This window comes from Numida meleagris, chromosome 6, assembly GCF_002078875.1.
Source record: "Numida meleagris isolate 19003 breed g44 Domestic line chromosome 6, NumMel1.0, whole genome shotgun sequence".
Classification (NCBI taxonomy): Eukaryota; Metazoa; Chordata; class Aves; order Galliformes; family Numididae; genus Numida; species Numida meleagris.
Genome location: NC_034414.1, coordinates 38,744,584 through 38,814,017, shown reverse-complemented (window position 1 = coordinate 38,814,017; position 69,434 = coordinate 38,744,584). Strand labels below are relative to the sequence as shown.

General features: G+C 41.9%; 5 protein-coding genes and 1 long non-coding RNA gene across 13 annotated transcripts in view; 4 read left to right on the top strand and 2 right to left on the bottom strand.

Moving 5' to 3' along the window:
- ENTPD5 (ectonucleoside triphosphate diphosphohydrolase 5) overlaps window positions 1-17,828 on the top strand; it is a 25,394-nt gene extending 7,566 nt beyond the window's left edge. The window contains exons 5-15 of one of the 4 annotated variants that reach the window (XR_002440155.1): window positions 140-215; window positions 1,439-1,474; window positions 2,354-2,442; window positions 5,080-5,159; window positions 6,591-6,652; window positions 7,116-7,217; window positions 8,070-8,213; window positions 8,549-8,605; window positions 9,405-9,520; window positions 9,707-9,857; window positions 17,412-17,828. Coding sequence is in view for 2 of the 4 variants with exons in the window: in XM_021401296.1 (XP_021256971.1) it covers window positions 140-215; window positions 1,439-1,474; window positions 2,354-2,442; window positions 5,080-5,159; window positions 6,591-6,652; window positions 7,116-7,217; window positions 8,070-8,213; window positions 8,549-8,605; window positions 9,405-9,520; window positions 9,707-9,793 (849 nt within the window). In the remaining 2 variants the exon portion in view is untranslated. Of the gene's footprint in view, window positions 1-139; window positions 216-1,438; window positions 1,475-2,353; window positions 2,443-5,079; window positions 5,160-6,590; window positions 6,653-7,115; window positions 7,218-8,069; window positions 8,214-8,548; window positions 8,606-9,404; window positions 9,521-9,706; window positions 12,543-17,411 lie in introns of those variants that run through there. The other 3 variants (XR_002440154.1, XM_021401297.1, XM_021401296.1) reach the window with 3 other exon arrangements.
- LOC110400930 lies at window positions 2,626-3,805 on the top strand. The gene is made up of 2 exons (XR_002440159.1): window positions 2,626-3,055; window positions 3,097-3,805. It is a non-coding gene; the product is annotated as an uncharacterized LOC110400930 (long non-coding RNA).
- COQ6 (coenzyme Q6, monooxygenase) lies at window positions 12,695-20,874 on the bottom strand. Of its 4 annotated transcripts, XM_021401286.1 has the most exons (13): window positions 20,329-20,874; window positions 19,853-19,984; window positions 19,044-19,102; window positions 18,408-18,531; window positions 17,824-17,954; window positions 17,344-17,451; window positions 17,192-17,254; window positions 16,798-16,905; window positions 16,038-16,240; window positions 14,840-14,955; window positions 14,244-14,410; window positions 13,133-13,193; window positions 12,695-12,834 (listed from the first exon to the last, which is right to left on the bottom strand). In XM_021401286.1, the coding sequence occupies exons 1-12, from the start codon at window positions 20,831-20,833 to the stop codon at window positions 13,164-13,166; spliced, it is 1,746 nt and encodes a 581-aa protein (XP_021256961.1). In that variant the 5' UTR covers window positions 20,834-20,874; the 3' UTR covers window positions 12,695-12,834; window positions 13,133-13,163. The 4 variants fall into 4 exon arrangements, with proteins under 4 accessions (XP_021256961.1, XP_021256959.1, XP_021256958.1 ...); XM_021401284.1 differs by lacking the exon at window positions 12,695-12,834 and having other exon boundaries at window positions 13,035-13,193; XM_021401283.1 differs by lacking the exons at window positions 12,695-12,834; window positions 13,133-13,193 and having other exon boundaries at window positions 13,200-14,410.
- Window positions 20,911-28,476, top strand: FAM161B (family with sequence similarity 161 member B). The gene is made up of 8 exons (XM_021401288.1): window positions 20,911-21,093; window positions 22,319-22,881; window positions 24,620-24,957; window positions 25,347-25,474; window positions 25,756-25,923; window positions 26,400-26,499; window positions 27,860-27,990; window positions 28,239-28,476. The coding sequence occupies exons 1-8, from the start codon at window positions 20,945-20,947 to the stop codon at window positions 28,327-28,329; spliced, it is 1,668 nt and encodes a 555-aa protein (XP_021256963.1). The 5' UTR covers window positions 20,911-20,944; the 3' UTR covers window positions 28,330-28,476.
- Window positions 30,032-48,995, bottom strand: ZNF410 (zinc finger protein 410). Of its 2 annotated transcripts, none has more exons than XM_021401295.1 (10): window positions 48,848-48,995; window positions 45,829-46,023; window positions 37,532-37,667; window positions 37,003-37,236; window positions 36,508-36,699; window positions 35,503-35,662; window positions 34,975-35,156; window positions 32,401-32,490; window positions 31,194-31,319; window positions 30,032-30,672 (listed from the first exon to the last, which is right to left on the bottom strand). In XM_021401295.1, the coding sequence occupies exons 2-10, from the start codon at window positions 45,859-45,861 to the stop codon at window positions 30,488-30,490; spliced, it is 1,338 nt and encodes a 445-aa protein (XP_021256970.1). In that variant the 5' UTR covers window positions 45,862-46,023; window positions 48,848-48,995; the 3' UTR covers window positions 30,032-30,487. The 2 variants fall into 2 exon arrangements, with proteins under 2 accessions (XP_021256970.1, XP_021256968.1); XM_021401293.1 differs by lacking the exon at window positions 48,848-48,995 and adding an exon at window positions 47,040-47,697.
- FBXO33 (F-box protein 33) lies at window positions 48,328-67,464 on the top strand. The gene is made up of 4 exons (XM_021401291.1): window positions 48,328-48,891; window positions 55,319-55,429; window positions 60,224-60,909; window positions 65,064-67,464. The coding sequence occupies exons 1-4, from the start codon at window positions 48,380-48,382 to the stop codon at window positions 65,333-65,335; spliced, it is 1,581 nt and encodes a 526-aa protein (XP_021256966.1). The 5' UTR covers window positions 48,328-48,379; the 3' UTR covers window positions 65,336-67,464.

The following is a 69,434-nucleotide window of genomic DNA, read 5'->3' as shown; positions in this document are numbered from 1 at the left end:
TAAAAGAGGAAGAATTTTGTCCGTCACGCGCTCTTGACTTTTTTTCTGCTGTGGTGAAAAGGAAAGCTTTTCTCTGTCATTGTCAGAGCAGAGCAAGACTGTTCAGACCAAGGAACTGAATCATTTTCTTTTTCTTCAGGTGAAAGAAGTCTTTGAGGAGTCACCATTTCTTGTTCCAGAGGATAGTGTTAGCATCATGGATGGGTCTTATGAAGGTGTGTTTTAGAAGGAAAAAAAACTGAAAGCAAAGAGGAATGGGAGGGAAAACAGGAATGAATGAACTTGAAGGGGGAATGGTCACCTAAACTGAGGAAAGGAAGAAAAAGATTTCTAGCCTTGTTTGTAACCTAAATAAGTAATGTAAAAATAATTTTAAAAAATCAGATTGGAAAAGCACAGCTAATTAAGTAACAAAGGAAGTAACCTAAAGTACAAGAAAATATGTGGGCTTGGAGTTAGTGACTATTTATAAATGATTTTGCAGTGCAGAGCAAACCAGTGATGCGCTTTGGCTACATATCCTTGGAGATCAGGCAGGTAATAATCCTGTATGGATGTCTGATAAAAGGCATCCACGATGTTACGTTCAATTCTGAACACTTCATTATGGCAGATGTTGTTCAGGAAAAGCAGGAAGTTGTTGAGGAAAAGCAGTAAGAATTATCATGAAGCTTAAGCAACCAGTATATGGGGAAAGATTAAAGAGCAAAATCTGTCCATATGGGCCAAGAGAAAAAAAGAAAGAACATAAAGAAAGAACATAAAGTCTACAAGTGTTCGGTGAAGCACGGTGCAACAGACAATGTGTCACTAGGATTAACGGATGAAGTGTATATCAAGGAGAAGTGTGGTATTAACAGGGAGCAGTACCAGTGAGGCATAACAGAGCACGGTGTAGTCTGTCGTGTTCTATTTTAAAACCCACCACTTCTACTGTCACATTTGCCTGTGTTTGGGTGACAGTCATGCTATCATCAAGCCAGCTGCTGGAGCCCAAGAGGAGTTGTTTGCATTTTAGTGGTTGCTACTGTTTTTTTGAGTGGTCACACAAACCACAATGTTAAAACACAGAGCAGTGTACATGCAAATTTCAGATCAGGAATTAAAAGGCTGAGAAGAAAAGTGCAGAAGAAAACTTGTGCATTGTGTCAGCTCATTGCTTCTTTGTGTATCCTTTGGGAATTAGAAATGACTTGTGCATGCTGGGGTTGCAAGGCTGCTACAAATGTTCTACCTGTCTTACCTTATGAGCTTTTAATACATCAATAATGCATGATATTAACTAAAGTTTGAATGAATGTCTGCAATACTGGAGAGGTTATATTACATTACCTGGAAATCATTACTAAATAAATAATGTGGAGTGGTGGTAAGAGTGGGCAGGAGGTCAAGAGAGTATTCAGTGGTGACCTTTTTTTTTTCCTTTTTCACTCTGCAGGAATTTTAGCCTGGATCACTGTGAACTTTTTGACAGGTAGCTCATTCTGTATAACTTCACTTTAAATTTGAACTTGAGTTTCTTCTGCAGAGATGATCACTGTGTGTTCCTCTGCCTTGGTTGCTGTACCTTCCTTTCTCCCCACTGTGGCAACAACGCTAAAGCAGTGGATTGACTTGGGCAGACTCTGTCCTAGAGGCTGAGTCCCACCTGTAGCAAGAAGGCGGCATCTTGATCAAGAAGGTGCCAGGATTTACTCAGGACTGGGAGGCACTGGCAAGCTGGTTTCTGTAATGTATGTAGGGGCATGGTACCACTCAACTGTTAGAAGGTGGGAAACAGGGTTTTATGGTATTCTTCATCCCGTTGTGAACTGTGCAATGAACATCATGCAACAGCATGCATTAGCACTACTGGCTCTAATAAGTTGTGAGAGTACAATCTAGCAAAGAGAAAAGAAAATCAGTATTCTAGTAGAAATGAGTAAAAAAGCAAAAAAAAAAAAAGCTGTTCTGGGTGAAGAGAAATGATAATAGTTGGTTCTGCTCTTGCTATGTATCCTTGTTCTCCTACTGCTCTTGACCAGCTCTATGGTAGCTACAGAATTAATGTACTCTCCCTGACAGTCTTCTACAGGAGATACTATGTCTCCTGCTTTCAGCTTTTGATGCATACCCAAACATTTATCTGCTTTTGTCTCTTTGGATGTGAAATTTGAGTCTGAAAAGAAATTTTCTTAATACCTTCTTTACGACAACATTTTCTCTGTGATGGTGTTTGTCTTTGAAGGCCCACTCAGCCTTCCTGTACTGCTGTGATAATGTGGAAACTCGTTGGTTGCCTGAGCATACATGCAGTATCCACATTATAGCATTTTGCCACTTCAGCCTGTTCTGAACACGATGTGGTTTGCAGGGCAGCTGTCTGGCCAGAACCAGCACACTGTTGGGACCCTGGACTTGGGAGGAGCCTCAACCCAGATCACGTTTCTGCCACGGTTTGAGGTGAGGAGTGGCTGCAAGCATAAGAGTAAAGACTACAAGGCCAGTGGGAAGACCTGGGCATAACTGGGCTCTGTGCTCTCATTTTGTCAGCTCTGGCACAAGCAGAACATCTCTGATGTACTGAACATCTGCATGGCCTTTCCCTTTGACATCAGCAGTTGGCTGATAGGCGCTTGCAAACAAAGGAGCCTGGATAAGTAGGAAGGAAAAAGAAAGAAAGCAAATGCGTAAAACCAAAGACAGTTAGCCTTTGTTTTCTAGACTCAGGCTGGAAAATCCCCACGAATGCAGACAATTACTTTGCATTCAATAAATGTAGCATATTTCCAGGGAGTATTCTTACATATTACGGCAAAGTAGGGTCTCTTCTGAGTTATCATTTTTTTCCATTCCAGTCCGATAGCAGATCCTCAGTAAATAGCGGCAGGGTGGAGTTGCTGTCTAATGGAGCAAATGTTTTTATTTCTAATAGCACAGCTACTCCCTCTTTGTTTACTTATCTATTCCTTCTCGTTTCCTGGGAGAATTCTTGTCTTTGAGGGAATCTCACCATCTCTGCTGGATTTTTCAGAAATTCTGTGTATCTTTAGAAACAGTCTGAATTGGGACCCAAGTACGAAGATTGCATGGGAAAATTGCATGGATGTTAAACAGTGGAAGGACACTACAGCATTCTGTGCCTCCATATTGTCAAGTTGTTTTTGTCCCTCTTGCTATTTCTGAAGTAGTTTAACATATTTTGTTGACAAGGATGGAAATTCTCAAACAGGTGTTTGGGGACCACTAAACACATGGTTTTTCTATCAGAATATTTTAGTTCTGCCATGGTGGGTTATGTTGAAACCTGATGTGCAACCTTATCGTGTTCTGCAGAGCCTCAAGTACTCTGGGCTTGCCCTCTGTTTTGTGCTGATAACACCTGCTGAACCGGGCACTGGACCAACAGGAAAGGGTGTTATGTGTCAGGGTTTTAGAGACTAAATAGAGCTGTACAGGAGACTGGACTGCAGCTCAGGATTCAAACTTCTCCTTATGGCTTTGCAGGGAAAGGCCTTGAAGGTTTGCTACTGACAGGGACCAACGGTATGAATAGTAGAGCAGTGTGGAGTAAGGGTTCATGTATCCTGCTTGTATGCTATGCCTGCTTCAAGCCTGTGTTATCAATTTCACACCAAAAAGCAAGTACACAGCTTAGGATGCTTCTGAAGAATTCTTCCCATCTGACAGAATTTTGTCCCTTGATTTGCAGTTTGCTTTTTTCCTCCTATAACCTGAGTAGGTTGCATATTTGCTTTTGTATTATTTAAAAAAAAAACCAACACTGTAATAGTAGGAGATTCATTAATGAAATACAGGTTTGCAAGCAGATAGAAGAGATAGAATGATACTAAGCTGTTTTAAGATTGTGTTATGCTTTTCATGATTTGGCTGTTGCCAAAGCTACAAACAACTAAATTCAACCGTAATAAATATGAAATTGTCTGTCTAGTGCCTGCCTCACCTGGGGAACGTGTGAAGACTTCTACATTTTTGTGAAAGCAGGGGACAGAAAAACAGTTGTTTTCTCCAATTAAATTGTTTTCAATACTCTTCTTTTTGTGATGTAAGGTTTAGGAACAGAATTCAAAATATGGCAGAGTCAAGGGTCACTGCCACTCCTACACAAATCTACCCAATGCCCAAAACAAGCTAGTCTGTATTTGTTCAGGAGAGACTTAAGCTAAATACTGCCAAACCTCTTTCAGCTTCAGGCAGGCTGCTGACCAGGACTCTGTAATTGCAGATCTGTCTTTTGCTCTGTCCGGTTACTGGAATGGCAGCAGCAGCGACTCTGGAAATTCAGTCCTCTAAGAGTCTGCTATTTGGCCCAGGGTAGCAGTGACTGATATGAAGGCATGGAGCCAAGAAGGGATGGGAGGATGAGGTCAGAGGAAGCAGAAGAAAGATTAAGGGATTAAGGCCTCAGGGACTGGAAACAGAAAGGAACGATGAGTTAGTCCAAAATGGGTTCAGATTTACAAGAATATGAGAGTCAGTTTGGCAAGGAAATAGGCACCGAGTACCGGTGGGGCAAAGGTGCACACAGAGGGAACACCCTGAACAGAAGAAGACTGGAAGTGGCGAGGTGAGAGCTGAGGGTAGATGGAAGCACAGGAGATAAAGAAGCCCAAAGACTGAGAGTGAATGGTCACAGTGTTTCTTTGAATATCAGGAAGTAATTTAACTTGGGAAAAATCTGGCTTATACTTTAATCTGCATTTTTAGATTCTTCTCTGTGCCTGAACTAAGATCTCTAGTCTGGCTTGGAAAAGTTCATAGTGCTACTACTGCAGCTGATTTTAGTGGGGATTCTGTGCATATATAGGCAAGCACACAAGTACTCTGAAAACAAAATTAAGGTATAATGAATTAAAAAGTATTTTCATCTTGATCTGTTTCGCTTCCCTATTATACATTGCATTACACAAAGATGCAATTAAATAAACTCAGTGTTAAATACTGCACGTATTACAGCAACGGGCACCACTGGAAAACTGTTTTGTTTTCAAAGGGTATATCTGTAATATTACATCAGTTTTTTGTTGTTGTTGTTGCATAATTACAACTAAAAGATTTATTCTTTTACTTAATTTTTAGGAAACCTTGAAGGAAAGCCCTAGGGATTTTCTTACCTCATTTGAAATGTTTAACAGCACCTACAAGCTCTATACGCACAGGTGAGGATCAAAAAGGCTGCTGGCTCTAGTGGGAGAATCAATCTCTCCGCAGCCTCTGAGACCAGAAGTGTTTGTGTTATCATATTGCCAGCTGTTGGGACCATGATTATTTACTAGATTTTTTGCCTGCTTGAAACATTAGTTGAACTGAAAGACGACATTTTGGAAATACTCCAGGTTAGTATCACTGCAAAGGAATAATAGTCCATCAAATGAAGAGGAGGCACTGTGAGTTCTGTGTTTAAGGTGAAGAATTTTTACTACTCAGTTTAAGCCAAATATTCTGGAATGAGCAGAATGGCAGATGTTGTGCCAGCAGTCAGAATTTAATTAATTAATTTCCCAGTTCTCAATTCCAGATAGTCCATCTCTTCAGTAACTGGACAAAAAAGTAAAACTTAGACTGATGTAAACCAACTAGAAAGTGAGACAGCTAATGCATGACATGGAGCATAGATTCTCAAGCCAGCTAGGGGGATTCTTGGCCTGAAAAAATGTAATTGTGTTTACTGAATTAAGCAAACAGGTATCTGAGATGTCTGCAGTGATATCCAGAGTTTCCCTGCATGGTTTATATAGTCCAGTGAAGAACTCAACCATGTATGACAGAGTTTGTCTCAGCCCATAACTACTGGGGTGAAGAATATCAATATGTTTACTTGACAGCAAAACTGGTTTAATAGTCCTCTCACTACTTCAATTTATGAAAGTAACTGATTGCTATATTTACCAATAAAGCAAATTACGTCACTAGAAATAATTGGGATTTAAAATAATCTCATAAAAATGAGGAAGACAGAGATTAATTTAACCCTGATTATTATGTAAAGATTTGTATTGACATAACTAAAGGGATAGGTAGCCAAACACAAATGGAAATGAAAGGCCAGCAGGTTTTTAATCTAGCTGCATTGTTAAAGCCAGTAACACGTAATGATATTCTCATAAATGTTCACAATCCTAGCTTGTAGTATAGTGGCATTCTGCGAAGTCAGGGGGGAACTTCATAGGAAGGCACATCTTCATTTTAGTAGGACATTCTGCAGTTTTGTTAGTTCTGTGAAGAGCACAGTCTTATGTATATGATGTAGGAATGGCCATTATTCCCCTGCACTCCTCACATATCTTTATTCCTTGTTTTTAAGACTAACGCATTTTTACTTTTCCATTAATGTCTTATAGAAATGTCATACCAACTCTAACCACTTTCTGCAGTTTTAGATTTACCCATTTTGCAGTATAATGTGTCTTGGCATTTGTACTTTTGGGACTTGGGAGTTGTTCAGGCAAAGAGAACTCCCTATTCCTTGTGCACAGAATAGTGGGAAACAAAGGAAATTAGAGTGTTCAAGGATTTAGGAAGAGGCTATGGGTGAAGCATATAGAAATTGCAAGAATTAAAACTGTAATGTTTTCCTTTGTTGTTTGCAGCTATTTGGGTTTTGGATTAAAAGCTGCCAGACTAGCAACTCTTGGAGCTTTGAATACGGAAGGTATGTCCAGATAACAAAACACTGAAGATTTCTGAAGAGATGAGTAGGCTTAGTCTTGTGTCAGCAACCCATTTCCTGTGCCTTCACTGCTATATTTCATGCTTTTCTGTTTTCCTAGTATAGATCTGTCCAGAAACTGAGCTTACTGCTTTTTTTAGGAGTGTCTTGTGAGAAAGCTGCTTTTCCAGTTCCAACTAGCAGTGAGACTGAGGGTAAATTCCAGAAATGCACGTGGACAAACAAACACCCTAGAGCCACAGCCAGCCACCAATACACAGCTTTACCAGCATCCACATAAATGCAGGCAGCACAAAGCAGGTTCCCTGAGCAGGTTGCACAGTTCAGATTTCCTTACTTTTGCTTGAAGACCTTAATGAAGATCTTTCAGCCTTTTCTTTTCTGGCTTTGCACATTGATTGACAACTGCATCAAAATTTATCCTTCCTGACTCTCTTATTTCCAGCTGCAGATGGACAAATGTTTCGCAGTTCTTGTTTGCCAAAGCAGCTGGAAGCAGAGTGGCACTTTGGGGGAGTGAAGTACCGGTACGCTGGCAACAAAGAAGGTAAAATAAGGCAACTTTCTCCTTCTTGTAAGATAAGTCTTGCCTCCTGCATCTGAGTTTTTTTTCTTGACAAATACTCCATCAGTTATCTTGGATTATGAAGGATACCTCTCCAGTCATAGACATATGGAGTTTTGATAGAGCCAAAGAAAAATCTGAAGCTGTAAGAGTACGTGCCTGTACTTGCTGTAAGCTGCCTTCATAGGAAATGTTAGTTACTTGTGAAAACGGGAGAGTCCTTTCTGAGGTTTTGAGCTGAGTGCTCTGGCTATGTTAGGGTACAACAACTGGTAGACTGAAGAGTATCCACTTGTGGAACTCTTTCTTAAAGATACTGTCCCTAATACTGCAAGCAGAGCACGATGCTGCTACCAGCAGTGGCTAGAACAGCCCCCTTCGGTGACTGACATTGCTTTGCTTTATAGTAGGAAACATGATCGCTGAGCTTGATTTAGTGTGTGTGGACTGGACTGATAATTACAATGCAATGACGAGGGAAAGTAAAGTTCTACCTTGCAGGTGGTAGCAAATATAAATGAGATTCTGCTTACTACAGAACATAACAACGGGAGCTTTGCCTGATGAGGAAGCATTTCATGCACCTATCCTAGTATGCTCAGCTCATCTTTGAGATATTTCTGTGAACTGCTTCAGCCAGTTCCGCCTGATGATGGTGATCTAGAGTACTTGCTACATGCAGGTACCATGCTGGATTATGGAGAGGCTATCTAAGCTTTTCTCACCTCTTCTGATTCTTTAATCTCTGCTTCTTCCTGTTTTCATGCTGTTGCCACCAATTCCTCCATCTCCTGCACGTGCCTCTTTGGTTCACCCCAACTGTGTTTGTCCTAGCAGGAGAAACAGGATTCAAGCCCTGCTACCTGGAAGTACTGAAGGTTGTCAAAGGAAAACTGCACCAACCAGATGAGATTCGTGGAAGTTCCTTCTATGCTTTCTCCTATTACTATGATCGAGCAGCTGACACCAACCTAATTGGTAAATTGGTTTGGGGTAATCTACTATGTGTGAGCATGTCAACCAGAAGGTAGAACCCTGGAGACTGGCGATATGTGAAGCAGGGAAAAGGCGCAAGGTGTCTGAGGGAAAGGAAATGCACAAAATGCCTTCACGTATTCCTCATTTTTGGTATTCGGAATTTGATAGAAGAGATTAGTGCTCTGAACTCTAGTTATACTTGCAGTTCTGTTCACTGTTACCAAGGACTCCACTCCAAGCCCATCATCACTGAGTTGTACTCCGGAGTCATCTTAGATTTAGAACTTAACTGCTTGCAGGTTTCTGAAGATATTTTCTCACCTCTTTCTTTTCAGATTATGAACAGGGAGGAGTTCTGGAAGTGAGAGATTTCGAAAGAAAAGCCAAAGAAGGTAACTGTCATCAAACATGGGAAACTGTTGGGGAGGAGAAATCATTAAAGATGAATGTTTATAAGGCAATATTTAAGATGTTTGACTTGAAAAAAAGATCGTTTAGCCTTTATTTCACTTACACTCCCATGTCTTGCTACTTACCTTCTGTTATGCTCTACCTCTAACTATTGCTGAATAAAATACTGAAGAACATTAACAAGAAGCGAAGTGGTAGCATCTTTGCAGTTCTGTTCAGGAAATAAGGGATACAGCTGATAAATGTCAGCACAAAACAGAACATTCCCATCTAAAAGATGATTCTTGTTGTAAATCCACTTCCTAATCACTGTAACCCTTGTTGTGGAATCTTTGCTGCAGTGTGAGTGGCTGTTTGGGCAACAGTCTCTTGGACATGCGGTTGAAAATTTAAAATTAAAAGCAGCTGCCAGCCTAGAAGGTGGAGTCTGTTACTGGAGCCATTTTTGGACAGATTAAGGAAGATAAATGATACTGTGTTCTTAAAAAAAGCAGTCTACCAGACAACTACCCTGGCAGCTATTGATTGAGCAGAGGTTCGGGCTTCAAAAGAGCAATGTGGACTATGCTGCTGTAACAAAACATACACTTACGACAGTTAAGAGAAACCAGATTACTATATGGTTTACTCTCCAACTTTATACAACAGCTGTGCAGTACGTACCATGTGTTACATACCCCCATTAATAGAAGTAGGTGAATGTGTTTTAGTAGGTTTTGGCTTAAGGTCAGTTCAAAAGCCCCTTTATTTTGCTGATTTTTTTTTTTTTTCCTTCTCTAGTCTGTGATAACATGGAGAGGTTCAACTCAGCCAGTCCATTCCTCTGCATGGATCTCACTTACATCACTGCTTTATTAAAGGAAGGTTTTGGATTTAGAGACAACACACTCTTACAGGTGAGAAGAAGTTCAATCCCAAAACCAGCTTCCCAATTTCTCTATCAATCAACATGCTCTGGTTCATTTTTCTGGCTAACTAGCTACTGACTCTTTCCAGGGTTGTTATGTGTAGTTGCTGTCACATGCAACTCTCAACATGTTGAGAACACTGCTGGTAACAACTTCTTTTTCTTCCTCTTATAGTTAACAAAAAAAGTGAACAACATAGAGACAAGCTGGACTTTGGGTGCTACCTTTCACTTATTGCAGTCTCTGGGGATAACGTATTGAACTGTGACATTCCTATGGATTTCAGCATTTCTGAAAGTTTGAGAAAGCAAACTGAAATCTCCAGGTATGTTATCCAGCTGGAGTCAGTCACAGAGTAGAAAATGGACCAAAGCTATAAAACAGATCCTCACCTGGGATTGGCATTGCACATAATGAAAGTTGCCACAATATAATTGTGATTGTCATAAATAATCCAGAAGCTGCCTTCTGAAAGTCAAAAGGCCTAAACTCCTGCAGAGTATCTGCAAGGGACTCAAAGACAGCTTTCACCAGCACATTCGTATAGCATCCCATTGCTAAAAGCACAGCATACCTGGGACATGGTGGTAAACTACAGACGTTATTTCTACTCCCCCATTTACTTTAAGCATACAGTACTGAAGTTTGCTTGCAAGACATTAAATACAGAAATTACAGATGACACCAACAGTCATTCAGAGAAAAGTAAACAGTAACTCTGGATGCTCCCAGCCTCAGTATTCCAAGTACCCAGCTGTTAGCTAATATATTGCAAGATGACATCAGTCTTTCTATAAGCACTCTTTGGGTATAGTTTTAGGAAAGATGTTGGCTGAAACATAGGCTGTACCACACCAAGCATTTCTTTAAGCAGTAGTTTCTTAAGCAACATGTGTGCCGAATGGTTTGCATGACTGTCTTTGTGCTGCTCTTTAAAAGTCTGTACTTTTTTTTTTTTTAAAGTCTGTACTGTATGGCTGCACATCTGGATATCAGGCCTTGATTCATTTTAGCATCTACAGTCGTGACACACAGTTGTGCAGGCACAAAACAAGGCAGCAAGATACGCACATATGCCAGACACATGAACTCCACTGCCAAAAGAAATGCTTGCCACATTATACCACAAGGAAATTAAGGATGCAGTCCGATAAAGTGTCTGATTTAATAGTTCACTTTGCCTTGACCACCTTCTATTCAATGCGGAATATGGAACTTAAAGATGAACTTAACACAGTCTTAGGAACAGAGAGGTATTATCCTTATGACTAAAAGCAGCTTTTATTCACCCCTGCCTTACGACAAATGCTTTGTTCCTTTCAGGCATTTGCACTTACACGTATGCTATGACACAGCTTTTTCACTTTGGTAAAACCCAAGATTGCCCTCACGCTACCTTCTCTGGAAACTGGATTTGAAAATAATTGCTAATGCCCAGCACAAGGAGGAAATAGCACACTCAAATCCTAACTAATCTCACCAAGCAGGTTGGAGTCCTAGGAATTTGCCTTACTACGAACATTAGTCATTTTCCTCTCATTAGCAGCGCAAGTTTGACGATGGCTGATTCAGTTATCCCATTTCCCTGCCTCAGGTTTTATGGCGCTAGGATGCAAAGCATACTTTTGATTGAACAAGTTCAGTCAGCACCAGGAGTCCAAGGGGCAGGGATGGAGCAGCCTGTAACTGTCCCACTTTTGACACCTTGCTGTAAACTCAGACTGTTTCTTTGGAATATGAAATGAGCATCCTACTTGTGCTCCTCATCAGAATCTGTTAAGAGATTCATGTTGGGAAATGCACTGGTGCCACACCAAACTTCCGTTCCTTCCTCACTACAAAAATCTGTTTGAGCACAAAGAAAGTAGCCATGGAGTTCAGCCTCAATGCTAGTCTCTTCTTAATGGGAACCTTTCTTATTCCCCTGGTTAGCATTTGGCAAAACTTAGTGCATGGTCTGGTTTCAACAACAAGGTGACCACAAACATTCATCTTCTCCTGAACGACCAATTTTCTTCACCTTTGTATTCTTTGGAGAACACAAAGAAAGTTGCAGTGGTTAATAACCAAGTGTGTTACTCCTGGGAAGTAGTGAATGTAATGAATCAAAAGGCCTCCAGTCTGAGCCAGTGCTATGATAAACTCTCTTAGCAGATCTTGAGACCAAGAGCCATAAGTAGTGAGGCTGTACTTGAAAGACGAAAGGAAGGTGGGGTATTATTTTTAAGGCACAAGCAGCAGCGTATCTGCCAAGTGAGTGCACCCTAGCCTTGAGGAGTACATAAGGGTTTGGTTTTGTCCTGAGGGAGGATGTCTAGAAGACAGGTACCATGTGGAGTAAGTTTCTTTTCTGCATTCTTTGCCTCAAACTCTGGTACTACAAATCCTAGGTGGGAGCATCCGTTATTCTGTACCAAAGTTGCATTAAATCTGAAAGCTCAGGGCCTTCATTTGTCAGTGGCACAATTCATTAACTGAAACTCACCTGCTGCTCTCTATCAAGGGCCTGATCCTGCAGTCACAAGAGAAACAAAAACTCAGCTCAAAGGTTTCTTTTACAAGAAAATGCAGAATTGAGCCCCTACTGTTTACATCTGAATTACTAAAAGTGGGTTGAGGATATAGAGAAGCCAGTCGCGTCCTCACACCCTAGTGCAATGATATTATTTATTAGCTTAACTAAAGACTAAGCAGCCTTTTAAAGGAAGAGTTCTACTTGCACCACTGATTTTTATCGTCTCCTTTGTAAAGTCTCTTATCCTGACTACCAGGAGCTGCCTAGTATGTGCGACTGAAGAAGCACAAGTAATGGCTTTCAGTCCAAAACTTATGTTTAATTATTTGTGGTTTTAATTCCTGATACTGGTTACTGTATCTACAAATCTTGCCCAGTAGCAGTGCTCACTCAATGTTTTAAGTCTCAAATGTCTAATGCAGGAGGCTGGCATTTGGAACGTCATACAGAATATCTTGATTTTCTATTTTAGTAATTAAAGCATTTTTAACAATATTTACAACTTTGTCCTGAAGTTTTCTTTCCTAGATGTTATCTTGCATCTCGTTTTCATGGTACTGGAAAGCTCTTAGGACTAACCAGTCCCACAAGAAACATCACTATTAAATAAAAGCACCATGAGTGCGGCAAGCAAAAAGGTGAAGGAGAGAGATTAGAACATTAAAACATACCTATCTGCCTCTGGGAGTTGGTCTCTTCTGCTGAAAACTCGCCCTCCTTTCAGAGTCCAGGAAGTGGTTAAGAACCCAGAATTGCAATAACAGTTCCAGAATCACACCATGAAAAACTGAAAGTAATTAAACAGCAAAATTTGTAGCTAGCAAAATTCAGCATGGTCCACCTCGATCTGCAATTCAAAAGGCCCAAACTAAAAGCACATTGTACAGATAGTTCAGTGGCTGAATGGATAATGATACTACAGGAAGAGACCTAAAACCCTGTTGAGAAGAGCAGATGAGATATCAGCTGCATAAACCAGAGAAGGTGTAAGACACAGCTCAATACTTCAGTTTTATTGTTAAATAAAAATAGCACAATTCAAAAATGTGTATCGGTCACAGTCCTTATAAAGGCAATGCACTCACTGGCAAGCTGCTGTTCCAAACTGAAAACGGATCACTTACTGGCAAAAGCCATGATTTGCTCCTGAAAAGGGAGAAAGAAAAGTAATTTGTAAATTGGTGATAAGTATACATTTCAGAAAGCAGCTATAATCGCCTTCCCCTTTCCACGTGGACAAGAGTTCCTTGCCAGCCTTTTTAGTTAAGTGCAAAGCACCTATCCCTGAATACAAGGAAATTAAAGAAGCTGCAGCATTCTTCTCCTTCTTGAATAGCACAAAACAGATATAACCAACATGTTCTGTGCTCAGAAAAGAGGCCTTCATTTGGCTTTCTGCTTTCAACAGAGAAAGTGAAAAAACACCAAGTACTGAAGCAGCAGCACACTGTTCTTCCTAGTACAACTAACTGAGACATCTCTACAATTCAGCCTAGTGTCTTAGTGTGATGTATGCACAGGAGACTGACCATCTGTGTTTAATAGTAAGAAGGTGACTTGATTTGTGCAACAGTTGAATTCCGAAATGAGAAATCTAATTTGAAGGCATGTGGGAGCTTTGAGAGCAGGTGGCTCAATGAACATCATGAAAATCCACCAACTGGGTCAATGCTGTGCAAGATTCTGGCAGCTAGGCTGCAAACAGAGGTTCTGTGTTTAAGCCTGAACCTCCTCAGGTAACTTCCACTGAAGGCCTGAACTTAAACCAGGAGAGAACAATTTAACAGGGCACAACAGCACAGAAACAGATACCTGTCTAAGTCACACCCCACATCTGTCAAGTCACCTGGTGTCTCACTCTTAAGGAAGATTTGTTTTCAGAGGGCTATTTTTTTCACAGTGCATTTCTGGAATGCAGTTCAAAGTTCCATGTTTGCATTCCATGGCAAAATAGAGCCAAAGACTACTACTGACTTTTAACCCACAACTACTGACACAGAGTATAGATACTGAGATCCTTCATGTTCCCCTGTCCTGCAGAAGAAACCTGTTACCACCGAGCCGCAAGTTATTTAGGAAATCCTCAGGCTCATTCATAATACAAAACCTCAGTTCGAACAACTTAGCATTTTCCAACCAAAAGATGTTTCTTTAGAAAAATTCTTCAATGGCTTGTGTACAAAGGAAGAATCTCACTTTGACAGGAGACAGGGCATTTGTCGCTTGCAATCCCCATGTCCTCAGCAACACCAAGGGAGCCAGGTTTGTGGAGTAAAGCCTCTTCAGCAAATCAATAGCAGCTATCAAGGAGACATTGTGCCTCTGACGTTCTGTCTCAAACCTTAGGAGATGTTTTAAAGATCCTGGAAGAAATAATTGAATACTCAAATTAAAAGTGACTTGCCACAAACAGTTATGTAAGAGTCCATGTAAGAGTCTCCACAGATAACTGAAAACATAGAAGAGATAAATGGTCCATCTTAATATAGGCTTGAATCTTTCAGCTAGTGGTTTTCGCCTCACCGCTTCTAACTACCATCCTGCAGATCTTTTCTGTGCTTTTTTAAAGCATTTTTTGAGGTTTTTGAGGATGGAAATGGCACCCAAGTATGATTAACTGTTCCACAGCCAATGAACAGTAGAACAGTTTCGCTTCAAAGATGTTTGTGTCTTTTAAACAAAAAGAGCAGTGAGCTTAACCTGCATATAGAGATGGTGCTTGTCCTGATGGTAGCAGCAGAGGCTTGTAAGGCTAAACATCTCACAGCCACCTCATCGTCTTAGATACTTACCCAGATCATGCCCATTGAAGGCTGCTGCACTGAGGTGATGAGCTAAACATGCAATATCACCAAAACCCAGGTTTACACCTTGTCCTGCAAGCGGGTGGACTCTGTGCGCTGCATCCCTACAGCAAGAGAAGATAGAAGGTTATAACCGTTCTTGAAGAAAGCTAAATGGCTGAGACGAACTCTTCACTTCTTTGCAATTCACATGATCTTACAGCAGCATATACAGCTTTATCCAGTACTTCCTTGTGCTGAACTACCTGCCTACCTCTCCAGCTGTATGAAGCAAGAAAAAGAGGGGTCAGCAAAAAGTATCTCAGAAAGGTAAAATTATAAAGAGGTGACTAGCTAAAGTCCAGTGTCAGATCACATGTGAAACAGGCCTTACTATTTTTCTAAGTGGCACTAGAGGAAATATATCACCGACACATTTCACAAACACAGAAGCAGAGAGCCATCACGAATACAAAGTCGTGATGTATCACTGAAAAGAATCTGAATTTTTTTATTATGAGTAGACTTGTCTGCAAAGAATGAAGCTGAACACATTACTTAAAGAAACAAAATTTGGGTATGAATGTAAGATCACACACTTAAAACGTTAATGAGATATAAAGCACAGAGTACTCATAAGCACAAAGTGACTCAAGGTGGAAAGAAAGAATGTATCTGAAATGTAATATGGCATCAAGAATTATTATAAACTACCAACGTACTGCAGCTCTGGGGAAGAAAAATGTACATTCATCCCCAGAATGTAAAACATGAGGTACTTCTCTCTTTCTATAGACCATTGTACAAAAGCCTATGGCATCCTATCCAGAATTATCTCTAAGTTTTGTGATTTGTGCTCAAGACAAGTGAGCTAACACTCAAACTGATATACAGAATGGCTGCTATCTTTGGGAGAAGTACAGGTCCATCATGAGATACTGGACTGTTTCACTGGACTACACAAACAAGAGAAGGAAAACTGTCCAATTTACACAGAAAGTATACACAGTGGGGAGAGAGCTATTCATATAAAAGGCTTTTGTTGACACAAGAGCAAATTATATAAACCGCCTAGATAAAGTCAGACTCTAGCCATAAACGCATTTCTAACCATCTAGTTTATTATTAAGTGGGAGTTGCTGTGCTCACATCATTTCTAACCACACACCACTCACTCACCACCCAGCAGCTGCTCCAGAGACCTTACCCGATCAGAGCTACGCGGTGCCGGACGTACTCTGTCGCATGCCCCATCCCCAGAGGGAACACGGCTCTGCTCTCTGGATCTACTTTAGCAACACTTGGGGGCAGCTGACGCACTGCAGTCCCTGAGGGTTTCAGAAGTGAAAGAGCAGATCGAAACATGGCTCCAGCAGCATCAATGAAGTCAGAATGGTTTACGTTGCTCCACTGAAACAAGCACACAAACAAACAGAAAGAAATCTTTAGATGTTAATCCAAACTGGACATAAAAAGAACGCAAAAGAAAGAAAATCTCATCTAGCTCCAGGTACTAAATTAACTACCTGGACAAAAATAGATAATAGAAGAAACTATCTTCATTGCTTTAGGACATGTAAGTCTCTAACTAGGGTAAGCCTATGCTTCCCATATTTCAGAAATTTAGTTCAGATTCTACCATACCTTTCAGAACTAACTTAAGAACCGTTTGGATGTGGTGCTCAGGGACACGATTTAGCGGTGAGCTGTTACGAGTTAGGGTAGTATGGCTAGGTTGTGTTTGGACTTGGTGATCTTTAAGGTCTTTTCTGAGCAATTCTGTGATTCTAAATCAGTCCCAAAGGGTCATCCTTTTTTTTGCCAAGTGTCCTCTAATATCATCCTCACCAAAGGAAGAAGTTTGAGAATCCATCTTTCCCATTACTATCCTTTAAGCTGTAGGATTCCATTGTACTTCTCATGACGGCAACAGCCAGCCTCATAACTGCTGTAAGGCTGATACTCACAAAGGCAGAGTTGATGCTATCCACAAAACTTTCCTTGTCCATAGTGAGAAGTTCCGATGCATGTTCATGAGACGTAGACCAAACCAGAGAGCTGGCAGTGTCAGACAACTGGATAAGAAAATTTCAAGGGTAATTATCAAGAGAAAAATAAACAAAAGAAAATAAAACAAACAATGCAAAGCTTTCCTCACTCTCTTCTCCCTACACCAGTCCAACTGCATGTTACTTTCCCAGCCAAACACACTACAAGTGAGAAATACCAAGGATAAAGTGCGAGGGAAACACTTGCAAAGGCAGAAGGACAAAACAGGCATAGCAAGGCACAGACAGAAGAAAAATTACTAAAAGATATACTAAAAAGTTAAAAAAACACAGAGACCATGAGGTATCTTACCGGAAGAAGCGCAATTGGCCCTGCAGGAAGGAACCTCTGCCATGCTACGTTATTGTCTGTGGCCTACAGTGGAAAGAAATGGACAGTTAAGAACCAGTGACTTAACATCATCTGATTAAGCAGAAGGCAAGACATGATCTGTAGAATTTCACCTCAGACAAATGAAGAGTTGCCACCACAGCTGACTGGTCATACTGATGCTCAATGTTCTGAATTTCAGCTTCCTTCCGGACTACGGAGTTATGGCCATCCGCACCAATCTATGGAATAAAGAGATGCAGAGCTACCTCTTCATCAGCTCCTGAGAAAGCCAGTATTCCAGTCTACCAACCTCCATTAGTGCGTACATATATTTTTGTTTATACAGAAGAAGAAAATACATATATGTTCCCCCAGACCAGAAGAGGTGGTCCCTTCTGCTCTTGTCCAATTCAGCACAGTTTTCTTGCATCAGGTACAGAAAAGGCTGCACAATGTGTCTGTCCCTTAGCACCTCTGACTGAGTTAGCGACTCACCTCACTCAAGCCCTCCACGTGGGTGGAGCGGCACACACGGAATCAGAACCAAATCCAGTGGAAAGGACTTGGGCAAGAGATGATGCCTGATCAACAGAAATAAAAAGCTTAGTTACCAGCAGTTTGGTCTGAAGTCTGCGTCCATCAGCTAACTCAATTTGGACCCAAGGGCTTGTGTCACAGCTGTGAGAGGGAAGGGGCCAGGTATACCCGACTGCTCTGCTCCCGTAGAAAACCTCCACCCGGTCTGGTGGGAACACAAAGTACCATGGTCACTGCATGACACAGACATGAAAAAAAGGAAACATCACTTCAGCAGCAAAGGGCCATGCACACCTTTAGTGGCACTCTAAGAATAGACTCGACAGTTCTCAAGGCAAGAAAGAACAGATCTGACAAACTGTCACTGCAAAGCCCGCTCTAAACAGAAAGCTACACATCTTTTCATTAAGTCTTATTTCAGAGAAATTGCGTGCTGGTGAATAGCATACGCAATTGTCTTCAAGCTGTGTAGCCTACAGCAGGCTACAGCAGATAGATTTCTCCCTCCATTCCCCCCGTTTCAAGAAGCTGCCCATATCCCAGAGTCATTTGTTAGATAAACCATTTTTCTCCCTCTCTTGTCTTCTATTGTGTACACTAAGATAAGTTACTGAAAACTTTCTCCACAAAATAAAACATTAAAGAAGTTGTCCACTACCTGCTACTGCATCTAACTGTTTTGTGAGAGCAGACATAATGACATCATTCTCCACTATGTAACCCATGTCATCTAAGTCATCTTTCTCAAAAGTGATGATGGCTTCAGAACAAGCATCCCACACCTACAAAGAAAAACATTATATGAAGCTACAAAACAAACAGGTATTGCTCCTTTCAGAGAACATGGAAACAACCATCCTAACAGCCAAAGAGCGTGTCAATCTACGAATGCAGAAGTAGAGGACACATCCTGAATCACCATCCATTCTAAGCCACTAAAGAACATCACATAATTCCTTACACGCAATGATCGAGATTAATCTCAAACACTAATTCTGAAGACAGAAAGTTTTTCCCCCCTATTTTCCTGGTACATAATTAACACACAATGCTACTCTACCACCTTCACCTTTGTCTTTCCTGACTAGTACCCATGCCTCCATGTTTACAGCTTCCATTAGGAATCAGCCTTTCACCCTGAAACATCACGACTCTGAGAACAGTCATCTCCCCAGAGAAAAGCATGGCCTACCCTTTGCCAAAGAAGGAATAAACTTTTGATTAATAATGGAAGTATTTGTGAAAATTCAAAGTAGACAAACACACAATATATTTGCAGTCCTGAGTATGGCACCTGCATGCGTCGGAATGGTTTACATCTCAGGCTGCAGACGTGATCCCAGGCACCAAAACCTAGAAGAGAAAGAGGACACAAAGGCATAGGTTTACAAGTGACAATGAGACCCAAACGAAGCTGAAACTCAATCTGTGCTTTCCTCTCTCACTGACTACGTATCACTAACTACTATATAACTTGCCCAGACTCTGCTTCCACCACCCCCAAGCATGGCCCGCGCTGCCTCACTGAGTGCTTTCCCAGCTCCAGCATCACATTATCTTGCTGTTAATACAAGCCAGACAAAAAGGCACAAGAGTTCTCCATAAATGCCGTCACTTACACACCGACTCTCACCGGGCAATAGAACAGACACAAAAAGTCACAGCCACTGTATATAATAGTTCTTTCTCCATATAAAATCAAGGCTCAAATTTGCCTTTGAAATGAAAATTAATCAGAAGTGAGTTACCAGACTGCAGAACACTAAGCATGGGAGAATTATGCTTATTTTGTGAACAAAGCATCCCAGACACTACAGAAAGCACTTCACAATCTTTTGCCAGCCCAGTATCACAAACACTAATACATAACATAAACGTAAGTACATACATTAATATAAAAAAATCAGACTGAGACACTAGAACACGGAATCTTGTTACCAAGAGATGCCTGATCCCATCACTGCAACTTAACATTTACTGAGAAACAAAGCCAAACAACTCCACTTATGATGAAGGCATAACATGCTCAAAGGAGTTTTGTTTAAACATAACAGAAAGTTCAAACACGCTGCTACAAACACAAAGAATAGAAGTGATACATACTGCTCAGGAGGGTTGCTGATCCGGGGGAGATGGAGCTGACCCTGTTGCTGTAACTCTCTGGCAAGCGATATTCTTTCCTAGGCCCAGCCTCCAGCAAAGCAATTTTCTTATCATGGAAATGGATGTCATGCCCTTAAACAAGCAAATACAACACACTTTAGCACAATGCACCCGTCAGATGCCTGTTTCTTAATTCTGCATCTATAACTTCTATGCGTTTTTGTATTTAGACAGAGCACGTTCTAAACCTTATGCAGAAACACACAACGAGGTAGGCTCCGACAGTCAGCTGTGCTTTAATATTTTTCAGCTTTATGACTACAGCCCTTCGTGACCGATAATGCCTCTGCAGTTAAAGCACGCATTAAACCTTCGCTTTTTGTATGAACTCTTCCTATCTGTACGCGTTTGCCCGAGGCGCTGACCGCTCTCTCGGCCCCGGGCCAGGCCGCCTGCGGAGAAGGTCACGGCCTTACCGAGCGCGGCGGCCATAGCACTGCCGACCATACCGCCGCCCGAAACCACCACGTCGTAGAGCGGCGCGGCGGCAGTGAGGGAGCGGAGCGGGGCCCGTGGGCAGGCCCGCAGCCACCCGCCGAGCGGAGCCAGCAGACCCCGGCCGCACGCCGCCGCCATCGCTGCGGAAGTGACATCCCGCTCGTCGCCCGCGGGCGGAAGTCGCGCGAGGAAACCATGACAACGGTACATCTCCCCAAGGGGCGAGCACGACGAAAACAGTTCTTCCGAATCACCAATCAGTGAGCGGAAGGATCGGCCCATCTCGGAGTCTGATTGGTTGCTTTGGCTGGGAGGCGGGCCTAGAGCGCCGTCGGCCTCGCTGATTGGCGGTAGGCGGGCGCCGTGCTGGGGTGGCGGCCTGCGGGTGAGGACGGCGTCCGTGCTCCGTGGGGGCTGATCTGAGCCGGGACGGGCGGGGAAAGCAGCGGGTAGCGAGTGCCCTCTCCCCTCTCTGGAAGCCATCACTCCCGCAGCTCTCCTTGATTTTTTTTTCGCAGGTGACACGGGATAACGGAGTCCCCTCCAGCGTTAACGGGCGAACTGTGCCTTTCCTGTCTACCCACCGGCCCCGGGATGGAAGGCCATCGGTCTCTGTTGGAACTGGGCCTGCTGTGCCAGGCAGCGTTAGGGAGCGACCTCAGCGCCTCCCAGGAGGATGAGGACTTCGGAGACTTGTCGCGGGAGGCGGCTGCGCTGCAGGCCAGGCTGTGCACGGTGGTCAGGTAGGAAGGCACCCGTTAAGGACAGCAAAATCCACAGGACTGGAGGATGCTTGTGGAAATCCTGCTGCTTCTCCCCAGTTCCGAGCCGTAACACAGCACTGTGGATCCCACGATGAGCACACTCGTGCACCTTGTCCACATGCGTGTGGTACCAGCACACTGCCCAAAATGGTCGCTGATGCGATGACAGGGACCAAACACAGGCCTTCATATAAACAGCATTCACATAAAGCATGAACAGCACAAATGGCCCGATCCCCTTCCTGCTTGCCAATTAAAATTTGCTAGCAGATTACATGTGCACATGTGTTTCTGTCCAGCATCCAATCTTCAGAGCTGTGGTCTCTCCAGCACCTGGTTTTCCAACACCATACTCTGGGATTAGTCCAGCTTTAAGTTCACTAGCAGATCACACCCTCCTAAATGAGAAATAGAGTTTATGAAAGACAAGATAGGACAGACTGCAACAACCACCTGGCAACCACCTGTTTACACGCAATTGGCCACTTCCCTTTCCTAGTGCCTCCCTGTTTGTGCTTAGTCCTCTCTGATGCACCTTGATCCTTCCCTTGCATTTGATCTTTCCCTAAATGTCTCATAATGGTTCTAGCCAGTTCCCACATTCACCCCTCAAATATCCTATGAGAAGTTTGCTGTTTCTATGAGACCCCTGACAGTCTTGTGTTTGTTTGTTTTTAATTATGAGCTACATTCTCTTCTTAACAGTTACAAACTTTCCAGCTGAACCTCTTGAAAGTTGAACTCAAGTGGTTCCTTCCAGACACCCTTCCATCTGTGTCTTAGGAGTTCTGATGTTTGGTACTGTTTCCTTTATCTTCTGTTCCTTAGAGTTTGTGCATCTGCGTGCCTAATTTATTTCCTCTCCCCATTTTATATCTTATGTTGAATATCCTTGAAGCTAGAATATTCTGTTTAGCTTACAGCCTTCTTGGCAACAACATACTAGCAGCACAGTAAATTGGATTAGGAACCTAGGTAGTCACAACTTGTTTTTGTATATGGAAAACTGAAAACAAGCAAAGCTATGCTTATGAACTTAGGTAGCAAAGCAAAACTCGGAGCCTGAGAACAGTGGGGCCTAGGCCTGTCTTCCAACTACCAGCTCAGCCTACAGTGTCTTTCTCATAATCAACAGATCTCTCTTCTTTTATTTCTGTTTTTTAATAATTTCCCTTATTTCCCCTTCATAATGTTTTTATCTTAGCCATACATCTGGTAACAAAAGGCAATCCCATTCTTTGACTGACCTCACCTCGGACAGTACCTGGGATCAACAAAAACCTCACTTGTTTCCTAAACCCCGCTTGAGGCCAAAAAGTGCTTCATCTCCCTGGATTCCTTCCATCACTATCCCTCAGCCCTTCAAAATGACACTGCGGGAAGCTCGCAAAAAATCCCAGTTGATGAAGTCAAACATGTTTCTTGAACTACACAAACTGAGAGACAAAAGGCAAAGCCAGGATGAAGCTGAATGTCAGAAACAGTTCCGGGCACAGCCTGTACCTGCCCATGTGTTTCTACCCCTTTATCATGAAATAATGGAACAGAATGAGGTTCGCAGGCAAATAGCAACACAGAAAAGAAAGGAGCTGCTACTTTCCACTCAGAGGCCTTTCAGTTTCCTGGAAAAGGAGGAGAAAAAGAAAGAAGCTATCAGACAAAAGTTCCTAGCAGCAGCAACCCCAAATGAGAGCTCCAAACTGAAGAAAGTCAATAGAAAAGTTCCTAAATCAACTAATGACATACTTCTTGGAGATAAACTCAAAGGTAAAGTGCCCAGATTCTTCCTGTTAAAAAAAAAAAAAATATATATATATATATCTCCCTGACTGTCCCTCGCCATCTCAATGCTAGGAGGTAGAATCATGGCCTCCATTACATCGCTTGGAGTATGAAGCCAACATTATTACATCCTCTGGTATTGTCTAGTCTCCTCTATACTACTGGTCATTACATTTCATCTACAGACCCTTACAGTATAGTGTCCCAAGTGTTGTAGTCTCGTATGAGGGTCAGCAGTGACAGTTCTGCACCACTCCCAAACACCAGTGGATACACTGAGCTGTTCAGATTTCCATGTTCCTTTTGCTGCATATTATGATAGTTTAGGAATCCTTCTCTGAAGTGAATTCCTTTGGTTAGCCTAAAGGGACTTGCATGAATTATGGTACAAGCATGAAGACAGATGCAGTGCCAGAAGTGTCCAAGGTACACGAAGTATCTTGGAATTGATATTTTTATTCCCACCCAAGTCATCTGAGCTGCACAGAACTATTTCCTAGGAGAAAAATATTCCCTGAGCCCAAATCAGGCAATTAGTATGGTTCTAAGCAACAGTGCAGTAGTTCAGCATCTCCTGCCCTTCTCTAATGTTTTCTGATACCTTTCAGTTGTGCTCCACCTTCTGACTAACCACTGAAACAAGTGAGGAAGGTGCATGGACCATTCTAGTCAGAGATGACAGTCAAGGAAGGTTTTCCCGATCCTCTTTCTTTCAGGTGGCTTAAACCCTCACAGTTGGAAGTTAAAAGTAAACAATACAGACTATAGGAGCTAAACCAGATAAAACCATTTGTATTGGAACGGACCTTAAAGATCCTGAGGGTTCCAAACACCACCCCATGATAGTTATCATTGCTTTTCTCTCTTTTTTTTTTAAACTACTTGCCATTGATTCCTTTTTGAGTACAACACCAGTTCAATTTTCATCAGAAAAACATATGTTGTAGTGTACTAAATTAAATAGATGAGAAATGTAAAAAGAGAGCAAAGGATAAACCATTTGTTTACCTGTTATATGAGAAGGAAGGGGGAATGAGCATTTCATACCTCAATCAATGCAAACATATAAACAGACTCACAGAATTTCTTATTTTGTCTACGTTTTCATAAACATTTAGTGTTGCACACAAAAGGACATAGTTTGATGTTATACCCCTGAAACATTCTTTCTATGGAAAATTTGTCACAGAATTCACAAGATATGATCCATCCACCAAATCTTCTTTACTTAAAATCTTTTTCAGCATAGACAAACACTGCTGCATATTAGATAGAAAAGACATCATCCATTACAAGTACATCTGAAAAAACTGTTTGGATCACACAGTCAGCCTTAGGACACCAAGTTCAATATAAAAAAATAGAAACCTTGACTAACATCTCTGCAAGACAAAGGGCACAGTTACCTGGAACCCCTAAGAACAGGAATAGGAGGAGAAGGCCTGCTCAGTAACTTACTGGGATGATGGAAAGACTTACCTAGAGATATGTCATAATGCCTGAGAATGAGACACAACCATGGTTCTTTGTGTTCCTTTGATTTCTTTTTCTCCTTGGAGGTAGAGAAGGGGTGGAAAGTGGGGAAAGAGAATACACGATGCCTGTTCGCACTTATATGAGTAGTTGCCATTATTAAAAAAAAAAATAATTAAGTTGCGCAGTGGCAATTTTGCAGCCTTTTACATCACTTGTATTCTTCTCATTGCTGTTTTTAATTAATTAGAAGCTGAACTCTACAGAGAAATCCGCATTCAAATGAGAGCCAAGGATTTGCTTGAGAGCTCTGTAGCTCCAATAGATACTAGCAACTGCCGGAGGGATCCTCAGTCCCGAACTGCCACTAAAACTAAGCAGGAAAGACTTGGCTTCTTGCAGGACAGAAGCTTCAGCTTCAAGCCAAGGATTAATCCAACAGTACCAGATTTTGAAGAACTTTATTGGGCATTTCAAAGGGAAGCAGTAAGAAGACAAGAAATCAAAGAGGCGACTCGAATTAAGCCATTCAAATTACAAACCTCCAATCTCCGTGGCAGGCAGAGAGAAGTTAATGAAAAGATAAAGGTGAGATGACTAGATATTTCTGTGGTACTGTTCTCCCCGATCAAGATGGCAAGTTCTTAAACGTATAGCAGTCATTTATGTATAGTTTATGTCCTTTAGTGAGACCTATGACCTCTGCATTTATCTCGGGAGTACTGCAGAATTCTAGACAAATTAAAGAACAAAAGAGATGAACTGTGGCAGCTAAGGCTAGGCTACCCTTCCATACCCCTAAACAAGTCTCCTTCCCGCTCATCTCTCAGCCCCTCCCCATGTAAATCCCTACTGATGGAAGAGAGAAGAACAAGTGCATTGCTCACATACCTCCAACTGTTCTCATTACTAGCCAAACAACAGAGGAGCTTCTGTGCTGTGAACAATCACACTGAATAAAGTTCCATTTCTTTCAGGACTCTCAGCAACTTTCCAAGGTTTCTGTGCAAAAAAGCCATTCTTTGGCTGCACTTTCCTCTCTCTCTTCTAATACCCTTCCAGTGCATATTACAGATGCAACAAGAAAAAGAGAATCTGCTATTAGGTAAGTACAAGTTTGTCTACAAGACTCTTCACCGCCTAGTGACTGAAATGGAGAAAAAGACAGGTTTATATTCTCCCTCATCACATTGACAATACTTTTCCTAATTGTTTCTCGGTGGCTAGTCTTCTTTCCTCACTAATTCTTGTCTTGCCTCCCAGTCAATTTGGGAGCTACACACAGAATTTGTCATCTTCTTAGGAGAACAGCAAAAAGTGAAATTGCCAACCAGTATGCAGTCTGGTACTCTTAAGTGAGCTCATTACTTACTTTCTTCTATACAGATACTCCCAAGAGAGCAAAAAGGAAGGAGACAAAGAAGGAATTTATTGGCTAGAGAAACAGAAAAAGAAATGTCAAGCTATTCGTAAGTCAGTGAACAACCGAGCAAAAGCCCTGGATCCACATAGAAGCCTGGATGAAACACACAAGGAGAAGTTGAAACAGAACCGGTCAGTATCCCGTTCTGCACAGAAATAACTGTTTGCTTTGGTAATTAGGGATTATCGGGCAATTCTTTGGGAGGAGTTTAGTCTAAGAGTTTTCATTCCTAGCCTAACTTTTTTAGCTGCCGTGCCCACTACAGATTCATATGGATTTCTTCACAAGCATTACCCTTTCCACACATAATGGTTTTCTTTACATTAACACTGGTAGAAACTAATTTGTACAACTGCAATGTCTCGGTAAAGTACATAAAACACATAAGACGAGGTTTTGTAAAAATGTGAACCTCAATTCTCAGCTGACATTCTAAATAGTAAAGCTTGCTAATGGTGTGTAGCATGCTAGCAAAAGCAGTGTTTTGCCCATCATTTGGAATCACATTTGGAATCAGAGCTATTTAATGGCTGTTGAGAATTCCTGTTTCCCCATCAGCTACAGTCAGAAGGGAACCTGTTTTGGACATGGAAATATTTCATTTCAGGCGAAATATGAGAGAGAGAACAAAGGAGTACAGAAAGGAGCTAGAAGAAATGCAGCTGCGAGTCAAGAACAGACCATACCTCTTTGAACAGGTCACCAAGGTAACTGGTCAAAATTCCCAGCGTCTCTGGGTGACAGGATACATTGTCTTTCATTTAGGACAGGCACTAAGAAATCTAGTCTTTAATTATTCACAGTTAAGAAGGTGCTAATTCTTGCATAGTCTCTGATTTACACATGGGAGGCCACACTGGTGTTATGCAAATTCCTTTCTGTGACTTAAAAAACACTGGTACTTACTTCTTGAGCGTAGAACTTTCCAATCCCTAGTATATATTGCCATCAAAATACACGGACTGATCAAAACTAAGGTCTTTTCACACCAGAAAATTATATGATTGCTCATTCTGCACCTGAATACCATGGTCTACAGTCTAGAAATTTTAACTTTTTAAAAAATCCTCTCCAGTAAAGTCAATTCTATCATCTGGTAGCTTGGCTGGCTGTTTAGCACATATTACCATCACACAGTACAACCTGCAAATCTATATTGCAGGTAAACTATAGTTAAATACTTTACTGTCTATAAAGTATATTTCCCAGGGTTTTCTCTTTCAGTTCTGTCTCCTTGCAGAGTTGACAGATAACTGGTTAGAGACATATTGACAAAATATAGCTATATGCTGATTTAAGTTTTCTCAGTAAAAATATCCTCTTGGGTCAAACTTTCTGTTCAGGTGAATGATTAATGGAGACAGAGAACACATCTGTATGATAAATTTTGGTAACATTTCTATTTGACACCGTGGTAAGAATTAATCAGTATTGATAGCATTAACTCATTTGGAGACTATAATTTTATCCTACCATCTAGAAGACCTTAATCTTTAGAAACTGGCCACTACCTCTGGAAAGCCTCATTTCAGACTACATTGATTTGCAAGGTTTGTGTGGAGGCAATGAGAATATAAGTTCTAGGATGCTTTGCTTTTGGCTTCTTGGGTACAAGCTGATATGAAGCTATTTCACAAGTTCTATTTATTCAAATCCATTGTGGTTAGTGCTTACAAACTGTAGGCCAATATGCTTCCAGAATTTCTCACAACCCTTTTAGCACATATTCTCAATCTGAGTGTCAGTCAGGATTCAGACACAAGTGTGCCACTTTATGCTGTAGATGCAGAACAGAAGAGGGAAGTGGAAAACAAACAAACAAAAAAAAAACCCAAACAGATGCAGGAAAAGATAAGCTCCAGCTTTGAGAAATGTTGGGGACATTCTCCTCATATTCAGTTTTGATATTGTACTCTGTGGAAGACAGAAATTTTGGACTTTGGATTCTGGAAATTCTTTGCTGTTCTTCTCATTAGGAGTGTCAGCCCCAAACTTTAAAACAACTTGAGCTGCCTTATAGAGAAGCCTCTGTTCTACATGCTTACTGTTGCAGTTTCAATTTGATAGCATGATGCTCGTCAAGGAGCGGAGCGTCGCTACAGACAGACCCTCCAGCAGGTTGGGCTAAGTGAAGAATTTGTAAGGAAAAAGGGGAAAGATGCTGCTGACTTGCTGGAAGAAGAATCTGATGTTCACAGGTAATAATGCAATAGAGCTTTTATGTCTTTGACTGGAAATATTTTCATTTCTCGTAAAGCAATTCTGGTTTGTACCATGTAATATAGGTAAAATTAATTCAACTCCACTCCTCTTTAATTAAGCATCATATTTTACCTGTCTTAGTTTCTATAACAGCTAGACAGTCCCTTTATTTCTTAATCGAGGGGTAAACAGCAAGTAAGCACTGCAAACCATTTCCAGTGTTAGACAATCACTATTTCTGCAGAGTGCCCAAGCTTCAGACTGAAAAGGATGACTGTACTGTACAGGAAGGAGAACCTCAAGAAGAACAGAGAGGAAAAGAAACAGCAACCTAAAATTTAGCAGAAGAATTCATCAATCATCTCTTGATTTTTAATGTGAAATTCCCCACATTAATCCTCAGGAACTTTCTGTTTTAGGCTGACAATAATTGTTCTGGGGTAAGTGAGATGTGAAAACTTAATAAAGGAGAAAAAGACTGACTGTTGTTTAGGTCACGTTTTGTCCAATTCAGCAAACACTGCAGCCTCTTCTAGTCTTCACGAGTGTTCCTCATGTGAGCCATTTAAAAAAACCAAAAACCACACACACAAAAAAACAAGTTTAAAAGGTTGAAGCACTATCTCTGCATAAAAGTAGATATGAAAGATTGAAGAAATACATCCTCTAATATCAGCTGTTTGTGTTCATGTCAGAGAAGCACACAGAAAGGGGAGAGTTCCTCTCAACGTGCCAGACATTAGTTTGTAGATATGTGTGGTAGAATGACTTTAAGCACAGTTTCTACACAAAATAGCATGACTTGACCTACCTTGGAAGAAGTTCCACGAGGATGTTCTCTTCTTTGTTCACTCGTTACCAGCTCTGCTTCTTCCTCTCATTAGGAAAAAGCAATAGTCTTTCTGTATTAAAATACCTCACATAAATCCATTATTTGAAACTCAGTTTTACTTTCTTACCAATTCAGGTCATTAATTTGGTCTGAAAAACAAACCAAAATTATTAAGGTTATAATTAAGCAATGCAGAACTTTGGATTGCTATTATCCTAATTCTACTATTACAGTGATATCAAAGATGGACTTCAGTGGAAGCAAGATTAGGTATTACCCGTCAATGTGTCACACTCGAGTGCCTGGGGCATCTTAAATGGTATAGTTCACACATTAGTCATCTTCCTTTACTTGACAGTAATAAGCATCTCAAAAATACAAACCTGTACCACCTGTTTTCTGAGAGCTGTGATGTCAAAACACTTTGAGATTAAAAGATTTTATAATGGCTATCAGTGTTTCTGCATTGTCCAATTTCTTTATCAATCTTTTCCACATGTAAATGGAAGTTGTGTCTTCTTTCCATGACCATGGAAACATCCATAATAATTCCACCTCATCATCAAATCAAAAATACAGTACCTGTAACAGCTAGCACATTAGATAGATACATAAAAATCAAATAAAAATTAGATACATAAAAGAGTTTGTGGCATTTAAAAATCACAACAAAGTATTAGAATTTAAGGCCCTAGGGTTTTGGGTTGCTATGTAACACTTCCACAGAAATCAGCTCGTGCTGACACATAGCTGAATATGTTATGTTTCAGCAGTCTTTACTGATGCAAAGAATCTCCAACAAATCTAAGCTTAGGCTTGTGTTTTTCGTTCTTTTTTTTCCTCCTTTTTTAGCTGAGCTTTCTACACAATGCATCTGCTGAGTGCTGTCTAATAGATTGAAACTCATTAGAAAAATTACCTTCTTGATTCTGGAAGAACCTCCAAATTGTAATACCTTTACCAACTGCAGCACTACATATACATGAGCTGGGGAGCAATATAAACTCATTGTCTTCACATAGGAGTCATAGAAGTGCAGAGTATCTTAGCAAAATTCTGCTTGCTTAATAATGCTAATTCTGAAGAAAAAGACTTTAACTTAACAAAAACTCAAAACATCTCCATGGTAGAGTAATTTAAAGAGCTTCATATATCAAACAAATTTTCAGGGAAAGAGCAACTATAAAAGAACACAGCAGTTGTAATTAAATGATACCAAGTAGTACATTTATTTCAGATATTAAGTCAGCTCCTGACAGTGAGATGTATTAGAATATAGTCTCTGAAGGTAAAGGATGAAAGGCCTGTTGCTCAAGATACTGAATGTTTGTACATTCAGTACAGTGCCTAGCACAATGAGATCCTGGTCCTTAACTGGAACTTCTAAGTGCTCCAGTAAAACAAGTGCTTTAGGCTTTAGGAGAATGGACTGCATGAACAGTTTTGAAATGGCGTTCCACAACATGGGCTAAATGACATTTAAGCAGTAGACCACCTTTTGAGCGCTGCAACAGAGAGAAACTTGGTCCAGTAAGTCTTCTCCAGCTCCAGCTTTATCATTCGTTCGCCATCTACCCAACTCACTCTGTGCACAGTTAAAGCAATGTTTACTCATCCCACTGCAACAGGGTGAGTCTCTAGGAGGAACGATCAATCCCACTTCAGTCACTACATATAAGAGGGCGGAAGAAAGAGCAGCTGGTCTCACCCTCCTCTACTCCGATAATAGACTCAGTATCTGGCAAGTGTAGAGACTCTACACCAAGGCTGGGCTGAGAGTTCACGGAGATGAGATTCTTACTATGCACTGTAGATTCTTCCAGCAAACTACTGCCCATCAACGACTCTATTGTGAAAAAAAGGGGTAAAACAAAATCATGTAATGATACTACAACATATGACACAATACCTTTGCCCCTCCAATTTGCATAGACTTCTTCATTAGTCACCTGCTTTATCAATTACTACTCTATGAGCACCTGGATCTCCAATGGATGGGAATTCCTATATTTATTTGTTTTGTTTTGAACCTTAGCATGTTAGGATCTCATGCAGGTTTGGCTTTCTCTTGAAATTATTTACACAGCATAAATAAAGACTTCTTACAGCAAAAATATATAAACAAATGGCACAACTTCAATGTGAAAAAGAAAGATACCAGATTCATGTTAGTTTTTAAAAAAAAATAAAACTATCTGCCTCAACCACAGTACAGAACTAACTTTGTCTTCTATCCTAGAAAAGGGGGGAGTGAGCATTCCATCCTCATCTTCAAGAGGAACAGTCTTTTATTCCTTACTGTCTTGTGGTCTCTCCCCTTCTCTTTGACCATCCACTTCTTCCTTCAGGCACTTCTCCCCTCCTTACCTGGCTGTTCTTGCTCTCTGCCGCCAGTTGTTCCAATTCGGGAGTGGTGTTTCCTCATATGCACATTTCTGCTACCACTCTGGGAAAACGTCTTCCCACAAATTTGGCACTGATGGGGCTTTACTCCTTGGAGGAAAAGGGGGAAAAATTACCCCATGAATTAACAAATTGGGAACAAAGATCTCATCAGACAGTCAACACTACTGTTTTGAAATGGCTGTTGATATCCTTTGTGCTAAATATCAGAGAAAAAAAATAGCGAGAAATACTCCTGTTTCCTATAGACCAGTAAGCTTCCAGAACATATGAGTTTTAGACACCAGCTGTTGGAAAACTCAGCTCTGAATAGTAACATAACATCTGATTTATAGGAGGAAAGTTATTTGAAATCTCTTACTCAATATCTCATACCTAGAGCACAAACTGACCAAAAGCAAGGAATCAGGTGAGCCTCTGATCATACAACAGATTGCAGGATCTGGTTATTATGACTGAGTAGACACTGAATGATAATGTCACTGTGAGAGGATTTCCACAGAGGACAGACCAGAGAGTACATCGTTCCTCCCATCTACAACCAAGTATGATATCAATAAGAGTGAGCTCAATAGCTACAAACCAAGAAGACAGATGTTATAAAAAGCATGGAGAACTAAGATAGTCCCCAAAGTTACTCCTCTTCTTCAAATAAGCCATATTTATGTTGTGCTGAAGATATTTAAGATAGATCAATCAAAACAGAAGGCAGAAGCTTTGAAGCACGCACAAAATGCCCATTTAATGCTTTGTAGCATTAGATTACAAGTACGAGGTATTACAACAATAAACAAAAAGAAACCTCTACCCATGGCAGAAATTCACTCACGAGAGACTAAATGGTTTTGATGAATGTAAAGTGGTGCTAGATTCTCTTTTTTAAATAAGAAAATGGCAGCTATGAGATATTCAACTTCGTGATATCTTAGAAACACTCACTTTTAAAAACAGATTTTAAAAATGTAATCTGAATTCAGAAACATAACATTTAGAAACAAAAATTAAATTGTGAAGGCCACAGGCACCACAAAGGAAGCTGTCAAAAAGCACGATCAGAAATTCTGTAGGAAACAGAGCATTTTTCTTCCTTAAGCTTGATTTCTTAAATCAAAAGCTGACAATAAAGTGCTTTTCTCAGTTTAGTCACAGCATATCAGATGAAGCCTCTTACCTGAGTGGACAACCAAATGTTTTCGAAGGCTGGAGTACTCGGCAAAGGAGCGACCGCATCCCTGCGCTTCACACAGAAAGGGTTTTTCCCCTAAAAGGGAAAAGTAAGTTTTTATAGTTTGGGATCACAACTTGATTTGATTGTCCAAGTCACCAAGAACTGCCTAAAAATCTCTACATATACGGCCATACATGTAACAAAGGTCAACACAAATAACACGTGCTTCTTAAGTCTTCTAAAGCACTCTGATCCTAAGTTTTCAAGAGCAAACAATCAAATTCTTAGATTATCTTTAACTGACAGACAAGAATGCTCTATTTCTAAAGAGATCTTCCAAGTGCATAAATAGCAAAAGAGTAATATAGCAGTGCCTGGAATATGATATAGCATTTATATGCAGGTCTTAACAACCATCTCTGTGCTTCAGTAACTGCCAGGATCCTATTGCCTTTCTGCCTTTCAGTGCCAAAAATCACATTAACTGTATTTCCCTTCATATCAGATTCTATATTTTATTTCAGATCAGGCTGGCCTTGGCAAAAACCTGAGAGTTGTGTCAGTCATTTATATTTATCTGCAAAGGAACAGTAATTCAAGGTACAATTTCTTCTCATAGACAGAAAGTTGTTATTTGTATATATCTCCAGAGCTATTTTTGCATTTGTCTACATGATGATAAATAGGGAGATGACTACACTATTATGCACTGTAATGTAATTAATCTGTTCTAAACTCCTTTTTAATAATGCCTTAAATAAAACTAAAGCTAACTGTTGCCTGCAACATCCCACTAAAAATCTCAATATGCCGTGATTAACAGTACAATTTCAAGCCTTTTTCTACACTACTGTGTTGGAGTAACAACTCCATAGAAGATTAAGCAAGCAACTTCAGTTATTTTGATCGTCTAACACGTACATAACTCTTTCAGAGTAAACTTGTTTTTAAGTTGTTTCTGCTGTGATTTTGCCTTTAAAAGTCCTCTCCCAACAGCTCATTTCTCAGCTTTGTATCTGCTGTAGTATTTAACAAATTGATTGGTGTTACAGAACTGAAACAAGTAGCAGATTTCCAAACACTGCTTGGAAATACTCACTTGTTATAACCATTTAAAACTTGGGGAAAAAAGGAATAAAAACTACAATTGACAAAAACAACAGCACAAAATTCCATCTATAAGAAACCTTAGATGTATTTGCACATCTGCAGTTTATAACTTAGATCTGATCAAACTCTTAATCACACGTTATCAAAATGCAGTTTAGAAAGCTATCTTTTACTCTTCCAGAAGCTACTGGTCTATTGGTTGCAGAACACTACTGTGGAAGATTGAGCATCAGTAACCTGGGCCTATTTACTTTGTTTATGCTTTGGCTAGGAGCGTTAAGCACAGAAGAAACCCACTTGTACAAACTGTGGTTACTGTTACTGCACATTCAAAATTTTATTTTTGGCATTTATCACTTATAACTACATCCCAACATCTGCCCCCAAGCCATGTGTTCTAGTTAGACTGCAAATGCCTTTAAAATAGGAACTTTTTCCCATGTGTATTATACAAAGTACCTAGCATACGGCAGTGTCTAAGGCAGAAAGCACATACAGCTGCTAGCAGCCATAATTTGAAATCTCATTTTATGAGAGAGGCCCCTGTGCTCTCCCAGTTTTCGAGTTTATTTCAAAACGTTAACCAGCAGTAATGCAACACTACCTTCTCAGGCCATCAGGGAATCTCCAAGAACGTCCTGAGAGGGTTGGATTGGGCCTTTTGTTTCAGTGGTGTGTTAACCCTGAGGCTTAAAAAACAAACAAGCAAAGCTCCCAGAATATTCACTAACAACTTCGCTAACTTAGATTAACATTGCTGATCATTTCAGAAGGAACTTCTGCAGCTCCTCAAACAGCTTTTCAGGATAAAAGCATATAAAGCACTCTATGCATTGTCAAGATTTTGGCTGGCAAAACTTCAAAAAATACTGACAAGGAAGAACTCTGCACATGAGACAGCATAAACAAACCATGTATGAAATACAGCACCATGAAATAAAGGTTCTTCTTTTATTTAATATAAAAATTTGTGCATGAGTTAAAAGTACATAGGATCCAATATATGGCAACATCCCGAATTAGCATTACTACAAATAGAGCAGTTTGCATGCTAAAATGCTTTCTTCTAACTAATGCCTTTTTCTATTAGACTTTGCTGATTTTTGATACTCATTCCAATGTACTTCTCACTCATTCTCAATGTATCTCTCACACATAGTCACTCTACAAGCAGCATAAGGTAGGCAGATTCAGCCAAATGTCAGTACCAGCAGTCTACCAGGATTCACAGTGAAGAAACATCTAAGCTATTGTGCTTCTAAGGAAATTAAAATAGCTTCTTTATGAAAATAGTTATAGCAGTGGTGTTCTCTCACTATTCATCTGAAAAGAAAAGGGACATTAATGAAGGCCAGAGATATACAAGCACTATATTTTCAAGAGTTTGAGGATGTAGGAGGGAGTGCTTTATTCCTCAGTAAAGACCCTACTTCTGCAGACCACAAATAGGTGAAGTCTAAAACACACCAGTGTGAATTCGTAGGTGGTTCTTCAGATTTCCAGCTGTTGTGAACTGTTTCCCGCAGCCCAGCTCTGTACAAACAAAGGGTTTTTCACCATTGTGAGTTCTCATGTGCACCTTCAGCCTCTGCAAGACATAAAAGCTTTTTCCACAGCCTTCTGCTGGGCAGGTGAAGGAGCGATCATTCCTGCAAAACAACAAAATAGCTGTTTCATAACCATCTTCTTCAATGTATTTTTCATCAACACTCAACTTTTTCTGTTGTTGTTCAAATAAAAAGCAGAAACACCTTCATTGAAGACATGTTAAAATAGAAACATTCTGAATCCAACACTAATAAGAAACTTTAAAAACAATTTACGTCTGGCCAAAATGTTTCACCATAACTGACCATCTAAAGCAAGCAGCAGGCCTAGTATTTCTAAGAATAATACCAGGTTTCCACAGCTTGCTGACATCAAAAGGTAATGCCATCCCAACTGCAGAGCATCCTTCTTCAAAGTCATGACAACATATGGTTTTATTCTGCTCACCGATGTGTTTTCAGATGATATTTGAAGTGAGCTGGCCATACAAATGTCCGATCGCAGCCTTCAACTGTGCATTTCAGCTTCCTTTCTACACGAGATAAATGAGGAATGGGGCTAGAGTCTTTTGGTTGCCCATCTCCAGAGCAAAGATGAACATTTTCACCTGGAAGAAAAAGCCCACCAAAATCTTTAAAAGATACAGATTACTAAAATGTGTCAAATCTTATAGATAATACCAGCATAAAATATGATACAGGACTGTAAAGTAGATATGTGGCTGGCTACTAATTGTTTACTATGTCCTACATGCTACTACCCAGCCCATAAGTGGTATCTGACACAGATCTGCAATCCTCTCCAGGACCATAGACTACTGCCAGCAAACTATTCGTATCATACAAGCCGCTACCAGATGAGGCTTATCACAAGAAGGATAGAAAGCCAATGCACCAAAACCTATAAAAACCGTTTCTATACCAATAACACCCATCCAATTTTAAGTAGCAGTCAGGATAACTATTTTATATAAAAACACCCTAGCTGAAAAGGAATACTGCATTTGTTTGCAATTATTTATTGAAATAATTGTCGCAAACGTGTCTAAATCCAACTACGTATTCTTCAGAGAGCTCAACTCAAAACCCAGTGCAGTTAAGAAGAAGAAAGGATAAGTTATGGTATGCATTAAAAATACACTTGAAAGCAAAAATGAAAATTAAAAACAGCTACCGTCAGAAAGATACTTTTTGCATGTACCAGAGAACACAGGGACTGCAATGGCACTGCTATCTTCACTGAAGTTCATTCTCTGAGAAAAACTGAGGAGCCTATTTATATTACAAAAAAAAATTACATGATTGTTCTGTATAACTCTCTGTTACTGATGATTTGAGGACACATAAAATAGCTTAAAAGCAAGAGAGAGTGAAAGAGGGAAAGAAACAAGATGAAACTAGGAGTCTTGTAAGGAACATTCAACTTCTGAGACAGAATCAGGAGATCACCTACCATTACTGCTTGCTTTGGCATTCTTAGCAAGCTGTGCTCGAGTGGCAGCAATTAAACTGTCATGGGCCAATTCTTGCACTCGCAGGAACCATGGGGTACTGCTGTCTGTGCTATCATGAGAGAGAAAGTCATTCCCAGAATCTTCTGCTTCGTCCTGAACAAACACTAAGTGCTCTGCTGGAGAGCCCAGCCCTAGAAAAGAAGACAACTTCATCAAACAGAAGCATAATGTAACAGATGGAAGAGAGGAATTTGCTTTGCTTCCCAGAGGCTAGCATTCGCTGCACAGGTGTAATTGCTGCACTGAAAATGTCTTCACTGACCTCTGTGCTGGAGGAAGCTGAGGACGATTAAATGCTGCTGAAATATCCAATAATGCCCAGCAAATTTTGTGACTTTTCCCCTTCCTAAGCAGCAGGGACAGAGATTTACTTTGTACCTCCTGCATTCTGTTGTCTGAGACATATCCAGCCAGAGGGCAAACAGGAGAATTACCTGCTCTTGTTAGGTTGAGAAGAATAAATGAAGTGCTGTCACTGGGCTGGAGGTCTTGCAATAAACTGGAAGTCTCTGGAGATGACAGAAGCTCAGATGGTTTCTGTACATTCTGTGCCCTTGTTTCCTCTCCATCAGGGCCCACATTTACCTGGAGGCTCCTCAACACAGCAGATGAAGAAACATCTTTGGAAGAATTAGTGTGACTTGGAGAAGTGAGATCTCTTTCATCATCTAGTGAAGTAAATGAAACAGAGAAAACAAAAAGTATAAAAATACAATGATGAAAAGACACCTATGAAGTTACTTTTTTAGGGGAAAAAAAACGTGAGAGAGACTGGGAAGAAAGTATATTTCTAACTAGTCAGATTTCACTGTTAGATGAGAAAGTTTCAGTCATTCTTCTGAATTTGTTCCTCCATCACTGGAATGCGTTATCAGCAAAAGGCAGGGACGACGCACCACCCTGGAGCAGTTAAGACAGCTTTACAACCAGCATGCTCACAAAGATCCGCCGCATAGATTTTACCTGGTAACATGAGTCTGTTGCATTCTGAAGTCTCAGTAACAGGAAGGAGAGAAAGACAGGTGATGTCTTTTGGCTCCGATTCCACCAGCCCTTGAGCTAGTGGAATAGAAGTATTCTGAACAAACTGAACCAGCAGCTGGAAAAAAGAGATTGAAGATTAGGTGGAGAGTAGCACAAATCATTAATAAACATATTATGCCCATTCCATTACCACTTAATTGTAGGAATCCCCCTGCCTGCCTCTTGTAGGAGACAAAAAAGGTAATTTATTACCATCAAAGTGACTGTAAGCTTTCTCCGCTTACATTAATGACAAAAGATGCATCATTTGTATTTGTCATTTGTGAAATATCTACAAAAGTCTCATTTCTTTAACAAACAATAAACAAGTTAACAAGTTCTGGATCACTGCAGAATATACCGAAGGTTAATCAGGCTATTTCACATTTTCTTTAATGTATCTTTTAGAACTTGATACTTTACTGCACTGTCACCTTCTAAGTAAATGTTCTCCATGCTCAATCTTTGAAATAGTTGTGGTTTTTTTTAATATATATATATGTTGTATTTAAACACTTAACAAGTTGGCCTTTTAAATTAAAAAAGGCAAGAGACCAGTTGCAAAATGTCTCGCTGACGGCTGCTCAAAGTCGATAGTGATCAGAGGAACAAGGCTGAGATGAAAAGGGGAGGTGTGCCCAGACAGTCTCATCTGTCCAAATCAGCTACCGCTAAAACCATCAAAGGTGAACAATTACAGCCACTGTCCTTAGTTCGAAACCCACCCAGTACGGGAATTCAGCAGAAGAAACTATGCAAAGTAAGGGGGATTGTTGTGCGAAGGGGACTTACTCTGGGATGCATCCCAAGACTTGAGAAGACATCTGGGAGATGACACAGAACACTGTGTGTTTTCTAAGGAAAAGGCCAAAGGCAGAAAAAGGAAGGGTTCAAGGTGGATCAGGGCAGGACAAACACAGGAATATGGAAAAAGATGGACACAAAGAGCCCCATTACACATAAGCACAAAGTTGGTCAATTCATTTGCTTGGCCAAGCCCCATGCTTAACCATTGCCACAGCCTGTCCTGTCTCCTTATTAAACTTTATGTATTCATGTAGAGCCCAGATGGAGTTCTCTGTGCAGTAAAGTGGCTCATCAGTGCCAAAAGAAAGCAAGTAAAAAAAAGAATAGCATGCTCTCCTCACTTAATCACAGTCCACTTGAAACAACAACAAAACAACCCACAGTCACTCATCACTTGATCCTTATTTTGTACATTTGTTTTGTGACCGTCTTAACATTTAAATTTCAGAACCACTGGCACTCCAATACAAACTATTTCTGTAACAGATACCAGCCTTTTAAGCCTGCCCTACTGTCAACGGTTTACGGGCGTTCGGCCCGATTCCGTGACAAAGGGGACGGGGGACCCAAGGGCCCACGTCCCGGGAAAAGGGGAAAGGGGAAAAGGGTAGGGAGATGGCCCTGAGAGCAAAGAACAGCGGCAACAATCTGAGGAGAAACAAACTAATTTACTAAATAAAATATCGGAATGCAAAACAACACACTATAATACAATATAATTACAATTTAAGCTGATAAATCCAACACAGAGAGAGAGAATGTCCCAAAGTCAAGGTAGGCCTTACTCTACTACCGACGATAAGACGGCTGGAGAGCGAGGTGCTGCCAAGACGAGAGACGGCAGAAAAAAGGGATGAGGTCTCGTGATCTGCAAGTTTTTATACTGCGAGCTTCTATCTTTTCCCTCCGGCTGGAAAATGGTAACAAAGGAGCAAAGTACCGTGGGGACTGTAGTAGTCCTTCTCTTCTGAGAACTAGGTATGTCCACTACATGATGTTATGATGGGGAATACCAATAACCGGAAAATCACAAAACCATGACACCTACAACAGAACCAAGTACCTTAAAACAAAGAAGCTGCAAAGAACACAAGGACACCTAAGCATTTAGGCTTTGATCCCTTTATGCATATGTCCTCTCATGAAAACAGCTGGAAATACTGATGCTTCCTCAAACAGTTTTACCTCTGAGAGAGACTAATGACGGGGCTGTGAGGTGTTAATTGCCCTGAATGGTCTCACCTGGAGGCCCACTTGCACCCACTGCCCAGGGACCTATTTAAGCTCAGCCTGAGGCCTTCTTCCCTTCCTAAGCTGTGGTTTTAGCTGTCTCCAGCTCTGTTTCTGGCCTCATGTTCTGGACAGATGTTGTACCTCTACTGCAGCAGTGACTTCAGCCCCAACTTGTGCTGCTCCTGACTAGACTGCCTGGATGCCCCCTGGACATATCTCACACTTTTCATTACTTAAAACTATTGACAGACCCTGTTACCAGCATCTCCCTCTGCATGTTGTGTTCAGGTGCTACAGCACCGAGCACTGGTCTAGCCCTGCCTGGGCTAGGTGTCCCCAAGCATGCCTACCTGAGGAGCAGCCAGTTTTCACTCCAAAGGTAAGCACTGTCTTGAACCCATTCCAATGCCAGTATGCCCCATGAACTAGGTCAAGAGTCAGACTGCAGTTTGAAAGATTAGTGTTTTTTTTCTCCTATTGGCTACATTACAAAACTATGCACGCTCCTTAGCCAAAGAACTACGTCTATGTTTTCAAAAATGATATGGGCAATATGAGATTGCTTCCCCAAAGGGTCTGCATTCTAGTTCAAGACAAATACACAGAGGAAGGAAAAAGTAAGAGATGGAAGACGGGGTGACAAAGCAACAAGAAACTGGACTGACAACTGAGCAACAAAATAGTTCTAAGTTATGGGACTATCATTCAGTTGAAAGTTAGCCTTGATCTCTACTGCTACCTGCTCCATTGTGAACCGTATATTTTTATGAACTCTTCTGTGTTTGTACAGATGGCCTAAAATAAAAATTTTCCCCCTACAATAGAAAAGCGTTGCTCCAAAGCCTCTACTCCCATGCATCAATGCTAAGCCACTATGGAAAAGCAAAATGCAGCAGACACGAAATAGATACCAGAAGAGAAAAGATTATTTTAATTTTCCTTGTAAAGTAATAACAAACTAGTAAGGAGAATTATGGGCCAAAAGAAGCAGAAAAAAGAAAATACAAGAATATGAATCACTCTCATTATTAAAATTTGCAATTAAAAAAACTCACAAAAACCTAAACAAGATGTATCACCAAACATACGTTTCCCAACTCAGTCAAATGAGTAAGGGGAAATAGAAATTTTAATGAGACATTTGTATCTCAACGGTTAGGTACTTTCAGAAACCTTCCTTCCTGTTAAAAATCATTAAGTACTGCTGTGACTACGGCAACTGGAATGTGAGGGGGTGAAAAAATCATTACAAATACTATGTGCTGCTTTCTTAAGTGTCTTTTAATTTGATATTACAGCTGATAGCAAACAAGTAACTGTAAGGATATCTGGTACTTGGCTATCCAGCATAAAAGACAAGGAACAGAAGAGGTAATAAATAACATACACAGAATAACAAACTGTAGATGAGGGAGTAACAAAGATCAGAACTCCTGGGGCAATGATGGATGGGATGAATGTGAACAACTTGAGGGCGACCTTGGAGAAATTCAACCAGAAACTTTGTAAGAGGTAGGAAAATATCATCAAGGGTTTCCAGAACTGGTCTTACAGAAAAGAATAAGCTTCTCATGGGATACGAGAGGAATTGTAAAATTGAGTAAAATTTATTATTACAGTGTCCTAAGTGTGCTGTGGGAATAGGGAAAGATCATGGTGCGGGGGGTGGAGGTCAAGGTAGATAGGGGAGGAATAACCACGGGAACAGGAATGGATGGGGATAAAAGGCGCTGGCCAATTAGCAGGCTGTAGGTCAGGGCTGTGGCCCATCCTGTTTTCTCAAATGCTGTTTGCTCCTAACAGTTTCCAAGTGCATTCATCAAGAAAAATTCAAGTTAAACTATAGCCTGTGAATTGGAGAAAATCACAATCTGGAAACTCAAAATCCTGGCTAGAGGCCAGTTTGGGAAAAAAAACCAAAACCACCAAAGGTTGGATAGAGGTACTGGAAGGACTCAAGGTCTGACAGAGACTGGACAGATCCATGAATGTGTGAGCACGTGTGCCAGTTAAGTTAGGACATGTGTGAGATGTTAGAAATTTCAAGCCTAATTTCCTGGTGAATAGCAGATCAGTGGTCTTCCCGTTCCATGTGAATGCTGTTTGTGGGTGCCTGTAAAGGCACTGTCCTCCTACCCATGTCAGTGTTTATAGTCATAAATGTTCATACTGTCTGTGTGCATGCATGGGGGGCATATTTGCAATTCAGGTTTAGCCTCACTTCTGGCTGGACCCAGAAATAGTCCAGTGGTCTCCCATCTGGAGGTCCAGGAGGGCAGGAATCTCCTGGGTGCTATAGTTCATCAGATCTTGTAATTCTGTAAATCTGACATCATAAACTGGATACAGGTGGGTTCCGAGTACACCTGAGGTGGTGGAAATAAAATGTCGATGAAAAGAGGGAGACTGATCACTCGGTAAATATGCCCAAAGAGTTGGTTTGTAAGCAAAGCCACAAAGCAGTTTATGACACGAGTGTCCAGAATATTGCCAAGTCATAAAAGGAAAAAAAAAAAAGAAGGTAAAGTGGCTTTGCTCTATAGCTAAGATCTGTGCAAGAAAACATCACTTGGAATTTGATATAAATGTTGATATTTACCACAGAAAGACATCCTCAACTTAGAGATTCAGGGCTATGGGCTTATACATGTGAGCTGTATGGAGAGTATCTATGAGCATTGGAGGGGGATAGGATGAGCAAAGTTCAACTACAACTTCCTATGAATAATTTTTTTTGGCTCTGCCATGCTACCTTCTTAAATATACTCTGCTTTCCCTTGGCTGAAACACCACTGAACTCCGAAAATCCTTTAGGTAATGTAGACAGTGCAGGTACTAAAAATGTAAACTATGTATTGGCTCTTGTCACTTAAATAATAATCTGCTACTCAATGAGAAATGGCAGGACAGGATGATCTCAGTATCTTATCACCCCAAGCAGTACAGAATGCTTGTGTTACCAAGAAGACTTGGGTAATGTCCTTGACCCAAGAGAAGGGGGGGAAAAAAAAAGATCTATTTAAAGAACTGGGAACCTCTCCTAGACATTGCTGAAAAAAAGCATATGCATTAGAGAAACAAATGGCATGGATCAGGTTGAAGTTTGTGTCCTATAAACAGTCCCCTTTTATCAAATGATTCAAATGCCAGGAAGTGGCAGACACAGCTGCTTTGTTTGGGGTGGTGAGTGGCGGGGGGGTGGAAAAGGAGAGAAAGGTTTTTCTAGTGCAAATGTCCTGATCCGTCCTCCCACTGCAGGGCCAGACTAGACTCCCAGAGCAGCACAGACCATGTTTTAATCGATACTGTTTCTGTTCTAAATTTAACCAGTGAACTGCTGCAAAATCGAAAGGTCAAAATAACATTCACTAGAGGGGGAAGGGTGGCAAGGAAAAGGGGGGTAGATAGTATGAGGCTAGTCAGCTAGAAACTAAGATACTTTTCTACCATAAAGTGTCCACGGAATTAATTCACAAGAATCTCTCCTTGTGAGGTGCTGAGGAGGAGAGAAAGATTCAACAGCCATGTCAGCTTACAGACCAGAGCTGTAGTTCACTTGGTTAACTGTGGTAAAGCTCCCCAGGCAGTAGAAAGCACTCCGCAGCGGACCAGTGTGACAGAGGTGGCTGGAAATATCTGCAATTTTAACGACTTGCTCTGAGGGCTTAGAACATGCAAAATGCAGATCTTACCAGTTCCCTGAGGAATGCAAGCAATACAGCTTTGGGAGCAGGGAATGCAGAAGAAAAAGTAGATGCGTACAGCCTTATAAACTTTCTAAGCAGCTCTGTGATCGCTTATCAAGGGAGGATCTGCCTCTATTCAAGTATTAAATGTTTGCTTTTTTAGAAATTAAAAAAACAGCACGAACGAAGCTTAAGAAACCCGTCTGTAGTGACTTGATTAATATTAATATAGATGTTATTTGTGCATAAATAATTCTTAATGAATACCTTTCTCCCATGGTAAGAGTATATGAAAGAATATCTGTGGCTATGAGAATTATGGTGCTATGACTCACCAGGAAATATAAAATCATGATGGACTTTCAGAGGTACTGGCACTGCTATTTGTGAAAGGTGAATATAGGGTATCTACCTGTTTTTCTTTGAAGGACAGAAAATGATACTAACCTAATACTCAGCTTTCTCAATCAGAACCAGAAAGGGGGCATGTATAGGATTTGGTAATACACAGTACAAACAAATCCCAGTTTGTAATATAAAACAGCCTTGATCAAGACTGAGGAACATGGTTTAAAAGACAGTATCTATGGAAAAACGTGCTCTACAACCACTGTAGATTTCATGCAAGAGCTCAGTTCTTACTGGAGAATGGCTATGTTCTGCATTTGCGGGGAAGAAAGTACAACCCTGCTTTAGGAAAATAGGACTATTCTGCAAACATGCCTAATTAACAAATACCTTAAGTCAGGAAAATATGAGGCCCACTCACAGTTCATTTGAGCAGTAAGGGAACAACCATTCCAAGTATCCTGGCCCTCATTTGTCAAAAATAATCTATGGGAATCCTCCTCCTCAAAGGACCAAGGTCACAAAATCTCCTCTACCCTACCACTCAGAACCTAGAGAAAATTCATAAGCAGTTTATGCAAAATCAAAAGACAAGGAAAAAAAACTCCTTGAAGCCTAAGCTGAGACTACTCAGGGTTCCTGTGAACTTGCAGCTACTCTTCCTGAACGGTGTGATTGGAAGGGCTTTGTTAAGCAACAAATACCTTACCACATTACCAGGGCTACGATGAGTTACCAGCATATAATCATAATTTCCTTTAAAATACTGGTTTAAGATAGCTGCTACAGTGCAAGTGGACTGAAAAAAATGAAAGACAACTCAACAAAAATGAGTCTATTTACACCTGTGAACTCTCCCAAAGTGTACTTCATTAACAGTACTAAGTTGCCTGTTCCATGGCCATAGATCACCTAAAAACAATGAAAACAAAGAGAGAAAGTGGTATAGTCCTCTGTGCTTTTAAGTGAGGGAACACAAAGACAGCCTTCAGCCTGAAGGACAATGGCAAGGAACAGAAGAGAGAATAAATGTAATGCATTGATATAACTGAGCTAAAAGTAACAAACTGCGGAATTGTATCTACCAAATTACAGATAACCTGATACAGCGTCTTTGTTATTTTTATCTAAATGGGTGTCATGGGAAAGAGCAAAAGCACTGGATGCAGCAGGGACAGGGAGAAGTGTAAAACTTATTATGCAACATTTTGGGGGAAGATCAACGGGGGAGTGAAGACAGGTGAATGGAGGAAGAACCATGGGGAAGGAGGAGAGAGATTAGAGTCCCCAGTCACATGTTAACCACTCCAAATCCCTTCTATCTACTGAATAAACACTCTTCTTGAATATTTATCCTGCAAGTAAGTGTTCTGCTCTTCAGCAGACACATGAATAGGAAGAAACCAGAGTCTGGAAAGACCCAAGCTCCCAGCTGGAAATTGGCTAAAAAGCTGTGGGTCTGGTACAGGTACCAGAGGGACTTTAGGTCAAGTATAGACTAAAGGCATCTATGAATGTATGTGTGCAAAATGACTGTGGGTATAGACATGTTCTGCTTATAAACTTTAAGCCTGATTACCCAGCAAGAAATAACGTGGCTTTTTGCATCATTCACACTGTGTTTATCTCTCTAAGATATCTTAGATGTGCACGTTTTAATCTGTGGTCAGCTGTGTTTGCAGAGCACATACACATATTATTGCCTGGGGACAGTCAAGCAGCCTCATGCTGAGCAACCGGGATCCCCTGGGTGCAAGCATCTACTGCTCCTGCCAACTCCTTGCTGGAAACATGAGCACTTTTAAAACGCAACTGGCTCATGTAAAAAAAACAATCCAGACTCCTTAAAGCCAAGTAAAGTCAGTTTGGTTTGAGGAAAAGAAGTAGTCAGTACAGCAATTTATTTTATTAACAGAAATAACATTATAATACTAAAAGAAAAACGTAACCTGAGAACAGGCAAGAGTACTGGCTTAAACCTGAGAGGAAGGGAAAAAGCCTGCAGTATTCTTTAATCCTTTATCATTCACATAAAAACATGAGAGTATCACTGAAAAAAACAAAAAAAGAATATCTAAGCAGCAAACTGAGTCATCTCTGAACATTTCCTAAGTGTTGCCTGTGAACTTCTCTGGGAACCAAACTCACTTTATAATTGCTCACCTCTGGTTTGGATTCTAACTCATCCGATAACATTGATTCAAGTGTTCGATTCCTGCAGCTGTCCTCAGCAAGGCACAGATATATACTTTTAATTCAGAGAGAACAACACTCTGCTTATTCTCATATTTTCTGAAGTACAAAATGAAGCGATCGTCCTCCTGCACGAACTTGCGTTGCGTAAATATTCAATTTAACCTAAAACAATAAAAAAGGGAATACAAAGAGATGGAAACAAATGAACAAACAAAAAACATGAGCAAGAAAAGGTCAGCAGATATTGCATGTAACTGCAGAATATACTTTGAAGTATATGAGAAAGATCACAGAGGTTCCTGCATTTCAATTGTCCTTGAACCAGCAAAATAACATCTTAACATCTGAAACTGACTTTCAGTGGCTATTTTCCCTGCTTTCCTTGTAACATGTAGTTTTCATTGAGAATCTTAATTGTTCACCTGGAAATGTATGGAACTGATTAAAAACCACATACATCAGCATGCAAGCAATGGAGGCTGAATCCCTTGTGGGGATTATCCAAATGCTTGATGACAGGCAACACAGGCGCCCGTCACTACGAAACCTCTGCTTTTCCTGTAACATGTGCAAGTGGTGACGGTGACAAATTACTTGTTGGACACAGATAGGTATAGGGATTTGTAAGGTAACTTCTCTTCGGATGTTATTTCACAGACACTCATACAATGTTCCTTCTTTGGACTACAAGATAAAACAGTTATGCATCATTCTTAACTACCAAGAAAGGGCTTTGACGCTACTGAGTGGCAAACGAACCGAAGTACCTGCCACTAGTCCCATTTATCACAATTACAAAACCACTGAATGTATTTCAAAACTAGTGACGACGCAGGACCACCTAACAGAGAACCTAAGGCCTTCCTCCGGTGCTCGGGGTACCTGCCGCACAGGGTCGGGACAGCAGCGATGGCGGTGAGAGCAGAGCGGAGCACCCTGCCCCGCAGCCCTACCGGTGCGCTCCGCCGCCTCTCAGCCCGCCCCGGGAGAGTGGGCCCGGGAGTGCGGCGGGCGCGGCCCGGAGCCCGCGGGCGCGGGCGCGGGCGCGGCCCGTCCCCCTGCGGCCGCACCCCCGCGGGGCAGGTGCCCTAAACTTCCCCTCCCGCCACACCCGGGGCCGCCCCAGCCCCGCAGCGGACGGCGAGTCCCGGTGGAGTGCCCGGCCCCTGCAGCCTTACCGGCATCTCCGCCACCCGGACGTGACGCGGCGCCGCCCGGAAATGCCGGAGCTGGGGAGGGCCCCGCCCGCAGCTCTATGGTGAGCCCCGGGAGGAGCGCCGCCCCCGAACCGCAGCGCCACCACCCCCGGGGCCTCCCGGCGGGACCACCAGCTCGGGCTGAGCTTCCACTGCTGCCCTGCTGCGGCTCAGGGAGGCCTCTGTTCGCGTACTGAGCTGAAGGCAGCTCGCTCAGTGGCGCACACCGTGTGCCTAGCAGCCACGGGGCTGAGGAACTGAAAAAACCCTCCTCTGTTTCTCGCTTATCGGCCTTATCTCAGCTCTGCGAGTTACGGGGACGGAGAGGCTCGGGGGCCGGTGCTTGCGGCCCTGACGCTGCTGAGACGGTGACCCGTGCGCCCAGAGAGCTTTCACTCGGTGACGGCCCGGCCCTGCGGGGCCCCGGGCCACGGCCGCTGAGGCCTTACGCCTGTCCTTTAGGCCTACAAAAGTTAGGCGCTGCCGAGGCTGTGTGGCACGCCACGCCGGTAACCTGACGCTGAGCTGAGCTGGGCTGGGCAACTCCCCGCGCTCCGCCAGGCTCAGTGCCGGCACAGCGACAACACAGCCCCGCCCACACGGCGGCCCCGCGCGGCACTTCCGTAAGCGCAGGGCGCTGAGCTGCGAACGCTGTTACGTTGAGGCACTCAGTGACCTCAGAAGCCCTTTGACTCAGCGAGGTGGACTGGTTGAGCAGGCATTAAAATAAGCAGATAGACGCGTGGGAGCGGGACTGCCCCCACGGCAGCCTTCCGGGACGGGGGGGGTTCGGCTGCTCCCAGTCTCACTGCTCGGGAAAGTCCGGCGGGGCCGCTCGGACGGAACCCACGCCCAGGTTCGAGGAAGCACAGTCTGTTTCCCCACACGCCCCGGCGGATATCGGGACGGGGGGTGGGGTTTCGCGGCTCCCGGGCCACGCACCCCCCTGGGCTGAGAACGGCGGGCACCGAGGGGTTAACCCCCCCCCCACCCGCGGAGGCCGCTGGGCCGGGCCCGCCCGCCATTCGAACGGCGGCGCGTTCCATTCCCCCGGGGGGCGCCGGCCCTCCCTCCGCCGCGCCGCGCCGCCCCCTATCTCCCCAAACGCCCGCGACGCGGCGCCTTCGCTCCCCCACCCTCGCGAGCAACGTGGTAGAGCTCGCGCGACGCCGCGCGGGCGGGGACCCGGCCCGCCTCCCCGCTCACCCCCGTGCGGAGCGGGGCGGTGGTAGGGCCCGCTCCTCCCCCCGGCGGCGGCGCGGGTGGTGCGTCCCGGCGGCGGCCGCGTCCCGGCCGGCGCCCGCCCCCTCGCCTTGTCATTGATGTTGTTGTTTTTGTCGCAGGAGCCGCAGGCGAGGCCGGGGCCGCCGCCGCCTGTGGCCGCCGCAGCAGCAGCGGGGCTCGGGCCGGCGCCAGGCATGTCGGTGTGCGGGGAGGCGGTGGGCGCCGGCTCCCTGCCCAGCGAGCTGGTGGTGCACATCTTCTCCTTCCTGGCGGGCCCCGACCGGCTGCGGGCCTCGGCCGCCTGCTCGCACTGGCGAGAGTGCCTCTTCTACCCGGCCCTCTGGCCGCGCCTCCGCCTCAGCCTCCGCGTCTCGCCGGCCGAGCGCCCGCGCCTCGAGTTCCTCATGCGCAAGTGCGGCTGGTTCGTGCGCGAGCTGCGCGTCCAGTTCGCCGCCGACAACTACCCGAGCGGCGGGGCGGCGGCGGGAGAGGGCGCGGCGGTGGCGGCGGGCGACGGGGAGGCGGCGCCGCTGTGCCCGCGCTGGCTCGAGCTGCTGAGGACCTACCTGGAGCTGGTGCTGTGCGTGCTGAGCAGCGTCCGCAACAACAGGTACCGAGCGCGCCGCCGCCGCCGGCCGCCCCGGGGGCCGGGAGGGGAAGGGAGGCGGCGCCGGGGGACACAAAGGCTGCAGGGGCGGCTCGGCCTCCTCGGGGGACGGAGTGGGCGGGCAGCGGAGCTGCCCCGGGCTGCGTGCGTGTGGGGAGATATTACGGGGTTAGAGTCGTAGCGTTGGAGCGAGACTTCCTTTCTCCCTTACAAAAGCCACCGGAAGGCCGCCGGCCCCGGCTCGGAGCTCTCCTGTGACCTGGGGCTGAGGCCTGGCCACAGCAGGAGGAGGTCTTGCTGATTACTTACTGTGAATGTGCTTCAGGCGCGTGGCGATTCCTCCATTCAGTTGAGCGGTGGAATCCTTTTCCCGTGCTCTGGGTTTAAAATGTGCTTAGATCCCGCTTGTTCACGCTGACAGCTCTGAGACTTAATTTCCTCAAGTTGGACTTCTCTAAAATGAAAACGCTTGCTTTCTCTTTGCTTATCTTGATAACGCTCCCACACAGTGTCTTTTAAAAACTCAGAGGTCATAATGCGTGGCCTCCAGTCGGAAAACACAGACTGTGCGGTGAAGTCATGGTGTGTTGGAAAGCTGTGCAGGCTTTAGGATAGTAAGTGGTTATGTGCTTTCCCCTCTGTGTGCATGATGGTGTGCATCACCTACTGGGGGCAAAGCAACCACCACTAAATATTTTAGGACATTTCTTTACATAGCTGTTGGAAAACTGATGGCAGCTGCATCACAGTACGGCCACCGGCCCTGACCCTGAAACAGTTAAGAAGCAGTGTGAGGCCTTCACTTCTCCTCTGGTTTGAGTGGTGGCAGGGGCGCTTCAGCTCCTGGTTGGCTTTAGAGGAACACAAGTGCAGTGTGCGAGGTCTCTCTTTCGGTTCCTCAGCCCCGCAACGCCCGCAGATACTTCCTGGGGGAACTGCAGCAGTCGGAGGAACAAGTGTGCTTCTGGACACTGCCTGTGGGTCACAGCTCACCTTCATCTTGATTTGTTTCTTAACCTGTGAATCCTCAATGTGCAGGTTTAGCTGCCCTGATCAGTGTTCTCTTGCCTTTCAGGAGGAGCTTTCGCTTTGCTGTTGAATCTAGGGGAAATCCAGCTGATACCATAAACGAAAAAGTGTTCAAGTGACATCAGTTGATGATTATCGAATCTGATACAAATACTGCTAGGTGGACTTCAGTGTTTTACGTGGACAGTTAGGAGCTGCAGGAGATATTGCATGGAAGTTTCATTGGGGAAAAAAGTGAAGTGCGTTATGAGAAGGGTTTTGATCCGCTTCGCTTTTGCAAGAGATACATTTTCTGGCATTATTTCCAGCTTGTACAAGAACACTGCCTTCTGAAATTCTTTTTACAGATTTTTGTGTGTACAATGTGGTGAAAACTGCAGCAAAATACTTGGTGGTAGCAGTTGCTTCCCCAGTGGTTGTTCTCTGGTAGATAAATGTAGCTTCTGTGGTAGGTACAGATGAAAAGTTACCAACTTTGACAGCATTTAGTGTCTCTGTACGTTCTTGATGTCCCCAAATCACTTGCATGCTGCTGTTTGATTTTTTGAATGAAAATGTATGACCTGGGAATGCAGAGTAACTACTTATCACAGCAGGCTTTTTTTTCCGTGAGCTGCTGAAACATGGGAGGGAGATTCACATGAAACAGTTAGATATATATTAGGAGTTACTTGTAGAATGAGCTTTTTATTCCTCGTAAACAAGGTTTGGGGTTTATTTTGATACTTTTTTTGTTCTTGAAAAGTGACTATCAGCAATCAGTTCATTTCCATGTAGAATGTTGTCTTTTAGCTTTTTAAGTGAAGCTTTAAGGTAGAAATGAGATGGAAAGGAACATAAACGTGAGCTAAGTTGCTGCTTGGTTCTGCTTCTTAGCTTATCTCTAGACCGGAACCACCATCACCTGCTCAATGCTTCCTTCTATCTGTAGGACTGCAGTCAGTCGCTTTGTTTCTCTGCTTCTGTTTGCTCATCTGTAGCACAAGTGTGATTAATACTTTCTTGTTGTTTTTGTAGAATGTTCTTGTTCACGTGATAGCTATTGCAGTTTCCAAAATAAAGGAAACAGCAGTGTTTTAAACTTCTCCAGCAACTAAACCGCAGCAAATGCATTCCTTTTGGAACAGGGTTTGAAACAGGATGATTCTTTCATAGCTCCTGTCAGCCCTCCTGATAGCTTTTTGGCAGAGAAATCCAAAGGACTTCCATCTTACACTTCAGAGCTAGAGAGGGAGAAATCCACTTTTCTGAAATGGAACGCTGTTTCTTAACTATGTAATCTTGTTGTAGGCTTTTAAATCTATTGTTAAACAATACAGTAACAGCTCCCTCCTTTCAGGAAAAAAAAATGTTCTTTAAAAGGCCGTAGAATTCCTTGAGGATTTATAATACTGCAGGACCTAAGAAAAGACTAAAGAAAGGACTAACAGTAGTGCGAGTTCTGGATGTCCTCTTGAGTACAGGAGAATGATGGTGTGCTTTCATGCAAATAAAATATGTTCTGTTAAGTCTCTAGAAAAGTATTTTGGAACAACCTTTGCTAATTCTGATAGAATTAAGGAGGCTGCAGATGCATAACTAGAAACATCTGATCACGTTCTGATAGATATTGCTGCTGGTGGTCAGCATCCACAAGGATACGTTCAAGGTCTGTCTTGTGTTTGAGGTAGAACTCAGGTTGGCGCAGCTCTCATTCTGCGAATGACAGCATGTTACTCCAAAATACCACTTCCTTGGCACTGAAACCGAGAAGAGGAGCTCTGAAATTCTGTAATTTCTTAAAAACAAAACAAAACAAAAAAAAAAACAACGTACTGAAGTGATGTTTGTAGTGATTTGTAACTTCTCCAGTTGTTCAACAGCAAATGAAGCAAACTAGAAGTATAGTATTTAAACTGTTGATGTTCTACTTTATATTTAAAAATAAAAGGTAGGGGGTGGCATCATGCAACAATATCAGGAGGGGTGAATTGTTTCCTCGGGGTTCTGAAGGGATCTTCACCATCTGCACCGTCACACGCTGCTCTTTGAAAACTTAAGTCTTGGGAGGCAGATGTAGAGAGCATGGCCCTCCTGAGTCTTTTTGGTATGTACAGGAGCTAATAAGCAATCCTTGTTTGATCTTTGTTGTGAAACAAAAATGCAGATTATAGTAAAATAGGGTGCCTCGGTGAAGGTATCTATGGAGTTGCCAAACATTTGTGAGTCATTCAAAGGAGTAGACTATGTATTTGAGGCTTTCTAAGAACTCTCTTCTATCAGCCAGAATGAGCAGCTGGCAACAACAAAATAAATCCCAAACAACCAAAAAACCCAGGAATCTAGTAGGACGGTATGTGCCTTACCACTTTGTTCCTGCTGAATGTAAGCAAGGCAGTTGTGAATTTTTTTTTTTTTTTTTTTTTGCATCGCAGAGTGGAGGATTGATGTTCAAAAAGACACACCAAAACTGAAGAGAGAGCATAGCAAGAAGCGTATTACTTTTAGTATACTTTCTGAGCTAGTGGAATAAAATGGTTATTAAATGACAAAAAATACTAAATCGAAAAGAGAATGTTTTTCTCCCGCTTTTGTAGTATACACAGTATTAAGATGCCATTATGACTTTCATCAGAAGAGGACAGTTAACTCCTAAATTATTTTATTTAAATAGCAGTGGCTTTACTAATCCAGTGGAATAAGAGTGAGAGGTGAGCCAGATGCCTTGGAGATTATGTGGTACTACAGTAGTGACAGAAATCTAATACCGAACTGAACTGTGATCACAGTTGTTGATGGTAGTAACTGCTGTGAATGGAAGAGTAATTGGATGTTTTCATTGCTTAGGTTTTGAGGTGGAAAGTTTTAACATTGTCTCAGTAGTGCATAGAATGGCAGTGAAACGGATGCAGGCAAACTGTGTGGGGTACTGTTAAATGATGTTTTGTATGTCTGGTTGCTTAGAGGCTCTGAAATTAACACTTCAGTAGCATTCTCTGGGGTCTGAGTAGCGCTGAAGGAGACCTGTGTGTGATGTGAATATGCACGTGAATCAGAATTGTTCCGAAGATTGCATTTTATCTTAGTTCTCCGAACTAAGTCACTGAGATCAGAAGATCTGTTTCTAATTGTATAGTTAGAATATTGGCTGTGAATGCCGCCTTTCACACCTGGTGGATGTTTCTGCTGGTTTCCCTGCTGTACCAGGCTTTCCTCAAACTCTGTGGGAGATGGAAGAGCACAGAATACTCGGGGGATTTGCCACGGTCTTAAGATGGCCCTGCCAAACTTACTCTTTAGTATGATCGGGCACTGACTTAGATTTGTAGAATATTGAACATGTGGCAGGGCTCAGTTATGTTTAAATATCATCAGTACAGTAGGTCCTGTATTTCTAATAATTTAATGTGTTTTAATTTCTGAAATGGTTGTAAAATCCAGGTGCTTTGCTTCAATATTTGACTTGATATGGAGCTTGCGGATCTTGCTTTTAAGTCATTCAGTCACGTACAGAAGAAAAGTAGGAGGCGTGACAGTGGATAGATTTCAGCAAGCTAGTCTGTGATTATTTAATGCGGGAACTTTAAAACGGGTCCATGATTATTTACGGCGGATACCTATTAGGTTCGGACTTAAAAATCTAAAACCTTGACTCCTGGACACCTTCTGCTCATCCTGTGGAGGTGGTTAACTGGCACCAGAGCTTCCCTAGGCTTTGAGCTTTGTGACTGTATTGCATTTTCCTAAAAGCTGATCTGCAGTATTAGTGTGTGACTGGTAAGCCAGCAGAAGTAAGGATTTCTGCAACTTTCTGAATTGTCAGCTGCCAGTTAATCGACATCTGCTGTTAAGGATGAATTTAACTCTTGCAGCCATTTGTGATTTCGCTGTGCTAATTTCTAAGTGCAAACTATGAACCTTGAATGTTTAGAAGTAAATCTAACTTACAGTGTGTGTAAATAAATTTAAAAACAAACAAATTGTTAGTTAGAAAAAAGCAAACACACCGCCCTAAAAAGAAATGCCACAAACAGCTGCTCTAAAACTACTGTCACTTTTGTAACTTCTGCTTGATATTTCTTGGGCCATAGGAAAGATGCAAGTCAGAGAAGCAGACTGTAGTGGGGAATGGAAAACTGTCTGTCTAGCACATTGAGGCAAGTCCAGCATAAACTTAGAGGGTGGTCTTTCACTTTCTAGGTGTTTGTCATGGTTTTATGATTTTTGTTATTGGTATTCCACATCATAGCATCATGTAGTGCACTGGGAGTTAAAGAGTTAATGCTCCAGTTCTGTGGATCGTGGACAGTTTTGGGTAGGTGGTTCTCGGAAGAGAAGAAGAACTACATACCCCAGAGCACTTTGCGTTGTTCTGTTTCCATTTTCCGTTCAGAAGGGAAGATAAAACTTTGCAGATGACGAGACGTTTGCTCTCTTTTCTCTTTTTGCTCATCCCAGCAGCATCTCTGCTCCCTACATGTCTCGTCTTCAGCATTAGAGTAAGGCCTTCAGTTTTTGGACACTCTCTCATTTTATTTATTAACTTCAATTCCAATTATATTGTATTATATTGTGTTATCTTGCATTCCGATACCTTTTTTTTTAGTAAATTAGCTTTCCTCCTCAGACCGTTGCCGCTGTTTTGTTTTAGGCCCATCTCCCTGCCCTTTCTCCTTTCCCCTTTCCCGAGGCATGGGTCCCTGGGTCCCCCCCCACGTCCCAGTCACGGAACCAGGCCGAGCCAGCCCGTAAACTGTTGACAATGTTACTTGTAAAAATTCAAGTTGTGTCACGACAGACAAATAATCCTCTTCTATTGACTGATGGGGAATGTCAGAACAGCTTCCACTACTTTGGTGTAGCAGAAATCAAACACTGTTTGGGGTGTGGGGATCTTTTGCTCAGCTTCCGTCTGAGGCTTGTGCTGCCTTGGCTGCTGCAGGTTTGGGCCCGCCATTCGTAACCCAGCAGCAATACGTGAGTGCTGAGGAAAGGCTTCTCACAGCTGTATTCTGCTTGCACATTGAACACAGCATTACATTTGAAAAGGGAAGGTATTTGATGTTTTCATCTGTGACATTAAGTGCCCACGTTCCGAGAATTAAAGAGAACATAAAACTACTGCTGGAAGTTTGCTTTTTGGTGATGGCCTCTGTGGTCACTGGAAGCTGACGTTTGCTATACAGCTGGAGTCACCAGTTTGTACATCCCTCCTCTCCTCTATGCTTTTGTCTCACGCTATTTAGCTCCAAATGTGCCTGTATTCCAGGACAGTAGGATGCTTCCCAGAATAGTTTACGCGTTCCATGTAATAATTCAATTCAAACAGAGTGTTCTTACTGCCTGTTTTTGTCTTATCCAGAGTGATCCCTTACAGTGTTTTTATTTTGTATACAGATCCCGTTTTGTTTTGTCATTTTAGGAACCTCCAGAAGTTGAGTCTCTTTGGGGATATAAGCATTCTGCAGCAACATGGAAGTATATCAAATACATACCTCGGCAAGGTTGACCCCGATGGCAAAAAGATTAAGCAGTAAGTTATGTTTTATAAACTGTCAAATATGTTAAAATAATAGTTAACAGTTTTTCATGTCTGAAATAGGTGACTGAAAAAGCTTCAAGTTTTTTTTTTTTTTAATAGGATGAGAATTTAAATTCTTAAGTTGAGTTTTTTATTTCTAGTACTTGCATGAAATACTCTGATTGTGTGGTCTTCTTTTAGGTGAGAATCCTTTCTTTCCTTTTTTTTCATTGTGTTCTAGAAACAATTTCGTGTTAAAACAAGAGGAGGGTCAGGAGTCTTTTACCAGTACTCTTCTATTGCTGTACATGGAAAAAAAATACGAGGTAGTAATCTGATGTATTTACTAGCTGTATGTCCTCAATTCTTCTTAAACTTAAAAGAGGGCATAAGTACCTAGAACTTAAAATAAATTCTATCTCAAAACTAGGTTAGGTATTTGTAGAATTCCTGTAAGATCTTAGGTCACAGTGTGCTTGTTTAGTCTCAGAGGTGTATTTTAACTTTTAACTTGTAATTACACTGCTGTACGATCTTTGAATGCTTATAATCAAAATACCTGGTTTGTGCTCTTTGGAAATGGTGAAATACAAATTTAAAAGCTACTGACTTCTGGAATCAATTGTCCCAGAGGAGTTATGCTAAGTTAAATAGTTTAGTAGTTCTGCTAAAATTTTCCATATAGATAAAACTTGAATGCCATCATTTTAATTTGTGTCAGTGCAAATGTCTTCCGGGTAGCTTGAGAGTAGAGTAAGTACAGCTATTCAAGATCTTTACTGTTTATTTTAAGTGGTTTTAGAACTAGTCTGGATATATTATCAGATCAGTGTATGTATGAGAGCGCAACTGTCAAACTAAATGCTTGTTTCTGACTTAAGTTTCACATCAGTGCACATACAGATGTGCATTTTTGTTACCCTGTTATGCTTAGAATGCAGAAGTCAGAGTAGTTTGAGCTCCTGCTCAACATATGTACTGTCTGCAGGTAAAAAGCTCTTTTTTTCTTATCCTTTTTTAAAACAAATACACAATGAAATCATTGTCCTGAGGCTTAAAGAGAGCCATCTAAGCAGGTGCTTACTCAGCTGAGCATACAATTAAATATTTCTTCAAATAAATAACAAAAATTGCTTTGCATACTTCATAGCCATAAACAATTCAAAATTAATTCGTTATCTAAACTGAAGTTAGTCTTTCACGTGGATATTGACCTTTGTACGTTTTGGAATGAGGAAACAAATGCTACCTCTTCTTTGTTTTATGAACTAAAGCGGTGTGTTTGGGACCTGCTAGTTCTTTTCTAAATTAGAAGAAAGTTGGCACTGGGTCATCAGCACTAACAGCGTATGCTTCAGGAAGTAAATCTTCATAGTCTTGCCTTTTGCTTGCATTTGGATGTTTGCATCAGTTAAGTTACAGAACGTGGATGCAAATAGCTAACACTGAAAGAGATTGAGCAACCTATGGAGACTGTTAATGGTGGCTGAGGATTTTGGAACCTGTGTGGTGGTAAATGTCACTGTTTCCAGAGCTTCCTACAATTCAAACAGAGAAGAAAACATGATACTTCCTCAAGTCCATAGCATTGAACTGAGTGTAACAGACCTTGGGTGGAATCTGAGCCGGCACAGAGCCGTTAGGCTGTTCCCCAGTAAAGACTAATGGTTGCTCTGGGGGAAGAGGAGGCCTGTGATTACATTTCCAAAATCCTTCTCTTGCAGTGGTCAGCATGTACAACAAATGGGTTTATAATGCTTGTTCTTTTTCTGTATTGCCTGTGTGTCCCTGGATACTGTCTAACGATCTCTTTAGAGCTCAGTTCACCACTATGTGAAAGCTCATGGTAAAGAATGCATTTGTCTCGAACAGAGCGGAGGGCAGTTTAAAATTTTTGCTTTCTGAAACCTGCTTTCTGTGATTGATCCATGCATTTCAGATAGTTTTATTTCCAAAAGAACCAGTTTAGCCTCTCCCGTTAAACAGAACGTGTTGACTGATAGAGTTTTTAAACAAATGGGCTCCATACAGATCTTGCTAATAGGTTTACTTCCTGTCCAGGGCCATCAGTGTGTTTCTTTCGGGGCTTCTGGGGGCTAGAGCAGTTATCAGCTTTTGCTCTGTCCTATGACTGAAATTGCTATTTCTGACACCGTGACAGCAATTTATTTGGAGTTTTTTCTCTAAAATAGTGTGGTCATTTGTAGGTTGATGGGGAGCATCCCCTTCACTGCTTTTCACAGGAAGCAGAACTAAGTATGCTTGTTGAGACATCTCTATGCTAAATCGCTTTCTTGCATATGCTGAGCTTTGATTGTGTTTTGTTTGTGTACAAAACCATGCTTACACTTACATTTTATAAATGAGGTTTAAGATAGTTGTGTGTATGTTAGGATGAATGTTGTACAACATAGTAGGCAGTTGAAGTAAAATATGGTTGTAAAATAGGTGTTAATTTCCAGTAATTCACCTAATGTTTTCTAGAAGTTAGACACAATTCAAACTGTTTTTGCAAACTCCAATTAGATGCAGTCTGCTTATGAAAAATAGGATGTGTATAAGAATGTACAGGGGAGGAATAAACCCTCATTAGGGTGTTTGAAAGATGTATTTGAAATCTGGTAGACTAAGAGCCTGCAGTTTTTATTGTTTCTCCTGTCTGTCCTCATGTAAAGCAGGCATTTAAAGCAGGCCAAAAGCAATCATTGCTAAATATATATTGCAGTGTTGGATCTCTTTTTTATTATTAAATTGGCAAAGAACTGGAGGGAAGTGTCTGGAAAGTTGTATTAGGACATATGGATTGGTAACCCATCAGCATGAATCTAAATATGTGTATAAATACTGAAATACAAAGTTACATAGTATTAAATCAGCATCACTTTCCAGTTCTGTGAGCAGTAAAACTCTTGTAAGCCTAGGTGCTTAAATCATATCAGAAGCACAACTTAAAGAAAACATCAGTGCAGTGAGGTATAGCTGGTAGTATTTGACAGAGCACGTCAAAATTGATTTGTTGTCTTGTCGGTTGTTCTGCACGATGCTAGAAGCACTAGTATTGCTTGGGCTGCTACAGGGCAAAGGGTAACGTTGCTGCAAATGTTATAGCATCTTTCCTAGATAGCGTGATGACAGTGGGGAGGAAAGCACATACAGACGGGGAGGAGGATGGATGAGGATTGATCTGTTACTTTCCTTAGACACAAGGACTATGGGGCGGTAAAGGTGACAGGTCAAGAGAAAGCAAGGAGAAGGGGGAATAGTGCTGCAGAATTCTGTGTAGTTGGATGTTACAGTTGCAAAGTTAGAGTTGTTGTTGTTAAAGTTGGCTCAAAGAAGAATCTAGGCACATTGCTGGAAGCGAGGTGAGAGCTGAAAGTTTTTGGAGAGAGGGAAATCTCTGAGAAGCATGAGTGGCTTTCCCTTGTTCTGTTCCCTCTTTTAAGGTGTTAGTGTTTTTCTGCCGTCTGTCAGAATACGAAACCTTTAATTTTGCCTGGACGTTATCTTGATTATTGATACGGGGATAAGAATAACAACTTCATAACATTGTTTTGAGCTTAGATGTGAATTTTTGTATATGTTATACAACAGTTAAGGAAAAAAGCATTCTGTGGAAAACATTGCTTTATTTGAGGCACAAAGATGCTTCCTAGGTTCCTACTGGAGGGATTTGCCTTATTTCTTCAAGTCTCATGGACCTGTCATAGCCAGGTTCAGTTCCTTCCCCTTAAATGCTTATTTTTTCCTTCGAGCTGACCGAGCTTTGAGATTAGACTCATCTATACATGCATCCTTGAATGTATACATGTAACAACATGTAGAACATGTTGTTTGGACAGAGAGATCCTTTGGAGCCCTAAGAGCTGTGCGATGAGGACGGGAAAAAAATTTCTTTTGAGGAAGCTGGTAGAGTTGGACTGTAGTATTGGTATTTGGTATTCAAATCTTACCTTATAATACCTTTTTGGATTACATGTCTAACTTAAAGAACATTCTTGCATTAAAAAAAAAAAAGCCTAAATGGAGGTGGGATGCATAAGAGGAAGTGTGTAACAGTCATGCAGTGCCATGCATCACATGAGGACTCTGGTGGTGCTAGAATTGCCTCACGCTGCTGATCTGGGATTGAAATGTCACCAGGTCCAGGTTACTCCTATAATGTGGCGAGCTGTTGACACTTGAAAATCCAGTCAGCTGTATGTTCAGAATTGTTTCAAGAATGTTAAGTGTTTGTTCTTTACCCCTCAATGGGGGAAATCGAGCAGTAGGTTTCAGATTATTCTAATGTGCTTAAAAGTCAAGCTTCTCCAACTTTTCAATGAAAATGACTTTTTTCCATTTTAATTTGCAATTCTAGAGAGGCTGGCTAACAAACATGAGAAGCTGTTTTTAAAAACACAGTAATTGCTTTTAAAAACATTACAGGTTTTCTTATTTGCATAATTTTAACGTGCTTGTGGGAGGGTGCTAGTACGTGCTAGGATACATGCTGAGAAGTATGAAATGAAGATTCATAATGCCCCGCTGCTATTGAAAGACAAAGTGCAGGTTTTTTTTTTTTTTTTGTCAGGCTAGTTTACAGTTCTGACATTCGAAGTGCAGTGAAGGTTAAAGTGCTGTGGGAAGTTGGCGGCACGTTGTGTTCTAACCTTTGTAGTTCCTGAAAACTGACAGTAGCACCGTCTGTAGGATAAGGCCGTAAATAAAAAGAAGAGCAACGGGGGGAAAAAAAAATAGACTGGTATGCAATTGGTAACATTAAACCATGTTAACAGCATCATTATCTGTTTTGTTCACTTACAGAATTCAACAGCTGTTTGAAGAGATACTAGGCAATAGCAGGCAATTGAAATGGCTGTCTTGTGGGTTTATGCTGCAAATAGTAACTCCCACATCATTGTCCTCCTTATCAAACCCCATAGCCAACACCATGGAACATCTGAGCTTATTGGACAACCACATCCCTGGTAATACCACTCTAATCACTGCAGTTGAATTGGAGCGCTTTGTGAATCTGCGTTCGCTTGCTTTGGATTTCTGTGATTTTACGGCTGAAATGGCGAGAGTCCTGGCTGACAGCAACCATGTGCCTTTGCATCGACTGTCTCTACTGGTCCACAGCGTTTCCATAATGCACAAGTCATTGGACAGTATGCCAGAAGATGAGAATTGGAAGGCGCTGACGCGCAACAGCACTAATCTTCGGGTCTATATAATGGCTTTTGATGTAAAGAGCGATGATATGTTAAGGATTCTTAAGCCCAGTATACCCCTAGAGAGGATTCACTTTGACAGCTACATCACTTGTGTTTCCGGAGCTGTTGTTGACCTCATATCCAGGCAGTATGATAAGTTCCTCACTCATTTTATACTAATGAATGATGTGATAGATATGTCTGGCTTCCCAGATCTCAGTGACAACCGAAACGAAGATCCACTTGTCTTATTAGCCTGGAGGTGCACGAGGCTCTCTCTCCTAGCTGTTCATGGTAGGTAACACGTCGCGTGAGCACGGTATGTGACTGAAATACTTAGAATATTTTGGCCTTTCTAATTGTAACGAGTTTCAGTAAGAGTCATGTTCAAGAGTCCGCTGCGTGGTGACTGTGCAAGCTGTTGTACTTCATACTGGTATTTTCATGTTTTAAAATAGGAAGATTTGTTTGTTTACCTTTCTTAAATATACTTGTAGTTTACTAAACTTCTCTGAGAGGTCAGATAGGATTTTATTAGACTGCTCACAGAATTAAGCACTAAGAACTGAGCAATCCAGGAGGCACAGTGCAGGTTCCGCCGTGTAGCTGGGTACGTGGATGTGAATGCTGCAGACGCTTGCTGTGTGTGCCATGAGCTCACAGGCTGTTAAGATTAGATGATTGTACTTCCTGTTTGTGCAAGTAACACAGGTTAAGTGCCTCGTGACTGAGGGGAAGGAAGTCTGTTACCAGCTTGGTAAGACTTTGGCAGCAGATGAAGGTGGTGAGCAAAATTTGAGACTTCTCAAGGAGTGGGTTAGAAAAATATAATGTGGAAGAGGTTACCTTGCTGGGTTCATTGGTTTCACTGCTAATATTGAAACTAGGTTTATCTCATCTGTTTGCTGTATAATTGCAAACCAAAAAGAAGTGCACACTTACATTCAGCTCAATTAGAAGTTAAAATCATTTGGCACATTTTTAAGGCACCTGAAACTGAAACAATGCAGAGTGGTTATTTTGGTTTGTGCTAGAAGTGGCTTACAAAGAGCAAACTTGCTGATGCATGAAGGAGTTAAGGGATGACTGTTCTGTTACGTAAGAATGAATGCCCATTTCCTCAGGCAGCTTGCAGGAATAAATCTGCAGTTACTCAGCACAAACAGGAGACATCTTCAGCGGCAAAAATGGTACATTCAGATCTCAGCTGAAGTCAGAAAGTCCTGCTGTAGTCCTTATAGTTTCACAGATCGGCAAATGACCATACCGCTCTGGAAGGGTGGATTTCAGCAGTTTCTCTAACACTGAATTAAAGTTTCAGGGCCTTTTAGAATAAATAAATAAAATCCACGTACCTTCCTACAACAGGAAAATCTCCTAATATATTATCTAAATTCAAAAAGATGAGAAAATACCTGAATAAAGCTAGTATAAGTATCACCTGTTATCAGTGCAGAATATATTACTCTGTGCAGAGTGTTGGGAAGGCAAACACATTTTACAGTTCTTTGTATCAAAGGATTGTTACTGCATCTTCTGTGAGGCTTTCTGTATACCTGGGAGAGAGAATGGCTGAACATCAACCACACACTGATGTTGAAATTCAGATTCCTTTCCCTTTCTTTTCTCCACTCTTTGTAGACAAAGTTATCTAAGCTGCTTATAAGTGACTACTAATTTTCTTAATTCTTACTTTTACTTTTTAAAGTTGTGAGTCTGACTTCTCTGTTACTGTAGTATAAGCACCTTTCTTCTTGAGTAGTGACTCTGAGAACCATAGAATGGCTTGGGTTGGAAGGGACCCCAAGGATCATCAAATTCCAACTGCCCTGCCACAGTCAGGGCTGCCAACCTCTAGATCTGGTACTACACCAGGTTGCTCAGGGCACCGTCCAACCTGGTCTTGAACACCTCAAGGGATGGAACATCCACAGCCTCTGAGCAGCCTGTGCCAGCACCTCACCACTCCCTCTGTAAAGAACGTCCCCCTGACATCCAATCTAAACCTTCCTTCCTTGAGCTTAAAACCATTCCCCCCTGGTCCTATCGCTGTCTCCCCAAGTAAAAAGTTGATTCCCCTCCTGTTTATAATCCCCTATTAATTATGGGGAATGCTGTGGTGCTTCAGTACAGCATCTTATTCTCACACGTGCTTTTTTTTTTTTTTTTTTTGAGTTTTACGTAATAATGATTTCTGGCGCTGTTTGTTACATTTCTTGTGATGCCATCAAGCTTCCTTCAGGAAAGAAAACTTGAGGAAAAAAAAAAAAGGTGTATTTGTTTGAGGAGACATAATTGGCTCAGTTTGTAAGTGCATGGGTTTCTTTCCTTGTTGATAGACGAGAAGCGGTTATTCTTTAGTTTCTAGTATTTTTCAGAGATCTTCCCTCTTCTTTTTCTGAGCAAACTAAAAGCAGTCTTTGCTCCACACTTAGCTTTGGCTGCCACTTGGCACTGACCAAAGGAGGAAGGGAGAATGTGTCTGAAGCTCTCTCTTACTTGGATACCTCAAGAGGCTTTTCTGACATCTGTGGGGAGTCGTATCCTCATCCCACCAAGGTGGCACCCTTAGGAGGAGAGGAGAGCAAAGTCAAGGGTATTAACTGCTGCTGGCAGCATGAAGGAACGCTGTGAGAAGCATGTGGTCTTTAGAGATGGGGGTGGTAGGATAGACAGTGGTATGATCTGGCCATCCATAGGGCCTGAAGCCCTTTTTTTAAAAGGACACTTCAAGCGGAGTTCCAAGATTTTTTGTGCTGTAAACATGCCGTGTTACCTGTGCAGTTCTCAGTGTTATTCTGTGTCGGAGCAAAGCTGAAGCTGATGTTTGCACCAGCAAGGGAAAACTGCAGTGCTGCTCATGGTGCGTTTGGTAGTTGTGAGGGAGCGATTGTTCCTTGTTGCCTCTGAAACACTTCAGCTGAGCAGAGAGGCTTCTTTGCTGCTGGAAGGTTCCTGAGAAACTTCAGGCAAAACTTTTGAAAAGATAATTTAAAATAAGATTAACTGGGGGGGGGGGGGGGGGAAGATTTGGCAGTGAAAAGTTACAGCAAAAGCCATGTACTTGAGCCCAAGGGGTGGCACAGGGGACTCGACCATAGTTACTGTCCCCTTTTATTCTTGCGCTCTCATAGCTTTTTTTTTTTCATTGCCTTTCTTTACTATCAAAATAACTGAAGATGTTGTGAGCTCCTTCAAAGCCTGAGAGGAGCGTAGGTCACAGAAGTGCAGTTTTCCATTGGGTTTAATGTCCTACAGCCTTACTGTCAGCTTCATGTTTTGCTATTGTTGTGCCTGCAGGTAAGGCCTCAGCAGATGACAGTTGCAGGAATTCATACATTCTTAATGGTCAATGTCCTAAACATGAGCCAAAGACGTGTTTGTGGGGTTCCTCGCTCAAAAAGTACCTTGAACAAAATATTTATAGGAGACTTTGGACAAAAAGTAGGGAAACATACATGAAAATTTCTCCTTTCTTTATTACTTCAGTTTTCCTCATTCTTTAATCAGCTGTCTTGGTAGTTTGATGTAGAACATGCTGATTGCCTTGTTGAAGACCAGACCACGGCTGGTTGTTATTCCTTCAGCAGCATGCTTTCCCAGTTCTGATGCTGCGCAGATGGCAGCTTTACTTAGAGTCAAAGTGTGCATTTCCCCAGGAGCCGTAGCACCCGTGAGAATGCTGATGAAGGCAGAAACGAGCCTTTTCGTTTTGCAATGGAAGGGCTGACTTGCAGAGCTTTCAAAAAAGGGAAGTTCCCAAATACTCTGTTTTGCACCTGGACAAAGAAGAGCTTAGCATACGCCTTAGCCAAGATACAGAAAACTAGCAGGTAACTGCAGAGTAAGTGTTTTGAAAGAGGGATGCTAATATACAGTAATTGGAAGAGAGGGAAGCTTTAGAATTATGTTTAATCTCGGGTAGATACAAGATATATGTATGTTATTTTTTTACGCTGGTGGGACCTGTTTCCTGGAGAGGCTTCTGCTCCGTTTATTTTCCATTAAGTCTACCTTTAAGGCGACAAAAGCTCACTTCAGGGTTTTTTTTCCTAGCAAAAACACAGTTTTAAAATAGCCCTTTTATACGTTTACTTTAAATAGTTGATTTGTCACTTCTTTGACGTGATTTATTTATAAGTAGGTGACAGATGGTTTGATATTGTAGTTACAACTTAACTTGTACTAAAGAAGTCGATACAAATAGTGAAAAAAATCAATACAGAAAAGCTTTGTGGAACTAACTGAAATTATTTTGATATTTCCTTATTCAAAATACAAAATTGAACTTTCCTACTTGCAACCAAAACAGAAATTGGGAGGGGAATTCTGCCAGACACGAGATGACAAAGTAAGTTGGGAAGGATTTTAAGATGATCCGGCATTAAATACTTCCGTAAGAAATGCCTTGCTGCAAAATTACAGAGCGTTTTTTCTTTCCCCCATAGGTTACACAGTTTGGGCTCACAATCTCATTGCAATCGCTCGTCTTCGTGGCTCTGATCTGAAAGTGCTGGAAGTCACAGAGGAAAGCATTGATTTTGACCAGGGAGAACTGGCTGACCAGGACGTGGATCCAGTACATAATCTCATTGAGCAAGTATCTCTCGGATTGGGTCGACCTTGGCATGCAGTCATGGACATAGAGCTGCTCAGCGTCTTCACCGAGCCAACTCGTCATTTTTACAGAGAGATGCAAAGCTTCAGTGAAGGCATTTAGCTCCTTATTTACAGTTCCTGTGGTTACATATGCAAGTAGGGTCCTATTATGTTTTTTTTTCAGTAGCGTGAATTAACCCCTTTTGTGCTGTGTTTAATCAGTATTAGCTATATAGAATTACATATGTGTATTCTACTTCTTGATCAAAGAACGTAGTCGGGTATTGGTTTAGAAGCTGAAAGTGGCAGTGTTTAGGGTTTTCACGGTTAATGGACTTGTCTACCAAACCTTACAGAGCTGCAGCCAAAGGCTGTCTGAGGTTGCCGGCTAACTTTATTTTTATTGAGTAACTGCGTTTTGAATTATTTTTACGATTATCTCGGAGTTCTGTGCTCAGGAGCCAGCTGTTTTTGATATCCATATCCATAGCCCAGTGGATTTCTATGCTGTCATTGTTTGCTTAATCTGGTAGCATGCTACTTAATAGGCTTAAAAGGAAGAGAGGTCTGTCCAGGGCTGTTCGTTGTTAGACTCTCACCTCGCTTCATTTCACATACTGCTTCTGAAGCATGCCCTGCTACCGATCCCAGCTCTCCTTGGCTGTCAAGCAGTGCTGCGAAACACTAGCTTTTCAGATAGCCGTGCTCGCAGATTCACTCCGTGCTCCATAGTGCTTCGGGTTCTTTGTAAACTCCTCCTAGTTTATCCTCATCTTCTGTCATCTTCCTCAGAAGTTAGCTTTGGGCCAAAGTTTAAGAGAAAAAAACAAGGAAGTGCACTCCGATGAGGTGAAAACCTAACAGTAAAGGCTTCAGTGTAAAGGTATACACCTGCAAACAAACATTAGTCGTGAAATCCCTAGCAACCAAGTCACTGGATTTTCTCTGTCAGCGCCTGTGTCAGCTGCCAAAGAATAGATTAAAAACGAAGAAGTGCCCACATGCTGGCAGGGGCAGGCCAGCTTCTGGCCAGCCAGATACTGCTAGATTGTAATATATAAGGTCGAATTTCGACCTGTGGTACACAGCTGTGCTGTGGCTCAGTCAGCAACCTCAGAACTCTTAACAAACATGCACCTGTTTCACTGTGAATAGTGAATGTAAAGGAAGGAAAGGAAACAAATACAAAGCTTGTTCTATCACAGGTATGAGCTGCTACGATGCATGAAGAACATTCCATGAAGTATGTTTTAAAATCTTGTTATATCTGAGAGGCTTTAAAAGCCGATTTAACTGTTTCAGGGCAACCGCGGTACAGACGTGGTCTCTGTGAGACTTCCACCTGACCCCAGTTTTAAGTGGTACGAATGTTGTGCATTTAATGTTTAAAGGACAGTCTGCAATAATAAAGTAAGTGGCCAACGTGGGTGCCCAGCAGTGCTGAGACCTGGCTGCTATATTGTAAGCTTTGGAAAACACAATTTATGCAACAGATGTCCAGATATGATTCTATTTATGGAAAAAGTTTATATGTGTTTTACAAATGGTTTTACCATCTTATATTAAAATGACCTTTTGACAGGTGTGCGCTGTTTTGTCTCCAGTGAGCACATACCATGCGGATTTTATATGTACATCAGTAGAGTGAATCCACTGGCACAGTGTGTGTATATGCCAGATGTGGTGAGATTTTATCTTATAAATGTGATCAGATTAAAAAATAAACTCCTGACAGAAAATGTAAGGAAACCAGCTGAATGTTTGAATTGATGACTGATGTTGTATGGTTTATGTTAAATGTATATTCTTTTAATCAATAAATAAAGCATTAAAAATGGATCGCTGTATAAAATATTTTATCGTATCAGCATGAGAATTTCTAGACTTAAAATGCAACGATCGTTCATAAGCTGTGTATAACTGGTAGCTCCCATTGTGTTTAGGTCGATGAAAGAGTCTAAAATGTCATACGGCAGTTTCGTTTACTCGGCTGAATTTTGTCAATGTTTTTGGAGGGGAGGGGAAGGATGCTTTGCTGAAGCTCTGACTACCAGCCCAGTTAGCACAAATGGTATATCACGATATGACTTATTAGACTGGTACGGTAAACTGTGGATTGTAGAATATAGAACACTATTTTGAGAAATTCCTGCATCCATTGCAATTGCTTAAATCAAAATCTGATGTGATCTAGAAAAATGTGTAGTACTCTTTTTGGTGTCCCACTATTAAATAGATTATGAATACCCACAATGCTTCAGTTGACATTTTATCTGTACTCAGAGTACGTAGCTGTGTATTCTGAATGAAAACTGCAGATGTCTGATAAGCTGGTGGAGAGCGGCCGTGCCCTGCAGCGGCTGACTGTGCTGTGAGAATTGCTGGAGTGGCTGTTCAGTGTGTGCGTGCCAAGCACGGGTTTGGTTTGAGCTTCTCAACTTCGTTTTGTGACGGCCCAAACTGCTACCAGGCATGAGGACTGCGCTGCTTGTTGGTTAAGCACTGCCCTAGATCTTGGAGATCTGGCAAGCAAGAGCATCTAACAACTTGCTGGAGAGACGACAAGTAGACTTTGCTGTGGGTAATAAGATAAATATGACCATAGCTTTTGATATTCCGGTAAAAAATGAAATATCGGGACTTAGTCATGGTGCCTTTTGGGGCTCAGCCTCACAAAGGAGGTTTCTGTAGCAGTTAAAGCTGACAGGGATTGTTCAGCATCATCTGGGCCTTCAATCTGGTTGTAAAGTGATGGAAGGTTTTCTGGCAGCTTCCATGCAAATTGCTGAAGGTGTTGTGTCCTCCGGTTTAAACAGAGTTGCAGAAACTTAGTTCTTGCTCTGCAGACTACAGTGTTCCTGTGCATAGCTGCATTATTTACTGCAGCTAGGACTTGGTTAGCTTCATTACCTAAATGTTTGTCATCGTAGTCTAACCTATTTTCTGATTTGTTTTTAATTCGTGTAATCTTGTAAGGTAAGGGGCAGGAGGGACCGGCCACTTGTCGATGGTAGAGAGGTGTGCAGTCCCTTCACTATGCTGAAGATGGGCCGTCTCTCTGGAGGTCAGTGCATCTCTATGGAGTGCTGTTAATACTCCAGATGTGATTCTTCCTCTAGCTTGAAGTCTAATGTCTGGATGTGGTTTGTGTTCCAGGTGTGAATTCAGTGTGCTTAGTCTGTATGCTGCAGTGAACCTTTGCTCTTCATGTGTAGGGAGCACTGCAAGGCGAGTGGCTGGAGAAACACAGAGCTGGAGCAGAGTTGGAGAGGTACACCTCTGGTTGTTCTGTTTCCTTAGAAACAAGTAGCAGTTGTTGGGTGATTGCCCATTCAACAGTAACCTGAGTTAGTGGTACCAGGATGAAGGGATTCAAACTAGAGCAGTTGTAAATCAGGTGTTAGGGAGGTTGGTCCTAATGTGGAAAATACACTTCTATTTGGAGTGGGGTCAGATGGGCTATGTGGAATTGCTTTGAGTGTGCATAATCCCAACAAGGATTAATTTTTTTGTTTCCCTTTGTTTTTCCTAAAAAGACGGAGGTGTCGAGTTAGTCTTGCTACATTCTGGATTTAGCAGCAGGAACTTGGAACACAAGCCCTTCATTGTTACAGTCTGCTGCTCCTTCCCCGTGGGGGGAGCAGGGACTTCCCTGCACACGCGCTTGTGTGATCCTGCTCAGGCAAGCTTATGTAACCCATTTCATGGACTACTCTGTCCTACTTCCTAGTGCATAAATACGAGCTTGTTTTAATTGCTTGCCTGGAAATACAACTTGGGGCTGTTGCTGGAAAAAAAAAAAAGAGAAAAGATTCCATTCCATTCTGTCTGCAGGATGCTCCAATCCATGCCTGTCCCATATTATCGTAGTCCGGTTAACTTTTGTTTTGCCTGCAGCTCCCTGCTATTGTGGGCACAGACTATACTGTTTTGGTGGAGGAAGAATTGTATTTTGAAGACATATTATAAACTAGAACAAATATTTAGCTCTCACAGAAAATACTGTATCTATCTGTTCAGACAAAGGAGCTACACTTATAAGTAAGTACTTTTCAACCCCGAAAGTAGTTTTGGGATTAAAAAAAGTAAGATTGTTCTGTTGGTGGTATTACCAACATTAAGGGCCTCTGTGCCTTTGGCTCTTTTCTACATGTAGGGTAGTTGGCTGATAGTCAGCGCTTCTGGTTGTTGCAAGGGCTGATGCAAAGGTGGATGTACAA

Excerpts from the sequence above, each read along its gene's own strand:
- COQ6 (XM_021401283.1), bottom strand. The coding sequence starts at position 20,833 with ATGGCTTCCAGAGAGGGGAGAGGGCACTCGCTACCCGCTGCTTTCCCC. Across the intron at positions 19,985-20,328 it reads TGCTATGGCCGCCGCGCTCG|GGCATGACATCCATTTCCAT; the intron begins GTAAGGCCGTGA and ends TGCTTGTTTAAG. Across the intron at positions 14,411-14,839 it reads CTTCAATGGGCATGATCTGG|GATCTTTAAAACATCTCCTA; the intron begins GTAAGTATCTAA and ends TATTTCTTCCAG.
- FBXO33 (XM_021401291.1), top strand. The coding sequence starts at position 48,380 with ATGTTGTTGTTTTTGTCGCAGGAGCCGCAGGCGAGGCCGGGGCCGCCG. Across the intron at positions 55,430-60,223 it reads GATGGCAAAAAGATTAAGCA|AATTCAACAGCTGTTTGAAG; the intron begins GTAAGTTATGTT and ends GTTCACTTACAG. Across the intron at positions 60,910-65,063 it reads CTCTCTCCTAGCTGTTCATG|GTTACACAGTTTGGGCTCAC; the intron begins GTAGGTAACACG and ends TTTCCCCCATAG.
- FAM161B (XM_021401288.1), top strand. The coding sequence starts at position 20,945 with ATGGAAGGCCATCGGTCTCTGTTGGAACTGGGCCTGCTGTGCCAGGCA. Across the intron at positions 25,475-25,755 it reads AAAAGAGAATCTGCTATTAG|ATACTCCCAAGAGAGCAAAA; the intron begins GTAAGTACAAGT and ends TCTTCTATACAG. Across the intron at positions 27,991-28,238 it reads GAAGAATCTGATGTTCACAG|AGTGCCCAAGCTTCAGACTG; the intron begins GTAATAATGCAA and ends CTATTTCTGCAG.
- ZNF410 (XM_021401295.1), bottom strand. The coding sequence starts at position 45,861 with ATGTTATCGGATGAGTTAGAATCCAAACCAGAG. Across the intron at positions 37,668-45,828 it reads AGTTAGAATCCAAACCAGAG|CTGCTGGTTCAGTTTGTTCA; the intron begins GTGAGCAATTAT and ends TCTTTTTTCCAG. Across the intron at positions 35,157-35,502 it reads TATCATCTGAAAACACATCG|GAATGATCGCTCCTTCACCT; the intron begins GTGAGCAGAATA and ends GTTGTTTTGCAG.